Here is a 70,888-nt window from a genome sequence, read left to right on the forward strand (position 1 = left end):
TTTTAGTAAAACCTGCGCATGATTGACTCAAAATGCAACGTTTTCCAAATGCTGCCCATGTGTTGTGCAGTTGGTGTGTGTGTTTTGTCACATTTGTGTTTTGTACTTATATCGTTTTTGAAAGTGGAGCGTGTCCATACGAATGTAAGTGCTTCAGGCCGTTTTAGCGCGTTGGCCCCTGTCAGCCATCATAATTGTCACTTTCCAACACAGATCGCCGGATAGAGGATTAATTGGTTGACATTAATCACAGACCAGACATTTAATTAGCAGATTAATCAACAAAGAAAAAATATAAATGTCAGTCTACGTCAAATAAATGCAATGCAAATAAATACAAGAGAGGAGAAATATCAATATTTAAGTGTATTATGTAAGACAACCGAACAATGTGACAATAGAAAAGAAGAAATCAAGATATTTAGGATCAGCAAGGATTTGATTGATAGTAAAAGCTGCCTTTCATGAAGCATATTCAGGCAGCAGCCTATACACAAACAAAGAAAAACGTGAGCACATACTACAGTTTAAAAAAGCAGAAATTAAATCTGAGCTGACAGAAAATGCTCCGTTTTAGTTTAATACGCACAGTTAAGCTCACACACACTATTTTATGAACATATAGGTTCACCTGCTGAATTAAAAAAGAACAAATGTGTTTAAATGTGGTTTTTTTGTGTCTGTTACTCTCCAAGTGTGCTTGTTGATTCAAGAGTTGTTATTTCTGTGACTTGACTAACAACATCCTGTACAGCTGCAAGCATCATGTCTACACTCGTCCCCACATGATGTCCTTATTTTTCTATTAAGATGATGCTGTCTTCATTTTATATACTGCCTACAAAGCACTGATTGGCTGGCATGTTCCCCACCTTCATCATTTGGGCTTCTGTGAGATGTAGCTCAATAACACTCAGTTGTTTTTTGTTGGAAGGAGTCAGTGTTTGTGCACTGTAGTCTGTTTTCTAGGAAAGATTAAAGCCCCCTATGTACACCTTGTATATGTTCTAGTATAAAAAGGGCCATAGGGTGCTCAAAACATGCACACTTTGTACATTTGTGCCTGTTAGCTTGCACAGTTTCCATCCCCCGGTTAACAGATCCAGATGTTTTTCTTTTAAGCTCTGAGCTTCCTAATGAGGAACATGCAGGAGAATGAGGTGCAGCTGGGATTTAAAGTGTTAAAGTGTCCTGGAGCCTGTGGATTTATAGATGTCTCTCCTGCAGCTCCGCAGGGTTTTCCATGCGCATCACATCTGGGTCAGGAGGCCCTGCGTGCCTGCAGCGGCGGGGCAGGCGTCTGCATGTCTGCTGTCAGGATGGACACATAAATACCTGGACGTCCAGATCCTGCTCTCACTTTCAGACCGTCTGCAGGTGGAAGACAGGACAGAGGCTGAGAGACGCTAACATGGTCCCACTGAGGCTGGTCGCCTTCGGATGTGAGTACCCACTCTGCTTTTGTCAAATATGCAGCATCCCTATTTGTATTCATTCTCTCTAATTGTGTTTTTCATATGCATACTATGCAGTATATGTAAATATGTGTGTATATATTTGGAATCATTTGGGTTTTTAAGCTTAGAAAACATAGTTAGTTCATTATACATGTATAATAAATATTTATTTGACTGAATAATGTTGTCAGCATGATGCATTCGAATTGTGGACACAAAATTATTTTTTGCATGCAATTTGATTTGCCATTTTCTTCAGGATTCTCTACATATGTTGAAATAAATTAAAATACATTCAGAGCTTATTAACAGCTACGAGCTGTTAATATCCACCCCAATTCAAGACTGCTGTCATTTTTCAGATTTCATTTTGACATCAATAGGTCACAAATGAAAAAAGGTTTTAACATAAATGCATATCAAACTGTTTTATGATGCATTTAAATGCATGTTCTGAATCACAGTTAAAACAAAGTGTGTTATCTAAATAAACTCGTGTTGTGTTTTCAGTGCTGGCTGCTGCTTGGTATTTCACTCGTGCTGCTGGTAAGTCTTTCAATGAAACATTAAACTGGATCAAAAAGAAAAATTCATAGTCATGTCTTTTGACAGCATTTGTATAGAAAAGAAGGTGTCAAACTAATAACTAGCATAACTTTTTTACAGTTTCATAACAAATGAATACATACAGATATTTAAAATCTAAAAAACGAAACATCTCTGATCATTTTACTGGAGATATTTGATTGTAAATACAAAAAAAGACAAACACAAGGGGCAGAAAGCACGATGATGATGATTTGTGATCTCGTTGTGTTTTGACAGAGGGAGAAGTCATCTATGCCTGCCTCAATGAAACCGCAGAGATTTCATGTGGTAAGAAACACAGGAACACACCTTCAACACACTTGTCTTATGGGAAGAGTATTCAGTCATGTTGCACTTTATTGTTACTATGACTAAACATTATGACTGTTTCTAACTCATTCAACTCATTACCAAAAGTGTTACTAATCTTTTATCTTATGATCAAGAAAACTCATTAACACAAAATGAAGCCTTATGTTTTTGTTAAAAAAAGGCAACAGTTTGAGTTATTATAACATCAGTTAAGATCACAGGAGCACAGCGGCTTGTATATGTCACAGCTTAGTCAGGATTCTGTTAGACACAATTTTAAAGCTTTAATGGCAGCATCTAATGACACAAGACGCTATAAATTAAAATAAAAACAGAAAGTAATGAAAGTAGTGATCACTACTTTTTCTTGCAGAGGGAACACTAGTTTGAAACCCTTCATGATATTTTTTAAATAACCCTTTAGTCAGACATTAAAACATTTAGAAACGGGTCCAATTTGACAGGTTATACCAACAGTTTAACCGTAAAGCAGAATTTACCAATACAGGTATATCATATTTAATGTTTACTATAAAACTGACAATTTTGTGGGGCAAAAAAGGTAGTTTGGACAGGCATTAGCTCTAGGGTAATTGGTATACTTCATACACTGTTCACTGGGCCGAAAAGGCAGAGGGTAAACCAGCCAAGGACTTCAAACATTTAACCCCCAAACCCTCAACTCTCAAACTCCAATCCGCCATTTAAACGAGCACCAAATGCACTTGTGCACTTTAAGACCATGTGCTATACTAAATAGTTAGACTTTTGGAAACTTCCTGTCCCCGGAGGGTTGATGGTTATAAATGATGTCAGTCAGTTGGTGAGGAAAAAATTTTTTCTGTAGAATCCTAGTTTTTCTAGGGCGGGTACATTTACAGTAGCAAAGGGACAGTCCAAATGAATAAAAATAAAAATAAGTAGGCTAACATATTAAATAAAGAAGCAAGCACATGTGTTATAAAAAAAAAAGGAGAATAATTATCAGCATACAATAGGTAAGTGAATTGGCAACCAGTCATATGTCATTTGTATATTTTGGATGTTGTGCTCCAACAATCATGTTCAAGCCTCAGATTTTGTCAAAATAAAATATTGTTATGTCATGAGACTCCCAGCAGAGGACAGTATTACCCAGAGTCCAGACTAGGACCTGTGTAGATAGAAGTCCATTAAATGCACATCAAGTATTCCACTTTTCCTGAGACACAGTGGTATTTGAGCTAAATGCTAATATCAGTGTGCTAAAATGTTTATTTTGGTCATTAACAAATGTATTCAACAAAAGTATCGTTCTATAATGCGGACCTCATGGTAACCAAATAACAATTCATACAACTTATTTAAATTCACACTCTGAGAAATATGAATGTTTGTAGAAAATGTCATGACAACCAATACCCAATTCAATAGTGTTTGATATGTTGAAGTCTAGAGAGAAGTGTGGGACCAATATCTTCAAAGTATGTGTGTGTTTGTAGAAAGGAAATGAAGAACATGGTGATCACTTATTGTCCTCCTCCTGCTGCAGATGTTGGCGCTAAGATAAAGCTGGATCACATCCTGTATAAGGTGGGGGTGGGGACCAGGTGCGGCGAGGGAAAAGCCCAACCAGACGACGGCCCGGACACCTACTGCTCCTTCCCCTGGTCGGAGATGGTGGTGGAGGATCTGTAAGACTCATTTATCCACATATTCATTTTTCCACTTGAGCTCAGAACAGCTCCGCAGGAGGAGTCACTTATTACAGGACAAACAGAGCTAGCTGCGGTGAAACTTCCAGAGACTTCGTCTGTTCATTCCATGTTCATTCGTCTGTTTTTTTAAATCAAAATGATCTTGTTTTTTATTTAAACTATGATTTTTTTAGCAGCCTTAAATCAAAACCCTTTGCCACAAGCCCTAGTTATACGCCAAACATGGTGAGGCCCAATGGTGGAAAGTCATTAAGTATCTTTAATCAAGCATTAATACTTATTCATTAATGTATTATTTATTAAGCTTAAGTGACTTTTCAGATTAAGATGTTGCATTATACACTGAAAAAACTGAACCGTTGACTTTAATGAAATGTATTATTTCAAATAATGTCACATTATGTTGGTTGAAAGCAATAATAATAAGTTATACCTAATATTCTTTATTTAAAACTGATATTATTGCGTTATGCAACAATATTAATAATCTGATAATGTCGTATATTAAATAACATATCAAATATGGAGGCCATGCAGAATTTGTACTTTTTATACTTGACAAAACTTTTGTACTTTTACTTAAGAATACTTTGACATAAATGTATTGCTACTTTTACTTAAATAAGAAATCGATGGTCTCACCAATAGCAGCAGGAAAAATAAATAAAGTAAAGTTTTTAGACATTATTAGATGAAAAACTGGCTTTTAAGCAGAGCGTTGGTGAGTTTTATGGATATTGACAAAGATAAGATGATGTACCTGGTCTTATAGGTTTTCATGGATGTTGTAGTTCCTCAGCAACTGACAGGCATTGATTTAATTGACATTCTGTGTGTGTGTGTGTGTGTGTGTGTGTGTGTGTGTGTGTGTGTGTGTGTGTGTGTGTGTCTGTCTGTCTGTCTGTCTGTCTGTCTGTCTGTCTGTCTGTCTGTCTGTCTGTCTGTCTGTCTGTCTGTCTGTCTGTCTGTCTGTCTGTCTGTCTGTCTGCCTGCCTGTCTGTCTCTCTGTCTCTCTGCCTGTCTGTCTCCAGCTGTGCTAACAAGAGGTCCTGTAAGGTCCCCGTCACTGAGCTGGTATTTAGTAAATATGAGTGTGTGGAGGACACCAGGTACCTGGAGGTGTCCTACACCTGCGCCACACCGCCACCACCTCCTCCACCTCCACCTCCAACCAAAGCTGACTGTACGTACACACACACACACACACACACACACACACACACACACACACACACACACACACACACACACACACACACACACACACACACACACACACACACACACACACACACACACACACACACACACACACACACACACACACACACACACACACACACACACACACACACACACACACACACACACACACACACACACACACACACACACACACACACACACACTTTTAGTCAATACACTTATTGAAATGATACATTTCCTAGTCCCTAACTTTACAAAGACATGTTTGTGTTCTTATCATCATGCACTGTCATTAAACTTCATTAAATGAACTTAAATTAAATGTATTATGTCAACAGATTTCACATATAATAGGTTCAAATTAATAGTATTGCTTTCAACTAACCTAATACAGTTACTGTATTGACATAATACATTTATTTAAAGTCAACGTTTTAGTGTGAGGCCCTTCCGCTGTCACTAAGCGGAGAAGAAGTCATTATTAACAGCTAATAAAAAGCTCATAAACTGTAATAAACCGACCTGTGTTGAGGTGCATATAACTGTTGCTACTAAATTATCCTTTTCCCCACATGTGTCACTAAGTAATTAAGTCAAGTAACAACACCAAAGTATAAAAAACACTAACTTATGTAAGATTGCACAATAATTAGCATCATAGGGCAATACGTAAAGCACATTATGCAGAATTTGCCATTTCAGAATAATACATTTTATATTGTTGGATTGTAATTGCGTTCATATATCTATAATAGTAATATCATGTAATGTTCCAACTGTTAGAGGTGGAGCTCATTTACATTACTTAATATGCTATCAGGCAGTTTCATCTTTAATGATGATCATATGTGTATCATAAATAGCATAGAATTTATACCATTTGCATTATCAAGAGTTAGACCCCCGGTGTGCCCTCTAGCTCCATTACTATTTTCTCAGGTATTAGAACCCACAAATATAGGTGTTGAAAGTCGCCTTACTAGTCATGGCGATGATATTGTTCTATTTGAAAAAAAATCTCCTGTTTTCTCTGCAGGTGAAGAAAAATCCACAGATGAAGCCTGATGCTTGCCAGATGCCGTGAACAGAACATTATGAAGACACCTAGTCTCCATTTCTAACATCAGACTAATAAGTGGACACAGAAAAATGTTTGTTACATCAGTTTGTTCATCAAGTCATGTATCTAAATGCTTACATACATGTGAGCATATTTACTCAAGGATTTTAATTGAATAAAATCTATGTATTCCTCCTATGTGATGAAATAGAGCTTTTTTCTTGTGTCTTTAACACTGCATCTTCAGTTGGCAAAACCTCACCTTTATGTACAGCAGTGGATAACTAGAGAATGCAATTCCTGAAGAAAATGCGGTTTGAAATTATTCCCAACCCGTAATAAATAAAAATAATAAAGTAAGTACCCAAATCCAATATAAAGAGGTGTCTGCTGTGTACAGACAAGTATTGATTTCTGAGTATGAAGTTATTTGGTCACATGACAGAGAAGCTATTGAAAATATGTACTGAATATTCAATAAAAACATTAATATGAAATAGAGGAAGTACTCAAATCCAATATGAGCAGTATGTCTGCTGTCTACAGACTATTATTAATTTATAAGATTTGAAGTTATAAGGTCAAATGACATATCATGCATGCTATTAAATCAAAAACACTGCATTTTCAATATAAATATTAATAAATAATGAAGGAAGGACCAACATCTATTATAATGAGGTGTGTCTGATGTGTAAAGATAGTATTACAGTCTGAAATGGATTTGAAGATATTAGGTCACATGACTTAAACTATTGAAGAAAACCTCTGACATTTCAATACAAATATTCATAGGCTAAATCAAGTAAGTAAAGTTCCATATAAAGAGGTGTGTCTGCTGTGTAAAGACTAGTTTTCTTTTCAGACAGTGTTTTTAAGTTATTAGGTCACATGATGAAGAGAAAAGAGCTTGAATTAATTATCCTGACGATATAACAGTTGGTCCCTAAATGAGTCCAGTCCATATTATGAACTCATTTAGGGACCATCAACGAATGATTGTACTCTGAATTGTAGTTGAGTAGAAGTACAAAGTAGCAAACAATTGAAATACTTAAGTAAAGTACAAGTATATCAAAATTGTACTTAAGTACAGTACTTGAGTAGGCTACATCTACTTAGTTAGCCTATACTTTACAGCATTGCTGGCGGGGAGGTTGTTCCTAAACTATGTTTTATTTGATATTTTGCTGAGTAGATATGTATTATTATTAGCCCACGTGAAGTCAGACTCATTGGTCAGATGACTTGTCCAACTTATTGTTAGTTGTCTGTAGTTCAGTCATTCTGGGTGTTTTGGTTACGTTTGAGCTTATTTATTCTTTCTGCCTCAAGGTTTCCTGCTTCATTTACTCTTTCAATCAGTTTTATCGGTCACCTCCATGTAGGGATGGGTACCGAGAACCGGTACTAAGTCAATACCGGTACCTGATTGGACGGTATCGGTATACCGTTAAGCCGCTGGACAAATGGTGCTGCTATCGGTATATCTGTTACGTCTACTTCCTTAGTTTAACTTTAAACCATTCTGGTTGGTTGGGAACCCTCATCCCGTTTGATGTATCCAGTTTGAGACCCCTCTGATTGGCCACTGTAAATGCCACTCCTCATCTCTCTCAACAGCGCTCTTATTATTGTTGTGAGACTCCCGCAGGCATGGCGAAGAGAGCGAAGCGATCCAAGGTCTGGGTGCACTTTAAAAAAAATGTAGTGGCGATAGTGCAAGGTGCAATCTATGTACTCAATTAGTTGCTTGTAAAGGGGGTGACACAAGCAACTTAATGAAGTATTTGCAACCGAGACACTCATTGAATCGAAAACGGTGCTAGTGATACTGCTAGTGCTAATAGTGCTAATAGTGCTAGCGGGCTTCAGCCGCGCCGTGTGTAAATGTGACCTGAACGAAGGCTCGCAGGCAGGTTAGCTGCTGCGCACGGGTTATATGTTTTGTTTGCCTGGGTGCAGTCTTGCAGGCACATCGCCTTGTCTTTTTTTAGTTTATTAACACCAAATTATTGAAAAGTATCGATAAGAGTATCGAAAAATAATGATACCGATAAGCAGTACCGGTACCGGTGTCGATAAAATCCTAACGATACCCATCCCTACCTCCATGTCATCAAGGTATGGCTTAATCTGGTATTTGATGTTGTCACTGAGCAGCCCTGTACCAACTCACCGTAGAAACTTCTTCTTGACCAGGTATGCACTGTTGTGCTCCTCCGAGTCTCTGTCCTTGGATGTAAACAGGAGTCTATATTTTAGTTCAATAGCTCTGAACAAAAACTCTTGTGCTGATTCTTTCGGCTCCAGGGACATGCTGATCAATTTTTGGTACAGATCTGAAGTGTCATCTTCGTTGTAATGCCCCTTTAATATGATCTTTAGCTGAGGCAGAGTCAATTCAGTCTTTATTTCTAGCATGTCACGCAGCTTTAAGCCAGGGCTAATGGCCCTTATCACAGCCTCGATTACTTCCGACTCACCATGACCCTTGCGAAGCACGCTCTCTATCTGCTGTATTAGGTTGGTATATGACAGTTTGTCACGCTGCCCTCCTTCACCGATTTGGCCGCAGATGCGGAACTCTCGCCTGATGGTTACCTCTGGCACCTTAGCTGTGAATAGTGGCCCGCTAGTGCTGCTGCTGACGCCATCTGATATGTTTAGTTTTTCACCCAGCATCTTTATTTCGTCTTCCAAACTCTTTCGGGACTGCTGCAGCTCCATATATTTATCTCTCATCTCAGTGTCATGGCGGCGCTCGCGCGCTTTTCTGTCTCTGTCTTCTGTCAGGCCCTCCATGAAAACTAGCAGCTCTTGGATTACTTTACATGCTTCCGCTGCATCTGCTTTTTCTTCAATTTAGTCAATTTTGTTTTCTGCTATTTTAAATAATGTTCGTCTGTTTTTATCAGCAAAAGTATCTTCCTCCTCATCTTCTATACAATGCAGATATTTACAGACCTCCACCATCCGGTCCCGGTTCTGCTGACTCAGAGCAATAGAGAACCGCAGTGACGCGTCATAAAACCCAGAAGTAAACTTCTTCCGGTTCCTTTGTCAAAAACCAATGCAATTTCTCCATAGGATTTTGGAAAATAGCTCGAAATAAGGTCTGTGGTTGACACACATTTAAGAGAGGGATCACGTTTTGTTCAGCCGGATAATCTCCACATGTCAACCCTACTTTTATAATTTTTGAATCATAAATCTAGTCGCCAGAAGCAAAATGCTAACGCTATGCTATAGACGAACTACAAGCCAGTACAGCAGCAGGGTCGCACGACTTCAACGTCACGCCAACTTAAGATCGTTTCAGCTGACTTGCACTGAAACTGCACTTTGAACACTTTAAATATATTAACATTTTAAACTGTATAACCCGGTTATCTAGGCCCTTTTTGTTTTGTTTCATGTATACCACGTTTATCTAGGCCCTTTTTGTTTTGTTTTATGTATACATGTCACACTGTGGGAAACGATATTTCGAGATTTCTGGATGTATAACACATGTAGAATTTTTGACAATAAAGCTGACTTTGACTTTCGCGCGCTTGCATATTTTAACAAAGCTTTTCATTTTAGCCACACTGAATTTAACTAGAAGTCATGGCTGTGTCAATTACCAGTCTGATATCGTTTTACAAAGATGACAAGAGTGTAGACAGAGGAGAGAACCGTTACAAGTCAGGACACGTAAAACAGTGCAGCCTAGATGAAGGTGTGCTTACCGGTGTTGTCAGGGCTAGCATGAGGGACAAGGTTTATAGTGTAGGTGAGTAGTGATAGCAAGAGTACCGTTAACCTAGAGTTAATTTATTCACATACATTCCCATTAACAAATCAATTGTATGTGTCACATGAAATCTTTATTAGGCAAGGCAAGGCAAATTTATTTATATAGCACTTTTCAACACAAGGCAATTCAAAGTGCTTTACAAAAAATGAAAGACATTAAGAAAATGGCATTTAAAATCAGTCATTAAAAGGAAAAGCTAATCAAACATTAAAAGAAAAAATACATGGATAAAAGTTACAGTGCAGTTTAAGATATGAATAGTTCAATTAAAAGCAGCGACAAAAAGAAAAGCCTTCAGCCTGGATTTAAAAGTAGTAAGAGTTGCAGCGGACCTGCAGGTTTCTGGGAGTTTGTTCCAGATATTTGGAGCATAATAACTGAACGCTGCTTCTCCATGTTTAGTTCTGACTCTGGGGACAGAAAGCTGACCAGTCCCTGAAGACCTGAGAGATCTGGATGGTTCATAATTTAGCAGGAGGTCAGAAATGTATTTTGGGCCTAAACCATTCAGTGCTTTATAAACCAGCAACAGTATTTTGAAATGTATTCTTTGACACACAGGAAGCCAGTGTAAAGACTTCAGAGCAGGAGTGATGTGATCCACTTTCTCAGTGTTAGTGAGGACTCACGCAGCAGCGTTCTGAATCAGGTGCAGCTTTCTAATATATGTTTTAGTGAGACCTGTGAAGACACCATTGCAGTAGTCCAGTCTACTGAAGATAAAGCATGGACAAGTTTTTCCAAATCCTGCTGTGACATTAGTCTTTTAATCCTAGATATGTTCTTTAGGTGATAGTAAGCTGATTTAGTAACTGTTGACTACACCTAGATTTCTGGCTTTATCTGTTGTTTTGAACATTGCAGTCCTGCCTTGGCTCCAAAAACCATTACCTAAGTTTTATCTTTGTTTAATTGTAGAAAGTTCTGAGACATCCAGTCATTGATTTGTTCAATGCACTTACTCAGTGTTTGAATTGGAGCATAGTCTCCTGGTGAAATGGTTTCGTAAATTTGTGTGTCATCCGCATAGCTATGGTAACTTATTTTGTTGTTCTTCATTATCTGAGCCAGTGATAGTATGTAGACGTTAAAGAGAAGAGGCCCCAAGATTACAAATATTACACACCAGAAAACACAGAAATATCCATGAAATAAACATACAGTAGGCTATAAACAATTAAAGGGATAATTGGGAAGGCATTACAAATGTAAATATATTTTAAATAATAAAACAATCCCACCACCACAGGTATCTACAGGAGAAGAGGAAATTCTCTCCACAAAATGTGAATGCCCACGTGGAGAATGGAAATGCAGTCATGCAGCTGCATGAGCCATCTTTGCCATCCACAATTTCAGCTGCACTGACACCCCCTGTCAGTGGAAGAAGACAAAGGCAGCTAAACGTATGCATTCAGTGGAGGATGTTGCAATGTTGTGGTTGTTAGAGTGTTAGGTTTCCTGTCAGCTCGTCTGTTGGGAAGATATAAAATATTAGTTTCATGGAAGTCACCCCGTCACATATAAGAGCATTAAGACATACTAGTACATAGGCTAAAACAAAACATCTAAAGATATAACCTTGCACTTTGATAAGTCTCGTGAACATTTTCACTATTTTTACATTTTTATAGATCAAAATTGAACTAAAGAAATAAATGGTAGATTAATCCATATTGAAAATAGGTGTCAGCTGCTACACTAATTATAATAGTTATATTTCTTAATTAATTAAGATAAGATATTACTGTATTGATCCCAATTTGGGAAATGTTTGTGTTGCAGCAGCATAACAAGAAAAACAAAATATAAGTTATTATATATACAAAAGTATGTGAGGGATGGAATATTAAATATTAAATTGAATATAAATGTAAAATGTACATGTGATTTTACGTCCAAGAGAAGCTATGGAGCAGAGAGTTCTCTGCCAGCCAGAGACGATTTGTTATTAGTTCAATATGTCAAACTGATTTCCCTGACTACAATCTTTAGTTACATGGTGAAACGTTATGCTGCTTGTACTAATTAGACTTATCATATAAGCCACACAGGTTTTAATAGGATGTATTCATTATCTTTACTTATGTTGCGGTCTTTTCAGCAGCGCCATCTCTAAAACGGCGATACAGTCACTACCCATCATTTACATTTCACCGTGACATGGACAAAAATGTAACGTCAGCTTACCTCATGACACGAATCCAGACTCTCCTTTGGAAAACATTGGCCGGGAAACGATAGAACAAGCATGTTTCATGCGAAGACCTGTGGCTGCAACCCGGAGCAAAGCAACAAACCATTGCGTAGCTAACTAGTAGCGCTAGCTTTAGCTAACGTTAGCTAACGAAACGAACTGCCGAGTAAAATTGGAAAACACTGGTAATTAATTATTCTATCATTTGTAAAACTACGGTGTTAAAAACGACAATTTCAAAAATACAGATTCTAAGATATAGATATACAGATACTAAAGATAGGCATGTATGTACTTGCTTTCAAGCAGAACACAGGGGAAAACAAACTTAGCGGGAGTGTTTACGTGTTCGGCGTAATGACGTACAACGGCCTCGACAATTTCTGTAGTCCTATTCAGCCACTCGGTAACAACCATCGTTTTTCAGACACAGGTAAACTCTTAAAAAATCACCAGTGGGGTCACTGCTGATGTATTTAATGTCGTAGAACAAAACGTGATTTATCTCTTAAATTTGTGTCAACCACAGACCTTATTTCGAGCTATTTTCCAAAACCCTATGGAAAAAATGCATTGCTTTTTGAGGAAGGAACCGGAAGTGCTAAAAATGCTAACTTACTTCCGGGTTTTTTGACGCGTCACTGCGGTTCTCTATGGTGGCGCGATCTAGGAGAATCTCCAAATCCATATTTTCCTCACGGTACAGTGTTATCTTTCTTTTCCTGGTTAGTCTCAGGATAAAAGCCCTCTTTTAATCCGTTTAGAGCTAATATCCTGGCTAGCTCGCCAATATATGTTGCACTCAAGGACTCAAGCGGACATCACTTGTCTTTTCTCACTCGTGGCAACTTTATTATGAACCAAAAACTCCGTCACAGTTCCCTCAACCACCGAGGAAGAAACGCTCTTCCTCACCTTCACGCCCTCAGGCGGAGCCTTGTGGCAAAAACAGGCAACTACATGCACCAACTAACCCTGCTTCAACAGTAAACATAACATGCAAACATTCATACATAGTTGGCACAAAGACACTAGACAAATAAACATAACACATCGTGAACTATATCGTCACACGTGCATTCTAAAGTGTTCACTGTATTTTTTTCCTTCAACAGATACCAAACCAAAGCAAGATCAAACAGCACTTTTAAGAGCTTTTTTCAATTTCTTCTCTTCTCCCTCCTCAGAGCTATATTCCCTACATTTCTTCCTGTCTTCTCCCCATTTTTACCATCTTCATCTCTGTCTCTTTATCACTTTCTCTTTTGTATTTATACGCACACACACACACACACACACACACACACACACACACACACACACACACACACACACACACACACACACACACACACACACACACACACACACACACACACACACACACACACACACACAGGTAGTTGTGCCCACAGGTAAGAACTTAAACTTTTCACGATTTATATATAGCATTACAATCCACTAACAGTGTCATATATGTATGTCTTTGTTATGCAAAACTTACAGGGAAATTAAAAATGGTCTTATTCGAACTGGTAACACAGTAGACGCAGTGCAGTGTATTATACTGTAGTACTGCTATAATTCTAGATTATATTATAAAAACAATTATATATATAGGATTTCAACAGATTAACATTATCATATATTTTCGTCAAATTCAAGATAGGGCTTTTACATTGCAATGTCATGGTCAAGCTTGTAAGATAGTAGAAGTTGTGTAACCTTACGTTTCAATGACATAATATTTTACCGCTGAATTTTAGCTTTGCTTTGAAATTGTACTAAAACTAAGTAAGGGGCCATTATTGCATTGATACTAAATTAATTTACTCAAATTAAACAAAAATGCAAGTGTTTTTATTCTATTCTAAACAGGATACAGTTTTTGTTGTAGCTTGGGGAGGGACTTACAGTCACGGACTAGACAAAGGAAAATTAGTCAATATTTGTATTTGATTGCATTCTGAATTTGAAATCCAGTTTTAAATGACCTTGTCTTTTATTTGTCTTTATCTCCAAAAGAATGCCAGGACCAGGTTCCACTTCGAGGCAATGCTCAAGCTGCTGCATGTCACTGAATGTGGCATGCAAAACTTGCAAATTCTGCAAGGCGGTGCAGCCCCGCAAACTGCGCCTTAGCAAACGAATGGACAAGTTTGATACGAAAGCAAACACCTGGGTCCAGGCACAAAAAAATAATAAAACTTCATCCCACCTGAGGGATCAAGCTGCATTGGTGGTATGTGATGGACTTTTTTTTTTGTTGGCCTGCATGCATAATTAATAACAGCCCTTTACTTGTTCATTCTGGATTTGGAAAAAATATTTACATTTGATACAGAAATTTAATATCTGACCATATCTGATCATAATTACGTAATACAAATCTGCTGCTCAAAGCGCTAGGTAGAAATGGGCTTTGAGCTGGTGCACATTATGCAAATGTTATGACCTGCATGAACTGTGTGCCACAAAAAAAATGTGACTATATGTACATTCAAGTTTTAAAGCACTGTGTCAGAACACAGCTAAATACATTTGCACTATTTAATCATTTATCCAATTCAACTTACATTCGAAATAGACATTTTCATCAGTGTGTCTGCTCCCTGTCAATACAACTACTGTAGACACAGGGATAAGTTATGTTTATTTAACTTTGGCGAATCACCACTGAATTAGATTCAATGTAATTGAAAGGTACACTGTGTAATAGTGAGGTTTCTAAATTGCAACCAACTGAGTACCTCTCCCTTTATAAGCGTGTACAAAAACCTACAGTGGCCATCCATTGCCATAACAACATGAAAGGCCTTCTCTAGAGCCAGTGTTTTTTTTCTTCCGATTGAAGTACTGTAGTAACACGGCAAAGAGAAGAGAGTGAAATAGACCGGCTCGCTATGAATATATGAAGGGCTTATTCTAAGCTAATCACAACAAAAAATAGTTATAGGTGATTATACACATTAATGGAAACCTAATTATGAATACCATAATCAATTATATCTTATAGAACCCCTATAAATACTCCACAGTGTACTTTAGAGATAGAGATATTATCTCAACACTGTGATTGAGCCTGTGCGCAACAGCAGAACATCTAGTATACTTGTAAGGCATCCAAGTGAATACTCACCTTCTAGTAGTACAATTACCCCAAGCACAAGAAAAAATACTGCAGGTGATCAAAAATTGCGACGTTTATGTTGTAGAATGGCTCTAAACTTAATCCCACTTAGAATCTATGGCACTGTTCATAAACCACAATGCTGCTCAACAAACCTAGATGATATATACAGTGTAAATTCCACCAAGAGAAATGAGAAATGCAATGCAGAATAATGTTCAAAGCTTCTACTTGCTGATCGCAACAGTCTTAAGACTGTTAATGCATGCATAAAAAAAAATGTCTTTGTTATTGCATAGGGTTGAATATCTGTGCAAGCAGTGTATGTGATTTATGTTTAACAACTGGTTTTGCCTTTGTAAATAACCAGGGCATAATTGTTCTGAAATAATGTATATTTCGGTTTGTTGGAAGCTGGAAAAATGTCAGGCCCTTGGAGCCAGAGGTGTCTTGTTCCTAGCCCGGTCTGGAATAAAGAAGGACTGGACCTGCGAAGTAATGAGGCCAAGGTGCAATGTCAGCAGCAATGCCTCCACCTGCCTCCGAAGGATGGAGGTGTTCTTTGAATTTGTTGCGAAAGGTATTGTTGTCTGTTAAAGTGAATAAAGAAATTATTAAGTAGGTAGTACTGTAACTTACATTTTTGTATAATTAACCAATAATGTCATTGGAAATGAAATTAGACACTTAGATGTCGTTTTCTTAATAAAGTTTAGGAGGAGCCCATAGGGGTAATTGACAGCAATGAACTTACACCTCTTCCTTAAATCAAGCATACAAATGGGAGAACTAGTGAATTACATGATGTTGTTGATGCTATCCAAAGCTTATTTTCTTTAATCTAGGTTGGAGTCATACAGAGCCTGCAGCAGCCTCCGAAACCCCACAGCCTCCTGCGGAAAACTCGCCAGCCACATCAAGTAATTGCAGAAGTCTATTGTACCACTCTTTTAATTTTTTTCTGACTATATTCGTTATATTAGGATTTTATAAACAGCCAGGAGCTGACCATTCAAAATGACATTTGTTGAACTGCCTAATGAGACAAATAACGCCTAAGAACTTAATGTCATTACTTTTATTAGCACTTATAAGGACATTCCTATTGGTGGGGTTAGAGACCAATGTGTCCTTTTTCTGTGGTAAAATTATGTTTGCATGGTGCATTGAGTGGTTGTACTTGATGCAATATAAACTTGTGTTATTTTTGTAAGCTTCAAAGTCATTGTCACTTCTAACAGCAACTTGTATGTTTTACAAATTGTAACCTTTTCTTTTTCAGAAGTCGCCATTGCCACCGCAGACACCCCCACCAAGTCCTCTGGTAAGTAGCACACGTCTTCTACTGTATGTGAACATTCCTATTGGTGGGGTTAGAGACCAATGTGTCCTTTTTCTGTCGTAAAATTATGTTTGCATGGTGCATTGAGTGGTTGTACTTGATGCAATATAAACTTGTGTTATTTTTGTAAGCTTCAAAGTCATTGTCACTTTTAACAGGATCTTGTATGTTTTACAAATTGTAACCTTTTCTTTTTCAGAAGTCGTCATTGCCACCGCAGACACCCCCACCAGTAGCACAGCATAGTTCATCGCGAATTCCAGTAAAATAGGAGGTTCTGTACATTGAAGAAGGTGGCGTACATCCATTCTACTCTTTCTACTTCTATGTAGGAAACCTATCCGAGGAGATGTACACCCTGACACTCATCCCTGTCCCAGCTGCAAGCACCTATTCACTCCCTTCACCATCGGCTGCGTCCCAGCCAGGGAAGAGGAAGAAGGGTTAGTGTTTTGTTTGTGTGATTCATTACATTTTAAATAATGAGTGTTGAGTGTTATTTGCCCTCTGGCATCATGGTTTATAATAATAGCACTTGTCATTTAAATGCACCTTTCAAGGAACCCAAGGTCATTTTACGTATACAACAGAAAAACAAATACAACACAATTCACAGATATCTTAGGGAAACCGTCTTTCCATAAATAGGGTGTGATTTGTCATAAAGTCACAGCTGGACGCTAACAAAAAATATTATGAAAGTTATTTAAGTTACATAATACATTTTGACATACTCCATATTTGAAGTCAGTAGATCAGGAACATAAAGGGCAAAAATCATCTATAGCCCACAGAGGTTGTGATGCTATCTATGCCCCAGTCTCTACCGTCACTCATTTAACTTTCTTACATCTGTCACAGGTTTGCCCACAGAGCGCTCCTCCTCTCCAAGACTTGCTACCTCTGTAGCAAATGGGTGTAGCAGTACCACAGGTGAAGGGATGAAGAAGAAGAATAAGGGTATGTTTTGTTTTTGTGGTACATCCTACTGAACAAATAAATAGCTGTATACTATTCTCCCATTCACGCGCAAGTCCTTTTGCACACAAGATATCAGATCCAGGTTTCCATAATCCCTCTCTTTTTAATAACCATACAAAACCATAAAGGTTTGCTCAATGACTTGTCTTTATTTATAAGGTGGTTAGAAATTATGTTTCATGAAATAAAACAAAAAGGAAGTTGGACACAAATAGGCCACATTGCAGATTAGCTAATGTTCTCTTCCTATATGAAAGTCATTAATCTAATATTCGTCTGGAGGATGTCCAAACCTTTTCTTCATTTGTTTATAACTTCTTATTTGCACCATTTCAGGCTGCAGAAAATGCTCAAGGCAGCAGATATTCAACTACAACGGAATAAAAGACAGAAGGGTAGAGAAGGTAAGATGTTGAAACTGACAGAGCATGAAGCAGCAATGCATTTCCCCGTAGTCGCTGATATGGCTAACACTTGTTTTTGTCTGTTTGTGTGCCCGTGTGTAGGGAAGAGAGGAGGTAATGGTCTGCTGGCTGCCTTGCGCATCATGGTGAGAACACAGCTCTTTGGTTAGCTTTTTTTTAGACTAGCGTTATAAATAAATGTATTACTTCATAACTAGTTTACTATCAGGCTTCTACAAAACTTTGTAAGTCATTTGTTGTTTTATCATAACCCATGCATATGAAATTATCTTGTGGCACATGCAATGATCTTATGGTTGTTTTTATTCATTGTGTTTTTCAGTGGGAGAAAATGGGAAGACACCTGGGAGCCTGCCAGCCAATTCAGTATCATTTGTGTGTGTGTGTGTGTGTGTGTGTGTGTGTGTGTGTGTGTGTGTGTGTGTGTGTGTGTGTGTGTGTGTGTGTGTGTGTGTGTGTGTGTGTGTGTGTGTGTGTGTGTGTGTGTGTGTGTGTGTGTGTGTGTGTGTGTGTGTGTGTGTGAAAATACCGATTTGTTTTATTAAAACATTTCCCTTTTTGCAACATGGAGTCAAATGCTTCAATATTGTGTCATGAGACACTACCACACCACATTTCGAATAGATATAACCCATGAAATAATATTATAAATATTTAGGAATTGAGATTGTGAAATCTAACAAGTACATTTGTGTTAATCTGAACAATAAACTGGACTGGTCGGATCACTGCTGCTATCTTCAAGAAGAGACAGAGCAGACTGTATCTGCTGAGGAGACAGGTATTTTGGAGTGCAGGGGGCACTACTTCAGAACTTCCATGACTCTGTGATGGCATAAGCAATCTTTTATGCTCTGGTCTGCTGGGGCTGCAACATCTCGGCTGCTGTCAGGAAAGTTACATGTAGTTTGGTAACAGCAACAGAATGGACAGGGTGTGCAGACACAGGAGAGCCGAGTCAAGGGTAAAGGAGCTTTGCATTAATTGTATTTATATTGACCCGAATGGTCTACATTGAATGGGACTTTAGTGGCACTAGATCTAGGAGTAGGCAATGTAATTTTTTCACCTAGTTGTATCCCATAAAGGTGCATCTTACTGAGATTAAGGAGGTAAAATGATATTCCCTAGTCCTTGATAAACCAATCTTACAACATGAGCATTTCTGTTCCAGTTTGTTCTTAATGGCAACATGACCACAACACATGCTCTTTGTACCAAAAGGACAAAAATGTAGATCTGAAATACATACCTACATATAACAACAAAACAGTTTGACTTCCTAGCTGACAAAACTCCAACAAAGTCAACACAAAATAAGGTCATGGATCCTCCTGTTGTGTTCGGGTCTACTACTTTCATCAATCAAAACTTTTTTGTTTTACATTCGATTGCATTAAGGTTTATGATCTCCTTCACAGTAGACATTTGAACATATACAATTGCTGATCAGCACTTTCATTGAATTTTTTATGATTTAGTCAACTTTTTAACACCAATGACCGCCATAAAGAAATGGAATTAGTAACCATCCGGATCAGATACAACACACACACACACACACACACACACACACACACACACACAAACACACACACACACACACACACACACACACGCACACACTAGATGTGTTTCCCCCCCTTATGTGCCCATCCCCCCATGTGAATCACACCTGGCACACACAAACACATGCGCACAGAAGTATTCTCTCCGCTATGTTTGACAAACCCCGACGAGTCCTCTAGCTCTGTGATTTGGATGTTTGAGTGGCAGTGCGCCGTGGGTTACGCCGAGCGTCGAACAGGCAGCACTTTGAAATGGGATGGAACCACGGCAGACTATTCAAAACTGGATTCGGATGGGTCCACCACCCCGTCCCAGAACTACACATGCTGGCTATTGTGTGTTTCGCAACCATGTTCGCAACATGGCACGTCTCTACTGGGAATTGTAGTTTTAAAAGACGTTTTAAGAACATAATAAGAAGTTGCCAGTATTAAAACTGTGTACATCCCTGGAGTTTTAGGGGATAGGAACACTCAAATGTAAAACATATAATTAATAAATGGGTGAAAATTGCTTGTGTCCATAATGGGCAGCATTAATATATACCCACATGACAGCTAAGGTCAGAAGAGCTTTATTTAACAGCTGGTCTTATGTCTGTGACCCCTCCTGTTGTTAATTGATGAGCCTGAAACATGCACTTGTCAAGGTTCAGAGGCAAATGTTGTAAATATGGCAGTAGCATCGATCATCTTAAGATAAGATATACTTTATTGATCCCAAGTTAGACATTTTTTCGTTACAGCAGCATGTGTAACAGTTGTAAATATGCAGTGGTGTTTATTTGTAAACCATTTAGTATAATCACACAAATTCTGTGTTTTATATTTAATAATTCTGTGTTCTTTATTTATTGAATGTTCAATACCTGACAAGGCCGGAGATGAACAACTTTGGTCGCAGGTTCCTCAACAGTGCATTACAAGACATCTATCAATATGTGTGTATACCTCCACCATTAAACTGTCATATTCTGCACATTTCATATACTATCTACATACATCTTATAAGAGTATAATACATATGTATAATATCAGTTAAAATAAGTGCTTACACATACAGTAGTTAACATTGCAGGAAAGCAATATATTAGTACTTTGTCAGGCTTAATATTTATCTGTATAGCCTACCCCCAAAGCTTCTTTCTTATTCAAAAGAAGACCTTAACCTAAAGTATTCTTTAATGTTTAAATAAAGCTTTATTAGTGTGTCTGACTGTGTCTCCTATTAATATCTAATAATAAAAATAATAAAATGCAATAACGTGATTTAACCACTAGGTGTCCCTTTCTATCAGCTGTGCACCTTTATGGTGTAAATACAGCCTATCTAACAATTGGATCAAATATAAAAGTCAGCCGAATTAGTGTTGATACTGCAAAGAGACGTATTGTGTGAAAAGAAATGTAAGATGTTGTTTAATTGCTGATATATTTATGATCCACGTCACATATTCAGTTTTGGCGGCAGTTCTTCCTGTTTGTCTAGAAGCCTTCTCATCAGGGCTCTATAAATAAAGAACTACGGCAGATATGTAATATTTAATGCAGCCGAACCGTGTATTACAATGCCGTTATGGGATGACCTCCAAAGAGAAAAGCAAGCAAACTCGGAATAAAGTATTATTTTATTTTAATAAATGTTTTCGGATTTCACATCAACAGGAAGTCCGGTTAACTAAAATGTCTGTGTTTTCTTATATGTAGCTGAATGCTGTTGTAATGGTACATTCAGAGGGTGTGACGAATATTGAGACTCCTGTGACAAGCTGGTTGATGGAAAATGAGTTTATTTTAATACAATTAGTTATGAGAAACATTAATAAGACAAGATATGAGCCAGTTGAGATGTTGCACATGGGTGTCAGAACTTGGACACAGCTTACATTGCCTCTTATATGTAGACGAATGCTGTTGTAATGGTACATTCATAGTGTGAGAAACATGACAATAAATGTAGTATTTTGTTAACTTGTGTACCTGTTTTACTTTAAGAAAGCCAGGTGAATACCTGTCGGACTATGGGTATTGGATAACATCTGTCCAGTTGGAAGGAAGTGGGCTAAAATAGCATTTATTTAATCAGATAACAGATATGTGAACATCAACAAAGAAATTAGTGAGTTGACACGTAAACCATGGTTTGTGAACTTCAATTCATATAGAATTTTTATTTTGTGTGGTTTTTTGCGCATATGTATCCCAGTTCACAAAGGGTAAACAACACACAAGTTCCAGAACAATCGTTACAGAGTTTTCAACATACAGGACTGTCTCAGAAAATTAGAATATTGTGATAAAGTTCTTTATTTTCTGTAATGCAATTAAAAAAACAAAAATGTCATACATTCTGGATTCATTACAAATCAACTGAAATATTGCAAGCCTTTTATTATTTTAATATTGCTGATTATGGCATACAGCTTAAGAAAACTCAAAAATCCTATCTCTAAATATTAGAATATCATGAAAAAGTATACTAGTAGGGTGTTCAACGAATCACTTGAATCGTCTAATTAACTCGAAACACCTGCAAGGGTTTCCTGAGCCTTGAAAAACACTCAGCTTGGTTCAGTAAACTAAATCACAAGTATGGGGAAGACTGCTGATCTGACTGCTGTCCAGAGGACCGTCATTGACACCCTCCATCAGGAGGGTAAGACACAAAAATAAATTTCTCAAAGAGCAAGCTGTTCACAGAGTGCAGTTTCAAAGCACATCCACAAAAAGTCTGTTGGAAGGGGGAAATGTGGCAGGAAACGCTGCACAACCAAGAGAGATGACCGCAGCCTTAACAGCATTGTGAAGAAGAGTCGCTTCCAGAATTTGGGGGAGCTTCAAAGACAGTGGACTGAAGCTGGAGTCCAGGTATCAAAAGTCACTGTTCACAGACGTGTCCGGGAAATGGGCTACAATAGCCGTATTCCCATGGTCAAGCCACTTCTGAACTCAAGACAACGGAAGAGGCGTCTGACTTGGGCTAAGGAAAAGAAGCACTGGACAGTTGCACAGTGGTCCAAAGTCCTCTTTTCAGACGAAAGCAAGTTTTGTATTTCATTTGGAAGTCAAGGCGCCAGAGTCTGGAGAAAGGCTGGAGAGGAGCAAAATCCAAGTTGCTTGAAATCCAGTGTGAAGTTCCCACAGTCAGCGATGGTTTGGGGAGCCATGTCAGCTGCTGGTGTTGGTCCACTGTGTTTCATCAAGCCCAGAGTAAATGCAGCTGTGTACCAAGAGATTTTAGAGCACTACATGCTTCCGTCTGCTGAAAAGCTCTATGGAGATGAGGAATTCATTTTCCAGCATGATCTGGCACCTGCCCACAGTGCCAAAACCACCAGTAACTGGTGTACTGACCATGGCATTACTGTCCTCGATTGGCCTGCAAATTCCCCTGACCTGAACCCCATAGAGAATATGTGGGGTATTGTGAAGAAGAAGCTGAAAGACACCAGACCCAACAATGCTAATGAGCTAAAGGCCGCTATTGAAGCATCCTGGGCATCCATAACACCTCAGCAATGCCACAGGCTGATTGCCTCCATGCCACGCCGCATTGATGCAGTAATCCGTGCAAAAGGATTCCCAACCAAGTACTGAGTGCATTAATGGACATTTTCAAATGTTTGATTGTGTTTTGCTGTTATAAATCTTTTTTTTTTACTTGGTCTGAGGAACTATTCTAATTTTTTGAGATAGGATTTTTGAGTTTTCTTAAGCTGTATGCCATAATCAGCAATATTAAAATAATAAAAGGCTTGCAATATTTCAGTTGATTTGTAATGAATCCAGAATGTATGACATTTTTGTTTTTTTAATTGCATTACAGAAAATAAAGAACTTTATCACAATATTCTAATTTTCTGAGACAGTCCTGTATAAGTGATTTAGCCAATCAGAATGCAGATCCTGCAGCACCGGAGGCAGGCTTTACTGCACTCGCAATGTGACAGTGAAGGGAGAGTTCTGCTTCTGAAGATAATAACTCAGATAAAACCGTAATAACTCAATATAATGTTTTCAACCCTAAACGGCAACACTTTGTAGTTGTAGGTAGGTGTGTGAGTGTGAGAGAGGGCCTGCTCACGGAAAGCTGGTTGCTGACACAGAAGGACTCCCGAATAGGTGAATTGTGGTAAAGAAAGAAAAAATAGAGAAAGTGCATCTCTGTCAGCAAAGCTTCTGTCAGTCAGAGGGTTAGGTAAAGGTTGAGATAGTTATCATGTGAGGAGAATTAACTAAAAATACAATACATAGCAACGTTTGAACCAACCTTAGTCATGGGTTTGTTTTAAATACAAACGTTTACATATTCCTCACAAGCCACATTTGTAAGGATTGTTCAAGGCAATTCATTCCAGAATGTTCACTTAGTTCAAAGAAGCAAAATGCATAGTAAGATAACAACTTTTTTTCACATTATTTGAAGTGAGAAGTTGTGTGTGAGAGTGCAAACAATGTTATTGTTTGACGATAACTGGCCTCTGGTCTTAATACTGGTAGGAGAAGTTAAGTACATTTCAGTCAATATCATGGTGTGTGACATTAACAAGAATTCTGACTGAGCAGAGGTATGTGTGTCTGTGTGAGGGAGGGTGTGTCTGAGTGTGTGGGTCAATTATTGTAAATGTTTAGATGTTCATGTTCTATGTGTGAGAGAGAGTGGCACATAGAGAAAGAGACTGAGGGAGCACACAGAAAGGAGAGAGAGAGGTGGGGGGACATACACCCAGCATGTGTGCCTATGTGTATGATGTGGCTCTTTGCAGTAACGCAGGGAAATGATTGGTTCTCAACCTCTAACTGGTTGGCCACCCCTGCTGTACACCCTAGTGTCCTTCAGGGTAGGGTGGGGGAGAGAGGCGCTGTACCCCAGCATCCTTTCCTCAAGGAGGGGGTAGGGTGGGGGAGAGAGGCGCTGTGCCCCAGCGTCCTTTCCTCAAGGAGGGGGTAGGGTGGGGGAGAGAGGCGCTGTGCCCCAGCGTCCTTTCCTCAAGGTGGGGGTAGGGTGTGTGTGATGTCCTCATCAGGGTCTTCCTCACTTTCATCACTGATGTCACTGTCTTGGTCATGGTTCTACACAGAATCATCAGGCCATTGAGGGGCATTTGGTCCGATTGCCAGGCTGTAGGCCGAAGAAAGATGCTGGATGTGTGTGTCCACGTCAGCAAGTATTTTCTTTAGAAGACTAGCTAATCCATCTCTCCCTTCTTGAGTCATGTCTAGGGCAGAACATAGAGAATAGAATAGTGAAAAGGCATCTAATTTTTGTTACTAGTACACACTGTGGATGTTAAGTAGTATTTGGGTATGGTATCATGGAATTTACCACTATGTCCTCCACATGACACACGTTGCATCTGCATCCTGATCTTGTCAGCCTGACTTCTCAGATAAAGGCAGTGCTGCCTCATCTCCCTCACAATTATGGCCCTCTCCTCCACAAGTCTCCTTTTGCCCATGTAGGCATCAAAGACTTTTTTTTGGGCCAAAATGGACACCGATTCTGAAGAGAGAGGAACAGCAAGCATCATGGTAAATAACAAGAAACACAGTTTGAGGACAAAGAAAACATAGGTGTTAATACTATACGTTAAATAACAATGTTATATTATCAAGTTAGGAAACAGCATACCGTTTGTTGCCCAGTCTCTAATATCATTAACCCGTTGTTGGACTTTGTCCTCAGGGCATCCAAGCTCTTCGCAGGTGTCCTTCATTTTTTGACGCTCACCCTCCAACATTGTGATTGTCTGTTGTCAAAAAGATGTTGCCGATACAGATGTATTTTCAAGATTTTCACCCAAATTTCCATAACTTTTCATGTCTTGAAAACAGTAATTAATCATTCAAACTTTTCCAGACCTGCGCAAGCACTCAGTATCCAACACTTTACCAGCTTGGACAATTATTTGTTTGTGACAGGTTTGCACATTAGTCTTACAAATCTAATCTTGTCATGCCTATGCTTACTGTACATGGCCAATTACCTTGACATATCTCTTGGCCAACAAGACATGAAGGTTTTCCTGCTTCCGTCTTTTCCATCCCATTGCATGGACAGTCAACATGTCATTGCGAGCTGTTCTTAAAAGTAAAATTGACAAGCAGATAATATAACTTGGGTATTTGGAAATCAACTCATAAAAATTCTAGTACTGTTGAAACAGACTACATCAAAGACAAAGATAAAGTAAAGTAAGAGATGGATAATAACTTCAAAACAGAATTATGTTGTTCTAATGACAAGAGGACATACCTGATTTTGTCATGTACTTAGTTGTGATGGCACAACGTGACAGAAAGCTGTTCACCATCTCCACTTCTTCCCCGGCCGTCGAACCAGCACCCTCCAAATTTCTCCCACTCCACACAATCTAACAAATACACATATATTATATGTCATAGATTAATAAAAAAAAAATCTTACAATCACAATAATATAAGAGTGGGCCTACCTCACACTTTGTGGAATGGGCCTTGGCATGCATGACCGAGAGAAACGGTTGCATGCTCAGCAAAGGTCGCAGTTCTGGCATTGTCTTTGCCACTTTCTCGAGGTAGGGCCAGTATTTACAAGCAATATCTGTGCAATAAAAATGCACGTTTGTAGCTTGAAACTGCGTTGGAAGGAACAAGGGGTAAGCAAATATTTCTCCTCTGAACATGTTGAGAGCTTTCATTAGCACTCCATGTCTACATACAGCCACCTCTAACCCCTCTTCATCAAGCCTGCTGGCTCTTCTTGCTGTCTCTCGAGCAGCTGACCACTGGCTGGTACCACATGTACCTTTTCCTGGGGTCTACAATTAAAGACATTTTAATGTTACACTCTCAAAACAAGTAAAGGCTAGAAAAATGATAGGAAAAAAAATGTTGTGCTTACACATTTTACATTTGTTCTGACTTTGTCAACAAAGTCTGTGACAGCCGAGTCTTCCATGATGAACGGCCCTTTAAAAAGTGGTTCATCGATCCTAAATTCAAAAATAAATATTCAATTCATTATTATCATCATTGATAGGCTACTTCTTAAATTCAATTGACATACAAAAAAGATGTACCTCTGTGACTGTCGGAAACGGTACTGTTTCCTATTCCCATCCACTGACACAGCCAACATTTTGGGAGTACGAGCTGGGCATGAGAAGGGTTCCTCACACAAAAGAGAAAGTGGTAAAGAGACAGAGATGAAGATGGTAAAAATGGGGAGAAGACAGGAAGAAATGTAGGGAATATAGCTCTGAGGAGGGAGAAGAGAACAAATTGAAAAAGGCTCCTAAAAGTGCTGTTTGGTCTTGCTTTGCTTTGGTATCTGTTGAAGGAAAAAAATACAGTGAACACTTTAGAATGCATGACAATTTACAATCTCACATATCATCAACAAGCTTTAACATTGGGTGTAATTTACGAGTTAAAGCACTAATCAATCAGGGGCGGACTGGAACAAGGACAGCTCTGAACGTTTTGTCCTAAATAGGACCACAACAATCAGCGTGCAGTAACAGTCTGTAGATGGTTGTCATGACATTTCTTCACAATACTATTAGTTGCCACTGTATGCAAGTATGACAGCCACAATATGCATTTTTCCAAGCTTTGTATATACAGTGCCAAAAGTATTTAACTCAACATTTTCTTACATTAACTTTGTTTCCAACACAACATTTACATTGTTAGCAGTTATGTTTTGGTGTACTTCTAAAGGTAATTATTCTAAAGGTTCTTATTATACATCCATGGTCTGTAGTTCGTTTATATCATAACGTTAGCATTTTGCTTCAGGCCATTAGATATATGATTAGAAAATTATAAAAGTAGGGTAGATATGTGGAGATTATCCGGCTGAACAAAACATGCATTTATCAAGCAGGTTCGTTTTCCACAGATCTTATTTCGAAAAAATTAAAATATTGGAGGCATGCGGTGCAGCACATTACCTGCTTGGCGAAGTCAGACAGAGAAGAGGTTGTAGCCGATGTCCGGTGCGTTCATGGTCATCGGAGAGTAATCGGTAGATTATTATTATTATTATATATATATTATAGATTATCGGAGATGAGAGTAACACCTACGTCACTTCCGGGCAAAAATAACGGTCCCGCCCACTTTTGGGGGAAAACAACACTGTCATTTGAATGGCGGTCAATACAAATTCTGAAGTTTTTGCCCATCCGATAAATTTTTTCTGAAAACCGTGGATTTTTGGATCTTCAAAGAGCTCGATTACGATGGCCAGTCAGGCAAACAATTACATTCGATCATTGGAAATCGATAATCGGTCTTGATATATGGTTAAATTAAAATCAGTAGGCGAGGCTGTAATTTCTCCTGCTGTTACTCTCATGAGTGAGGCGGAACATAATAGTTTTTTTTCATGCCAAAAAGCTGCTGTGTCGTTTATTGCACCTCAAACATTAAAACAAATCCAGAGTTACGTGTTTCTGTACTTCCTCTAAGAAGAAAGGACAGTAACAGAAGATCTCTGTGGCTTCAGGCTCGATCGCCATTCAAATGACAGCCGTTGTTTCCCCCAAAAGTGGGCGGGGGCGTAAAGTGACGTAGATGTTACTCTCTTCTATGAAAATAAATAGCCTACTGCTATATTTAACCATATATCGAGCCCGATCGTCGATTTCTAATGGCTTAATGCAATTGTTTGCCTGTCTGGCCATTGGAATCGGGCTCTTTGAAGATCCAAAAATCTCCGGTTTTCTTACATTTCTGATCGGATTGGCAAAAACTTCAGAATTTGTTTTGACCGCCGTTCAACTGACAGCATTGTTTTCCCCTAAAAGTGGGCGGAGCCGTTATTTTTGCCCGGAAGTGACGCATTTGTTACTCTCATCTATAGGCGCGGTAGACCATTTGCTTGGCACATTCGGGTATTTCTCCATTTTAACAATACCGTGTAACTGTCACGCTTGAAGGGGATTGACATCGATGTAATACATGAATGTAGCCTTTGTTTCTGCTGAAAGAGGTGTCGACCAGCTAGAGCCACAAGAACATCGGCGAAATCGAGTGTGAGGATTAAAAAATAAATTAAAAACATCTAACTTTGACAATAAAAACTGACCAATAGGCGCGGTAGAGCCTTTGCTTGGCACTTCCGGGTATTTCTCCACTGGTTAACATGGGTTAACAATACCGTGTAACTGTCACGTTTTGAAGGGACAAAACCGTGACATATTCACGTCTCCCAGCATAATAAATCGTCACATGTTCACGTCTTGCCGTGATACCGGGTTGGGCGCCGGAGGAGGCCGGACCAAAACCGCGGCGCAGCCGTAACGCGCCGCAGACGGACCCGGTGGAATCGAGGGGTAACCCATAGACCAGGGGTGCCCACGGGGAGATTCCCAGTCGATCGCGAGATGTGTCTAAAAATAGAACAACAATATTCTGTTTTATCGTTAATGTCCTATAACATAATCTTCCTGTGCCAGAATAATGCACTTGAACGCATCAAAGCTTTGTGATTGGCTGGCGTGACCCCATGTGTCGGGGCGTGGCTGGTGGGTAGTGGGCAGTGCACTAGTTCGCTGACGTTGTCCGTGTAAACAGGAGTGACAGTCCGACTCCGCACACACACAAGACCGCAATTATGGCAGAAGGAAAAAAAACCAAAATATATAATTTTCACTCCGAGTGGGAGGATGATTATTTTTTTATCTATTCCAATTCAAAGTCCATCTGTCTCATCTGCAATGCGAGCGTGGCTTTATCGAAGAAGGGTAATTTAGGAGCGGCATTTCAAAACAGTGCACAAACGCTACGAGACGGAATTCCCTCCTAATTCTGCCCTACGCTCCCAAAAGGTGAGGGACCTGAAAGGACAGCTAAATTCACAGCAGTCCATTTTCATCAGGCCCAACAACAAGAGCAAGGCTGCTACCATAGCATCTTGTCGTGTCAGTCACGTTCAGCGAAACACATGAAGTCTTTCAAAGTTGTGAAAGAAGTATTCCTGGAGGCTGCCGACGCGTTTTTGGGGGACAGTAAAAATAACAGTAGCATTTCGACAGGTTTTTGATATAATAAAAACTCAAGTTAGATACCATTATTTATCAGCTGTAAGTTTTAGTTTGTTTGAACTTATTCATTATAATTATTGTACAAAATAGTATAAGAATGCAAACTTAAATTGATTATAGTTTATTATCAATTCAGGTTAAGAAACTAGTGTTGCTTGCATCCTATTTTAAAGGCATTTCTTTTTATACTCTACTAAAATGCAACAAAAAAAGGGTTTGATTCTACTAATGTTGTCTTTTTTATTGCACTTTGGCAGCAGATTCCTGTGTAGCTTCAAATCTGAGTTGTCGTATTAGTAAACCTAATTTATACTTTTGTAGCAACACTATTTGTATATAATGGCAAAGAAAGGGTTCAGAGTCTTTTCTTTTTTCCCTGTGTCATATGTGGCAGCACTGTTCAGTGTTTCTTGAAAACATTACCCACTGTAGTATGTAACGTGTGAATAAACTCCAACTCTGTATCAACTACACACTGTTGTGTAACTTCAGTTAAATACTTGTATGTGTGTAGATTAGAAAGGTGGTAAGATAAAGGATCTGCAGTATTTTATGAAGTATTCATCGTACAAAGGTCAGTTGTATACAAGTAGAAGTGTGTATTTACCTGGTAGTAGGCTGTCAGTAATGGCTACGCCTCTCTATTTGGACTGGTAGATCTCGACAGACTGGCAACTTTAAAAGTAGCTCTCGGTTCAAAAAAGGTTGGGCACCCCTGCCATAGACTGTATATAAAGTTCGTACCCCTTGATTCCACAGCGTCAAACCCCACCGGGCGCGTTTCAGAAGCGGAGCGTCTTGCCTGCCGGTGTCGGTACCAGATGTGTTCGGGGTACCAGATGTGTTCGGGGGCCGTGACCAGTGGCATAGCGGAGGCCCCCGCACCCCCCGCAGTGCGGGGGAGCCCCGGACCTTAGGGGGCCCCGCCCCCACTGTAGGCTATCCTCTTAGATTTCGTAACGAGGGAACAGGGCGCAGAGGGCGGGGCCCCCCCCTCCCTGCTATGTTGCTAGGCACCCCGTCCCCGTCATGTGTACGCTGCCTGTAGTAGTACAACAGTGTATCATTATAATTATTTGCTGACCTGCGATAGGGCTAGCCGGCTGATAACTAATGTTCATTGGCAGGCTGGGCAGCGTTCAAAACAAAGCGGGAAGCATTGCTCATATAAATAACGTTCATTAGTTGCGTTGCCGGTAAACATGAAAAATGAAGCGCCACCCAAGCGGTGCTCAGAAAAGCAAAATGAGAGCGAAAGCCGAACAGGAGAGGGCAAAACTACCTAAAATAACGTCATTGTTCCGGCAGGCAGCAAAGGTAGACGTAGACTCTAACGTTACTGCAGATAGACCGCTAGCAACCCCCCCGGCCCCCGGCCGTCAGCTCCGAGTCCAGGCAGACAGCCCAGCAGCCCCGTTACAGCCGAGCCAGCTAGTCGTGGCTCGCGCTTCGAGACAGGTTAGACATAGAAAGTTTTATTCGCCATAACCAGTAAGACTATGCTACAGGTTACATTGGAATTGGAATCTAATCCGTTCATTTTTGCAGGTCAGCAAGAAGTCAGCTGTGCCCCCTCCGAGGCCGGTTCAGACATAGCCAAGGTTGCCCAGCCAGCTAGCCGTGCCCCGACAGTGACAGCAGCTCCCACCCACCCTAGGGACACGTTGGCCAGCGACAACTCTGTGACTGAATACCCTACTGATAGGGGGAAATTCCCTGTAGATTTAGAAGACGATGATGTTAAACGGTACATTCTGAATAACGGGCCATGCAAGCCTGAAGGGCCATTCAAAAGGGATGGGAAGGGAAGGTGCATTTCAAAAGAGTTCTATAACAAAACATCTAAAATTGGATGTAGAATTCCGCGCAAGTGGCTATGTTACTCGCCATCTATGGACCGGGTGTACTGTGAGCAGTGCTGGCTGTTCGGTGACAGACCGTCTACCCATCACCTCCACCAAGCGTGGAGAATAGGAATAAATGATTGGCAGGGTCTCTCTAAAAAGATTAAGGAACAAGAATTATCTCGCTCTCATTGGGCAGCATGTGTCGTGTATGATACGTGGAAAAATAATCTGACCATTGACGCGCAAATATCATCTGAGTTTAAGAGAGAGGTGGGGTTTTGGACCGAGGTCCTAACCAGAATAACTGATGTTGCACTAACACTGGCCTCTCGCAACTCTGCTTTCCGGGGTCACAGAGAGAAAATAGGTGATATAGATCATGGTAATTTCTTATCTACCATAGAATTTATGGCGCGTTATGATCCAGTTCTGCAAAGGCTTATTGAAAGCAAAAAGAAGGTGCACTACCTAAGTCCTCAAACTCAAAACGAAATCATTTCATTGCTATCGAAAAAAGTGCAGGACACAATCATTACAGACATACAGAATGCAGAATTATATTCGATTTTAATGGATACTACCCAGGACATTTCAAAAGTAGACCAACTGAGTCAAGTGTTCAGATATGTTACTATAGCAAATGATGAAAATGGAAACCCTACAGAGGTGAAAATAAACGAAAGTTTTTTGGGCTTCCATGCAGTCACAGACCAAACTGCTGCAGGTCTAGAGAGAGAAATTCTCAAATCGATGGAGAGAAAGGGGATACTACTTGGGAAGTGCCGCGGACAGGGATATTACGGGGCTAGCAATATGAGTTGTGTCTACTCCGGTGTACAAAAACGCATAAGGGATAAAGAGCCCAACGCAGTGTACATCCATTGTGCTGCGCACAATTTAAACCTTGTACTCAATGACGCATGCCAAAATATACCTGAGATAAAAGACTTCAACGAAACTGTTGAAAGGCTATATGTATTCTTTAGTGGAAGCGTCAAACGATGGGAGCTTTTGGAAACACACCTCTCAGTGCCCAAGGCTGGCCAGCCTACACTGAAGAGACTATGCCCGACACAATGGGCATCAAGATAAGACGCCGTCCAATCATTGCGGTTCCGTTATGCTGACATTATACAAGCGCTAACTAAGATAGACTAGCTCTCCAAAAAAAGCGAGGAACGTGCCGAGGCGACTGGCTTGAAAAAGGCCATGGAGAGCTTTGAGTTTGTTTTAATGACTGTAATACAGGGCAAGGTCCTTGAAACAGTCAACATTGTGTCCCAAGCTCTCCAGCGCAAAGACGTGGACCTCTTACAGGCGACAGCAATGCTCGGTAACGCAACCGATACACTTGCCCAACTCCGAGGAGAGTTTGATGGCTTAAAAGCGCAAGCGCAAGACCTGGCATCCTCATGGGGTGTCCACAGTCTCTTCAAAGACAGACGCGCAAGGCGCACAAAGAGGCGCTTTTCAGAGCTTTGCGAGGACCAGCGGCTCCAAGACCCAGGGGAGCATTTTAGAGTGGCGGTATTTTACGCAAATATCAATATTGTCGTTGCCCAACTCAAAAATTGATTTGTTGGAATGAGCGAAGTTGCACAGCGATTTTCTTTTCTGCTTCCCCGCAAACTTTTGCGCGCAACAGACAAGGATTTGTCTGAGTCCGCAAGTGCTTTATCAGGCCAGTATATAGACGACCTGTCAGCCGAGTTTACTTTCCATATCCTGTCCCTCCGTAATGCTCTTAGGCCTACCATAAAGAAAATTGAGCGTGGAACAATCAAAGACCTTGCACAAACCCTGCTCATTGAAAATCAGTCCATTTTGCCAAGTATCCCCGATGTTGCCACAGCACTGAAATTGTTTTTAACTATACCCGTGACTGTTGCCAGTGCTGAGAGATCTTTCTCAAAACTTAAATTAATAAAGACATATTTGAGGAGCACAATGTCGCAAGAGAGACTGTCTGGGTTAGCAGTCCTTAGTATTGAGAGCCGACGCGCGTGCAGTATAGATTTAAAGACAGGACTTTGCGCAGAAGAATGCCAGGAGACGCGCTCGTATAAAATAATAGGCCTACAAAGCAGCTCCTGATTGCATCCTCTATGTAGCCTATAGGATGTGTTTTATTTGTTTGTTTTTTGTAGGCTACTTTTCTTTTATACAGAATGTTATATATATGTGAATCGTTCCGTTGTGTGAACTCCAATGATGATAGGCTATAACGTTCTACAATATACCTTCATGTTACAAAAAATACACAGCCACTTGTTTGTATTTGTCAAGGATGTTTAAATCAGATGTATATTATTATACAGTTCCTACTGACCTTACTGTTTAAATCAGATGTATCTTTATACAGAAAGTTCATGACCCTATACTGTTTAAATCAGATGTATCTTTATACAGAAAGTTCCTACTGACCTATACTGTTTACAAAAGATGCCTGAAAAAATAAACATTTAAAAAAGTTGCCGCGATGTCTATCCCATGTCACTCTATTATTGATTGGGGAGGGGGCGGGGCCCCATTGTCCGACCTGCGGGGGAGCCCCGAAATATTGCGCAACGCCACTGGGGCCGTCTCTTACCAATGACGTCACGCATTGTACGCATTGTGATTGGCTGTACGGTAATTTACCCAGGGGTGCTCGGGGGAAAATCACATCTACAGATCATGACGAACCGAATTGAAGTATTCCTATACTCCTAGCGTGTGAAAATGTTTCTGAAAAACATGTTAAAAAAACATGAAAACGGAGCAATGGCTGTACGCCATTGGCTGTACGGCAACTCAAGAGGACCATCATACACGGTCAAATTCCGAATATTTAAACAAAGCCTACACTTCATTCTTTACTTTGTCCGTTATTATATGTAGAAGATATTACTTTTTTCTCCGTGATGTTGTTTCCATAGAATCCTTTTCCGTTTCACAGAACACAAATTGGGTTATTTACATAATTATGTTTACACTACTACTCCCATACTCCTAGCGTGTGAAAATGTTTTTGAATAAAGTGTGCAAAGTCTCCGAAAACGGAGCAGTGGCTGCGATGCTAGCTTTGCGGCTAGCGGTTAGCATTTTCAATGGAAATATACATTGAAACATCATGTTTCAGTAAAAAGAAGGCCCCACTGATCATCTACTCTCTGAGACGATTCGAGGGATGCCTGACTTGAGTTTCTAGCACCAGGGAAAGTGGACAAAAGTGCCCCAGATCAGCCTCTTAATTTACCCAGGGCCTAGTGCTTGGCTTTGGGCATGAAAATTCAGGAAACTCCCCTGAGTATTTTATTAACCCTTTCATGCCTGAATTATGAAAGCCTCAGTCAGGATTTTTTTTGCCGAGTGTTATTATTTCTCTTGGGGCATGAAAAACAAGATTTGAACTTTTTTTTTTTTTAATCTAGTTTTTTCAAATACATTTTTATATGTCCACTCAGGTGGACACTATGCGTTCAGGGTTTGAACTGAAGAGATGTACATTTTGAAAAAATGATAAAGATGTGCAAACTTAAAATTAAATTATAATAACATAAATATATTGATTTATGGCCCAAAAAGATATTGCAGATGAAGTATTTTCAAGATTAACCAGGGCCAGGGGCCAATTTGAGGTCCCACGCACAGTTATTTGATGAGTGCTAGTGGAGCCTCGCAGCAGCGAAACCGTGCCGCGCCACCCTAATTGCGCCACATAAGCGCATAGTTGCGCCTCAGATGAGGCCCCCCTCCGCAAGGGGTCCCTTACTTCCAAACTTCTCTTTCTGTCCCTTGATGTATGCAAGATCTTTTAAAGGAATCCTTTTCCCTCTGCTGCAGGAAAAGTTAATGTGGGCTTGGATCACACAGCCATCACAGCCTCCCCCCTCACAACTGGTAATCCGACACTTGCAAGTGAAAATTTCAAATAATTTGTCTAACTTGACACTGAACCTCTCCTTGGCATCAAGTTTGCCCTTCCCAAGGGAAAACTTCACTGCCTGATTCCAGACCTCCTTCAGCTTGGACATGATGGTCACCTTTTCATTAATAACAGGTGGCTTGAAAAGAGCATTCGCTTTGCTACACTGACCAATCAGACCAGGGAAAATGTCACCCACCAGCTGGTCCTCTGGGTAGTTCCTCCTGCCATCTTTAGTTTGATCCCTCAAGTAGCTGCCATACCTCAGGATATCCCTCACAGTTGGCAGTTCAGACACCAACAGCTCTCGCCCAGGGTTAGGGTTAGGATTACCATGAGTTCAACATAATTATGTACAGTACAAGTCCACAGCCAAGAAAATGTTATTTGCATGTCATTTTATTTATGAGTATGGAATTATGGAATTATAACACTGAAGCTTGTTATTATTGAACTTGATCATTCTGCTTCAGTTTGTGGGCTACAGCCAGTTTATGGTAGCAGCACGTTAACAGCTTCATCCTCTGGACGTGCGTCTGTTCAAAAAACTGCAGGAACCCAGAACACAGACAAAAAACATAACCCCCTTCACATCTCAACTATTGTAACGGGTCACCGATATGACCACAGTAGCAGTGATGATACCTGTATTAAGCACCTTGCAGATCGCTTCTCTGATTGTTTTATTGCACAACAAAATCATGTATATTAACTTTCTTTTCTATGCATTTCAGTTCATTAACATTCTTTAATTAACACTTCACTTTCCTGACACAGTTCCACTAACATACATTCACTGTCAGTTACCCTTTTCTGTGATAAACACATATTTCACTTGAATTTCACATTCAGTAGACATTTATTGTACCTTAAATACATTTTAAGAATGAATTATCTAGTCTCCTACATGAGAGAAACAAGGCCTGGGCAAAGGCTAGGAAATCAGGCTTAGAGGTAGAATGGCTGCGTTTTAGGCAGCTAAGGAATAGCTTCACTTCACATGTCAAAAGTGCTAAATCTAAGTATTATCAGTCAGTTACCACAAACAACCTGAACAACCCTAGAAAATTCTGGAAAGCCATCAAATCGATATCCACCGGTGATAGCCGTAATGAGCTACCTCCGTGCATTACCACAGCATCTGGCTCTATATCGGACAGGGCCACCATACTAAATTGTTTTAATGAGAATTTTGTGTCCTGTGGCTCTCTGTTTGATTCTGTTTCTAATTCTGCTTCTGTGAACACCCCTATCCGTGACTCTGAACAATGTGGTCTGGAAAACCCTTTCAGTTTTATTCCTTTTATTGTTGATGTTGTTCGTGAAGTCTTAACCAAGTTAGATCCTAAAAAGCCGGCTGGTCCGGACAATGTAGAACCTTTCTTTTTAAAGATAGCTGCAGATGTTATTGCTCCACCTCTCACTATTCTTTTTAACCTCTCTCTCAGCACGAACAAAATCCCAAAAGTATGGAAGTCAGCTTATGTCCTGCCACTACTAAAAGGAGGGGAGGCCAGCTTATTAAACAATAATAGACCAATCTCTAAATTGTCAGTTCTGGCCAAGGTTCTTGAATGCCAGTGAGTGAGCAGGTAAAGGTGTTTTTATGTACAAATGACATCCTGTCTAAACATCAGTCAGGCTTCAGAAAGCAACATAGCACCATCACTGCCACAATGAAAGTGGTGAATGATGTGACGAGTATTTTAGACAATAAGTAGAGTTGTGCAGCTCTATTTATTGACCTATCCAAAGCGTTTGATCCCGTCGATCATCGCATCTGGAAGCAGAGGCTAGTCAGTATTGGCTTATCCTACCTTGCAGTAGGGTGGTTTGTGAACTACCTCTCTGAAAGGTCTCAATGTGTTCATTTTGATGGGCTGTCTTCTGAGTGGTTAAACATCACTAATGATTTTCTGACTTCTGACTGCTTTGGATATATAATTACACCACAATAAGGTTTTACTATCACAGTGCACTGAGATTTGTGACAAACTGTAAAGCACTTACGCATCACTGTACACTGTAAACCAAGGCGGTTTTGCCATCACTTACTGTACGGAGGCTCAGTCACTGGTACATTTTCATTTACAAAGCCATGTTGAATCAAGTACCATCTTATATCTGCTCCCTGATCTCTCGGCAAATTGAAAGCACTTATTGCCTGAGATCTCATGCTGTGGTTTTATTAAATGTGCCAAGTGCTAGGACTGTCTTAGGGAAGAAAGCTTTTAGATGTGCAGCTCCACTAACTTCGAACAGTCTGCAAAAAGAATGTAAACTTACCAAGCTGGTACCACTACATGTTTTTAAAGCTCGGTTGGATGCTCCACAATCAGATGCTGTTGGTACCTGTACTTGTGGATAGATATGTAAATTGTAATCCCTGTAATTGTTGCTGTATGATGTCCTTTTGTTGTTCTGTTGTTTATGTTTTTATGTCTTCATGTGGAACCTACTGCTACAGGTCTCCCTTGAAAAATAGATCATTGATCTCAATGGGATTTTACCTGGATAAATCAAGGTTTTTAATTGAATGTTGAGCATTAACTGCAAGTCAATCAAATGCATAAACTGGAGAATAATTATGTTACAAGTATTACAGAAAACATATCCAAGTGTAACAAACATCCAGTATTAACCTTACTGTTTTTTACTAACAGTAACCAACTAATAATTTTCATAAAGTGCATATTTATTCCAAACTCACAATATATATATATAAAACATAATGTACAATGGTACACAGTATCCAAACTCTTTAGGCACTGGTCAGAGGCATTCATGTAAAGCAGATCACCAGAATCCAATACTGGTAAAAACGTTGCAGAGATCAAATGTTTCCTTGTCTGAAAGGAGAAACCTAATTTTAAAACAACATTTTCAGTGTGTGACTTGAAAGATAAGTTTTGATCAATAATAAAACCTAGATATGTGTATGTAGTGACCCTTTCAATGTCAATGTCAGTCCCTTGAACAGTACAAATGTTGGGGAGAAAAGAAGTTCACTTTTTGCCATTTGAGAATATCATGAGTTTGAAGTTGTCAGCATTTAATACTAACTTGAGTTGAGATAAATGGGATGGAATAACATCAAAGGCAGACTGGAGGAAATCAAGACTTTGCTCTATAGAAGAGGATGAACAATAAATAACAGTATCATCTGCATAAAAATGGAAAGCAGCATTTGAAAAATTATTAGAGATTATTTACATATATGGTGAAATTATTGGTCCTAATATGGAACCTTGGCGCACACCCTTTCAAATCAAATCAATCAAATCAAGTTTTATTTATATAGCACATTTATAAACGATTTTTGGTCTAGCCAAAGTGCTGTACAAATAATAAAAATACCCTACAGTAAAGACATTTTACAGCTAATACAACAGCAGTTTGTTCAGAATATCAGTATGAGAAGAAAACGACACCCTCTGTCCTTAGACCCTCACATCGTACAAGGAAAAACTTCCAGAGAAAACCCACAGTTTAAAGGGAAAAATGGGAGAAACCTCGGGGAGAGCAACAGAGGAGGGATCCCTCTCCCAGGACGGACAGACGTGCAATAGATGCCGTGTGTAAATCGAAGAGATAATACATTTTACAGCATAGGTAGACCGAATGTTAGGAAATGCATGCGTCTATAATAATAGGATGAATCCACGAAGATGTCAACAATCCTGTGGGAGCCTTCAGGGAGGCAGCAAGACGAGACCCAGGCAGGACCGCAGAGACAGGTTTAGCCACGACCCGAAGTCCACGACTTAATCCAGAACTCAGGATAGAGGATCCAGGATGCGGGACCACAGCAAGAGGATCAGCCTCGACTCAAGATCCCGGCGTCGATATAGACACAAAAGAAGAAAAATTTGGCTGGGTTAATCGGAACATGAGAATACACAGATACAGACAGACAGAAGGAAGAACAAGCACTCCCTTTCGAGTGATTTTTTTTAAATATTGAAGTTAAATGCATCAATCTGGTGAACTTTGAGAGCAAAATGAAGAGATATATGGATACCTCTCAACATCCATATGAAACAACTTTAAACAGATTTACTTTGTCTTTATGGATATAAAATAAACTAAAGCCTGACTCCTACTGGCGGCTGGTTAAATGACTCCTCGTCCCTGAGTACACTCACCATCTTTCAGCAGGAAAGGAGAGAGGGAATCAATGGAGCTGCCAGGGGGACACAGGGGAATCCAGACGGTGGTCTATGGGATGATGTAGACGTAGCACTTTTTATGGACACCTGAGAGAAAGAGAGAGAAACATTATATACTGTATGTGTTCATTATATCTACTTTTTCAATATTATTATGTATTGTTTTATACTCACATTGTTAAAAAAGCCTCCAAGCAGGACCGCTGTGACAGGTTCAGCCACGACCGGAATCCAGACGGTGGTCTATGGGTTGATGTAGACGTAACACTTTTTATGGAGACCTGAGAGAAAAAGAGAGAGAAACATTATATACTGTATGTGTTCATTATATCTACTTTTTCAATATTATTATGTATTGTTTTATTCTCACATTGTCAAAAAAGACTCCAGAAGGCCTTGGGGACAGCAGTATCAGGGACTGGAGCTGGACAGGCTTTCATCAGCACTTCTCCTTCTTGAAATGCTTAACTAAAACATGACATTTACAATGGGTTCTGCTTTCATGAAAAATTTTCATATTCCCTCTGGAACATCACCATGCCATGATGAGACAGTATCATTCCATTTGGCTTGATACCTACAAGGAGAACCTACACATGTTCTTTAGTGAGCTGCGTGGGATTCTGCCAGAGGAAACGCTGGTGATCTGGAACATCACCATGCCATTAGGAGAGAGGATCAACGGTGGTTTCCTGTTACAGGAGGTAGGTTATCACCAGTGATGGAATGTAACCTAGTACAGACAATTACTGTGTATTATCCCCTTTTTAAGTAATTTAATACTTGACTGTATCCCAGAGTTAGGGTTTGTACTTTTTACTGCAGTACCACAGGGACTCTACCGAAATATGATGATTTAATAGAATATAATGTATTGCTGTAAATTCAAAATACCAAACGGTAAATATAAAAAGTGAAATAAACAGGTTTTAAAAGTGACATTTTTCCTTTTGAGGGGGGCCAGGCTGTTGAGGGAGGCGAGTAGGGTGGAATTAAGGTGGTTGAGTTGTTCATCGGGTGAGAAGGTTCGAGTCCAGGGGGAGAGTAGAGGATAGCAGGTCGGAGAGGTGCTGGGGATCGACAGAGCATAAATTACGGAAGGTGATCACACTAGGACCACAACACACTAAATATGTAATGGCACATAAACAATATTATCCAGAATAAGAAGTCTACCTGGTTTGCAGTTTTTGTAAGGCTCCAAGCATCCACGGCAGACGTCAAAGGTGTACATGACGTGGAAATCCTGCTTGTATGAAGCAGAGAACCAACTCCATGTAGCAACACCTGTGTAAAACAAGCATTTCAATAGAGCCAGTAAAAATATGCATAGACACCACCGCTGTTGTATACTGCTTAGTGATGTGTCGGCCGCGAACGAGCCGGCTCAAAGAGCCGGCTCTTTTAAGTGAACGACGGGAGCCGGTTCGCGCCCGCCAACGAGCCGGTTCTTCTTCTTTGTTTTGCGGAGGGATCTAGATCGGCATGGCCACATTCTCAACAAAGTAACGACATGACTCCCAATATTAATTGAAATGCTTTTATGGATTTAGAAAATTATTTTATTGATTTAAAAAATAGTTGTATGTATTTATTTAAATTGGCATGCATCCGCTAAAGAAAAATAGTCCGTTGTTACTGTTTGAACTAACGTAGCAACGGCAGGAACTGCTTCGATAGTGTTTTTGAGGAGCTTTTTGATTACAGATTTGAAAACATCGTTGCTTGCTTTAAAAATAGCACAATTCATTATGTCAAAACTTGGAAAGTATCTAGATATCCCTGCCCTAATGCCAAAGTAAATGTCAACTGAATATGTGTCGCCGTTTGATGTCTATGTCTATGCTGCTTAAAAAGGAGGGTTTCTGCCCCGTTGCTTCTCTTCTTACTTCTATAAGAATAAAACACGGAGGAGGGAGATCTCTTTTTCTCCCCCTCTTCTGAGAGCCCAGCAGCTGATCTCAGAGCACGCTCCCCTCTCCTGCAGGGGGGCGTGGTCAGCTGCAGCTCACAGAATCGGCCTTTTCTTTAAAAATAATTTAAAAATGTCAATACAGTAGCCCCTTTTTTAAAATAGTTTTTATAGGTGTTGCTATCTGTTTTGTGTAGCGTGGTTCTACAAGCAAGTCAGTGCATTCATTGGGTGGTATCAGAGAGTTACAAGGGTCTGTAAATGCAATGAAAACATTTGGCCACAGCAAATCATTTATATTAAACATGTAATATTTACTTTTGAATACTTCAGTACAAAGGATGTATTGATTAATTTAAGTGATATATGTGCACACATAGGCCTATACACATCAAAACAGGGCTACATTTGATTTAATTAAAAGGTATAATATGTGGTAAACTGAAGAGCCGTTTGGGAGCCGAAAGAGCCAGCTCTTCTTGGTGAGCCGAGCCAAATGATCCGGCTCACCAAGAAGAGCCGGAATTCCCATCACTAATACTGCTGCACCTTCACTGAATCACTTATTCTCAAGCCAGCGAAAGTGGGCCCCTCTTCTGAAAGACACAGTGGACATTGCGTCTCTGAAGGTGGTACACACTAGAGCACGTGTTGAGTACGCTTTGTCACCTTCCTGGAGAACCGTTTCCATGAAAATGTCCGAAAGAAGACATTTTGGCAGCTGTGAAGTATTGTAGAGTAGATTAAACATATTTAACAACACATTACTGTTGCCAGCACAATCGAAATACCAAGATGCTTTGGGCTTCGGGTAGCAAAAATACTCACAGGCAACAAAACAGAGGTATCATCCCCGTCATTGTGTGTAGCATCCCGCAGAGACAGGTTCAGCCACGACCCGAAGTCCACCACTTAATCCAGAACTCAGAATAGAGGATCCAGGATGCGGGACCACAGCAAGAGGATCAGCCTCGACTCCGGATCCCGGCGTTGATATAGACACAAAAGAAGAAAAATGTCATTCAATCATTCAAGCCAAATGGAATGATACTCTATCATCCCACGCAGGGGAAAACCTCCATATCCTCCGTGCCCCTGAAAACAAACATGAAAGGCTCCTTATTATCAAGGTCTTCTCTCTTGAGTGCCACCATCAAGGCCTCCTTCTTCATTAATTGCACTGATAATTTAGTCTATTCTGACATTTGATTGTGTGAGTTAATCTTTACCTATGATATCTTGTTGGTTTGGGTTATGCGTGGATGTTATAGCTATCAAGCCAAATGGAATGATACTGTGTCATCACACGCAGGGGAAAACCTCCATATCCTTAGTGCCCCTGAAAACAAACATGAAAGGATCCACCATCAAGGCCTCCTTCTTCATTAATTGCAGTGATAATTTAGTCTATTCTGACATTTGATTGTGTGAGTTGATCTTTAACTATGATATCTTGTTGGTTTGGGTTATGCGTGGATGTTATAGCTATCAAGCCAAATGGAATGATACTGTGTCATCACATCACCGCAATAGCCCGGATGTTGGTCATCAGAGTAGATGCCCTGCAATTCTCCTCTTTTACCTTTCCCAACATATCCTATGAATAGAGAAAGAAAATATTGTAATTGAATCACACTAGGACCACAGCACACTAAATATGTAATGACACATAAACAATATTATCCAGAATAAGAAGTCTACCTGGTTTGCAGTTTTTGTAAGGCTCCAAGCATCCACGGCAGACGTCAATGGTGTACATGACGTGGAAATCCTGCTTGTATGAAGCAGAGAACCAACTCCATGTAGCAACACCTGTGTAAAACAAGCATTTCAATAGAGCCAGTAAAAATATGCATAGACACCAATGCTGTCGTATACTGCTGCACCTTCACTGAATCACTTACTCTCAAGCCAGCGAAAGTGGGCCCCTCTTCTGAAAGACACAGTGGACATTGTGTCTCTGAAGGTGGTACACACTAGAGCGAGTGTTGAGTACGCTTTGTCACCTTCCTCGAGAACCATTTCCATCAGAATGTCCGAAAGAAGACAGTTTGGCAGCTGTGAAGTAGTGGTCAGACAAGATCAAACATATTTAACAACACATTGACTAGACTGTTGCCAGCACAATCGAAATACCAAGATTTTTTGGGCTTCAGGTAGCAAATATACACATTTTTCTTATGTTTTGTTATTCTTCTCCTTGAGGTAAAAAACAGCTATCAATAAAGTTTAAAAAAGCAGTGAGACATAATAGTTGGAAATTCTGCCGTGATCACAGGTCGTTTTTTAAACAAAAAACAGTTACTGCTTAACTGAAAAGATATTACCTCCAATATGAAGCACATGTCGGACTTTTGAGACTGGACCTTTGAAGAAAAATATAAGGTGTGGGTCATGTCATTGTTTAATTACATGTGTATACAATTATCAATATTGATATGTATGCATGTGTTAAATAATCTGGATTGTTACATTTGTTTATCACAAACAGGAGTGTGCCTATCGGCCTCATGCTCACCTCATGTTCTGTCTTTTGTTTCTTTGGGACCCTGTACACTGGCTCCAGTGCCCCTTTGAGCAGCTCTCCGGCCTCATTGGTCCAGTAAGAAAACCTCTGTCCGTGTCTATAAAAATCACATAATATCAGGATGAAAATGTAAATCAGTGTCAAAGAAACTGTGGTCTATAAAGTAACATTTAAAAGGTATGATTTACCCTTCAATCTGGTACCGTTCCAGCAGCATAATGCACCACCATTTACGGATCTGTGCATTGTCCCGCTACAAGACAATGTAACAATAATAAAGCTGAAAATGAATGGAACCTCATCATTTGTCTACTCAATGTTAGCCCCCTCTTCCCCCTGAAATACTAACTCAGAGGATAAATACTCACCTCGGTAAACCAAAGTGGAGCATCTGTGCTGAGGTTGAGTGCTTACTGTGAAAGGATAAAGATCTGTTAAGTTATGTGTTTCAAAAATTAACAAAACCCCTTAAAAGAAAAGTGTCAAGAGAGGAATTTACCATCAGTATGTAGACACCACAGTCATTGCCCGTGGTTTGGTGAGGCAAACCCTGTAAGAATTGGGAATATAACAGTGATGTGCATGGTCAAAGGGAAAATAAAGACATGTGAAAGCAGGTGTATGAGATGGTGGAGAAATGTACCTCGACGTCGATGCCAAACTTTACTGTCCACTGACCTGGAGCAATGCGGTGCGCTAGGTCACTGTCAAAATAAATTATAAGACATGGGAATTGATTTGGTGAAGGAACGCTATACTCAATATAATTCCTGTTTTTGGAAAAGCCACTGAACGGGGCTAAAATAAAACAAACAAAAAGACGTTTACCAGCCTCTGAACAAAGCTGAACTTGAAAACAACCTTTGAACAAGGCTTATAACAAAATGAACATTATAATTCATAGCATCCTGTTGCAGACTTTTTTTTTTGGTTCCACTAAGGACAGACCAGACTTTGTGGAAATATATTATAAATGAATTTGATCAGATTCAGACCCCTGGTCTACAAGATGGTTACTGCAGTATTAGAATACTATAAACTATTTAGAATTCCCATACAAGCCACAGAATGGGGCTGGGTAATCATGTTACAAAAACCTAAAGATGTCCTTGTAGGAACTGTCACCAAAGCCATCTGGCTTAAGAGGGTCGAGCAAATACAACTCTCTCTTTGCTGGCTTGATCACCTGTCAACCATTCACAAAACAGCTGAAATTAGACATAATCCAACACCACAAGAAAACCACACAGCACAACTTGTGTTCATTTTGTACCAGCTGGTGAGATCATTTGGAACAGACTCACGCAAAGCAAATAGTGATCTGCCTCTCCTTGCTGTCGACTCCAGGCAGGGATTAAAACCATGTCCTTGGTGGCCATTTTGTCAGCCTAGTATTATAAACAAGGGATTTTAAGTTGCTGTATATCAATGTCAAGCAACATAGAAGTTCTCAAGCAACAGGAACTTACTGGAAAACTGGCCAACGCGTCAGCTGTTTTGGACTTCCAGGTAGGAACCACATACATGTCCACGATGTGTATATGTTTGCCCTATATTGATAGTTTTCCAAAAAAAATGAAATCTTCATAGAAGTATGTTCAACAACAAGAGAAAACCACACTTCACGGTGGCTTCTTGTACCATCTTCAGGCGCGTGTTTCCAATCTGAAACAGTAACAACAGTAAGTTACCTGTGCCATTTATTTGAGACAAGATAAAGTTGGCAGGAAAGCTCTAGTATACCTACATTTGACTCCATGCACTGAGGAAGACCCAGGCTCCAAAAGTCCTCTCTGGTCAGGCACACATCCCCTTCCTTCACAATGACCTCTGCTCCAGGCCTATCGTGGTCTAGCACATAGCTGAGCTGCAAATAACAGATTGCAAAACATACTTCAAGCCAATAGAAAACATAGAAAAATTTAAATCAAAACAATGCACCTCCATCACTGTGCATGAAGTAAACATATATCTACCAGCTTGGATTGAATCGGATGTAGATCCTTTGCGTATTTCGCACCAGAGAGGGCATACTGGTGGTCAGCAACTGATCCCTCCGAATCCAACTTCGGTTCAGCTGTTATTAGATAGATGGACAAAAAATAAACAGTATTATTCAAGTACCACACATGAAGTATACCTAAAATGTGTCTTTGTATTGATAATCGAAATACCTCTCAACGTAGGCTGGATAAAGGGCTTCAGCTGAGACACATTCACACCCTTGTTGGTGATTGAGGAAACCACATAATGCCCAAACCAGTTGCACTCCAGTTTTCTACCTTTTCGGCCCTCCTTCCTCTTATTCGCTCTTTGGACCTCATCTCCAACATTAATCAGGAAAGATTTTACATTCTTTCCCTTGATTGTTTCATAACGGATTTTTTGTCTCTGTTGTGCAGTTTGAATGTTCTGGTAAATCTGAGAAAGATATGTAACAGTTATCATTTACAGTCCTTAACATACGCTTGCATTTTTTAGGAGTTATTATGTTTTAAATATTGCCATTTTATTCTCACTTTCGAGTGCAAATCTGCAACGGTTGCAGCCTTTGCCTCAAGCTGCTGTTCTGCCTCATCAGCAGGCACCAAAACAGAGGTATCATCCCCGTCATTGTGTGTTGCATTTATTGAACCCGGGACGTGAGGGTCCCCCCCCAAACTGGGCAAAATAGGGCGTGGACTTGGTTGACCTCTGAAAACATAAAAATTCCTTTTAGTATCTCTGTTGAGCATTGTTTCCATCTGCATTTGTTACAACATTGTACCTGCTTTGAGGTGTTAATGCTGGCCACAATGCCCCTCAAGTGTTCATCCCAGTCATTCTGGTCCTCTCCGCAGTACTTGGCAAGTGCTTTTTTGCTGGTTTGGTTGGTACGCTCATCTTGGCCATTGCACTGGGGATGGTAGGCTGAAGTGATGCAGTGTTTTACACCCAGTGCATCGAAAACATCACGGTTGACCTGCACCCTGATCGTATTACATTGTTACCCATAACACATACACTGTATTAGATAGATTATTGTACCTCATTCACAAATTCCCGTCCTTGGTCGGTAATGATCTTCTCGACAAGCCCGAAATCGAGAAGAATGTTGATGATCTTTTTCGAGACCTCAGCAGTTGTTTTCTGGTAGAGAGTTTTTGCTACCACCCACTTTGTGAATAAATCGGTCGCTGTTAGAATGTATCTGCAATATGAAATGCAGAATTTTGTAAATACATACAGAATCACTGTCAATTATTTCCTTTCTTTTTAAACCAGAATCTTCACGCTTAGAACCTTTAAAGGAGGTTACACATGCTTCAGCCCATCATGATAGTACCTTTTGCCCTTAGCAGTGGTGGGAAGTGGGCCAATGAGATCCACACCAAGGACAGTCCATGCCTCGGGAACATGAATCGGATGCAGTACGGGTGCAACCGTTTTAATGGCCTCGTGTTGCTGGCAGCAGGGACACTCATCAACCTTCGCAAATATCATACATTTTCAATAAGCAAAACAAAAAACTTTAGGTATAAAAATGATAGAACAGAGAAAACTTTCAGAGGAGACAGAATTAAACTGTTCAAGTTCTGAAATATGTTTTTAGACAGCTCTGATGGAGCTCAAACTGTCTCACTCTGTTTCAATGTACACATACAACACATTTCTGTAGATCAATAATCAGTCAGTAAAAAACTAAAAAACATTTCAGCGCTGGTTGTCTTGGTGGTGCCCAGCAAACAATGTGGGCTTCGTGAATAATTGGACAGCCTTCTGGGGAAAACCTGGTCTGATTAAGAGAGACGGCATTCATCCTACTTTGGAAGGTGCAAATCTCATTTCGGCAAACATTTCAGGGCTCTGTGGACTTAATCCATGACAAACTGGAGTTGAGACCAGGAGGCAGAGTCGCAGTCTTACACGCTTCTCTGCGCTCTCTCCTAGGCAGTCATCCATAGGAATCCCGACCCCAATAAAATACCCAATATTAACGGTGTGTGTGTCTGCCCAAGGACAATTTAAGGTAAAACCTAATAGAGGTGTCATACATAATAACCTAATAAAAGTAAATGTAACAACTACTACAGTGCAACAAAACAGGAAGATTAAATGTGGTCTCTTAAACATAAGATCTCTAGCATCTAAAGCAATACTGGTAAATGATTTAATATCAGATTATAATATTGATATATGCTGTCTCACTGAAACTTGGTTGAGACATGAAGAATATGTCAGCATAAATGAGGCCACTCCACCCAGCCATATCAATACTCATATTGCCCGAGGCACGGGCCGAGGAGGTGGAGTTGCAGCAATCTTTGACTCAAGTTTACTTATCAATACTAAACAAAAATTAAATTATACCTCCTTTGAAAGCCTCATTTTCAGTCTTACGCATCCGACCTGGAAAACTTTGCAGCCAATCTTATTTGTTACAGTGTACCGTGCACCAGGTCCTTATTCAGAATTCTTATCAGAATTCTCTGAGTTTTTATCAGCTTTGGTACTTAAAACAGATAAAGTAATTATCGTAGGTGACTTTAATATTCATGTTGACGATGATAAAAATAGCCTTACTGTTGCATTTAACTCTATATTAGATTCTGTTGGTTTCTGTCAGAGTGTAAATAAACCAACCCACTGCTATAATCACACTCTTGACCTTGTTCTGACTTATGGTATTGAAATTGAGCAACTATTAGTCGAACCGCATAATCCTGCTTTATCCGACCATTTCTTAGTAACTTTTGAAGTACTGTTACTAGACTACAAAGCATTAGCCAAAAGCTCCTGCAGCAGAAACCTATCTGTTAGTGCTATAGCCAAATTTAAGGAAGAGATTCCACCAATACTTAACTCGATAGCATGTCTGCATGTAGGGGAGGAAACTTATACAAAATGTACACCACCCCAAATTGATCATGTTGTTGATAGTGCTACAGATGCGCTGCGAATAAAATTAGACTCTGTTGCTCCTTTGAAAAAGAAGAAAATAAAACAACATAGATTAGCTCCATGGCATAATGCCGAAACCCGCAAAATAAAGCAAAAGTCGAGACAACTTGAAAGGATATGGCGTTCCACTAAACTTGAAGAATCTCGTTTAATTTGGCATATTACTCTCAATGAATATAAGAAAGCACTGCGTAAAGCGAGAGCAGCATACTACTCTTCATTAATAGATGAGAATAAGAATAATGCAAGATTTCTTTTCAGCACTGTAGCCAGGCTGACAGAGAGCCACAGCTCGACTGAGCCTTCTATTCCCATAGCACTCAGTAGTAATGATTTTATGTGCTTTTTTAACGATAAAATTGTTACTCTTAGAAACAAAATCAATGACCTCTTGCCTTTGACCAGTATAGTGTTATCAACAGCTCCCGGAAACGTAAGTTCTAATAATATTACACTAGATAGTAAACTAGAATGCTTTTCAGCCATAAACCTTGAACAATTAAATTCAATGATTCTCTCTTCTAAACCATCAACGTGTATCTTAGACCCGATTCCAACTAAGCTGTTAAAATAAGTTTTTCCATTAATTAGCACTTCTTTATTAAATATTATGAATATGTCTTTATTATCAGGCTATGTTCCAAAATCATTCAAAGTAGCAGTGATAAAACCGCTTCTTAAAAAGCACAACCTCGATCCAGAGGTTTTAGCCAACTATAGACCTATTTCTAATCTTCCGTTCCTCTCAAAAATTCTTGAGAAAGCAGTCGCAAAACAGCTGTGTGATTACTTAAGAAACTATGATTTATTTGAAGATTTTCAGTCTGGCTTTAGAACACAACATAGCACAGAGACAGCTCTGGTTAAAGTCACAAATGACATTCTAATAGCCTCTGACAAGGGACTTGTCTCTATTCTTGTCTTACTCGATCTTAGTGCTGCATTTGATACTATCGACCATGATATCCTATTGCAAAGACTAGAGCACTTAGTTGGCATACAGGGAACTGCTTTAGGCTGGTTTAGGTCTTATCTATCTGAACGCTCTCAGTTTGTACGTGTCAACGATGAATCTTCCATGCAAACCAAAGTTAGCCATGGAGTGCCACAGGGCTCAGTGCTTGGACCTATTTTGTTCACCCTATATATGCTTCCGTTAGGCAATATTATAAGGAATCATTCTGTAAACTTTCATTGTTATGCGGATGATACTCAACTATATTTATCAATCAAGCCTGATGAAATTAATCATCTAAATAAAATTCAAGACTGCCTCAAGGACTTAAAAACGTGGATGACCTTACATTTTTTGATGTTAAACACGACCAAAACTGAAGTTATTGTACTTGGCCCGAAGAATCTACGAAACAAATTATCTAAAGATATATTAACTATGGATGGCATTAATTTGGCCTCCAGTGAGACTGTAAGGAATCTTGGTGTTATATTTGATCAGGATTTATCCTTTAACGCCCACATAAAATCAATTTCAAGGACCGCCTACTTCCATCTACGTAACATTGCAAAAATCAGGCATATCTTGCCTCAAAACGATGCAGAGAAACTAGTCCATGCATTTGTTACTTCAAGGCTGGATTATTGTAACTCCTTATTATCAGGGTGTACCAAGAAGTCAGTCAAGTCGCTTCAGCTGATTCAAAATGCTGCAGCTCGTGTACTAACCAGAGTTAGGAAAAGGGACCACATTACTCCTGTTCTGGCTGCCTTACACTGGCTCCCTATAGAACACAGGATAGAATTTAAAATTCTTCTTCTCGCCTACAAAGCCCTTAATGGGCAGGCGCCATCTTACCTTAAAGAACTCATTATACCCTATTGTCCTACTAGGGCATTGCGTTCCAAGAATGCAGGGTTGTTGGTTGTTCCTAGAGTCTCTAAAAGTACAATGGGAGCCAGAGCCTTTTCTTATCAAGCTCCACTTTTGTGGAATCAGCTTCCAGTTTGTGTTCGGACGGCAGACACCCTATCCGTTTTTAAGAGTGCGCTTAAGACCTTCCTTTTTGATAAAGCTTATAGTTAGGGCTGATTAGATTCAGCCCCTAGTTTTGCTGATATAGGCTTAGTTTGTCGGGGGACATCTTACTTCTTCCTTCTCTCTGTCTATACCTGTGTACTCTCATGTTCCGATTAACCCAGCTTCCCCAAATTTCTTTCTTTTTGGTGTCTATATACGCCGGGATCCGGAGTCATGGATGATCCTGCGGTCCTGTGTCATGGATTGCGAGTCCTGGATCTTGAGTCGTGGCTGCGGTCCTGGATCATAAGTCCTGGATGGATATCCTCGTGGATTCATCTTCTTATTATACACACATGCATTTTAAAACATTTGGACTACCTATGTTGCAAATGTATTATCTTTTCAATTTACACACGGCATCTATTGCACGTCTGTCCGTCCTGGGAGAGGGATCCCTCCTCTGTTGCTCTCCCTGAGGTTTCTCCCATTTTTCCCTTTAAACTGTGGGGTTTTCTCTGGAAGTTTTTCCTTGTACGATGTGAGGGTCTAAGGACAGAGGGTGTCGTATTGTCATACTGATATTCTGTACAAACTGTGAAGTCCACTGAGACAAATGTAACATTTGTGATATTGGGCTATATAAATAAACATTGATTGATTGATTGATTGAAAACTCCCACCCATTTATTCACGGCTTCCCGCATAGTGGACCAGTGGTACGTTGCCAAAACCTTCTCGGTGGTGCGCCTTCTCCCTGCATGACCTCCGGAACCCAGATTATCATGGCACTCCTTCAGGACATCAATAATTTGGTCCTTGGTGCACACAACCATCCTCTCATTGTCCTTGTACGTGTAGTACAAATCTCCAGCTGGCACACCAGGAACAAAAAAACAATCATTTAGACATGGGTAGAGATGACATTATGACTAAAAGCTGTTCAAGAAATCCAGTGGCAAATGGGGTTTAGACGTAACAACTACAGTAATAGTGTGTATACTAATAAAAAGAAAAAGGAGAAACAAGCTGTGGAGTCCTTGCGATTTACTAAAAATGTTGGAATTGCAATATGATAAACCATTAGAGGTATGATCACTTTTGCACCAAAAAACACCATTAGATAAATAGATAGATAGATATATATATACTTTATTGATCCCTAAAAGTAAAGGGATGTGATGATGTCACATGTACAGGGGGTTTATACCTCATAATAAAAACTTATGTTCATGACTTAACCATGGTCTTATTCTGTTACTTACCTTTGATCAGGTATTGTTTGGATGCCCTCCAAATTAACGCCTTCCTTGTATCAGGCTTTTCAGCGGCGATGGTGAGATCGTGGTAACCACCATTGAGCACGTAGTGCTTTATCTCAGTATAAAAGCTCTCCATTTCTGTCATGAAAGTTAAGAACAAAAGAAAATATTACATACTACCAATGGCGCGAAAATATCGCGGTCATTATGGGGAAGCGGAGGGATCGAGATCGGCATGAAGGTGTTCTTTTCACCATAATGACCAAGTCGCTGCACATTATCCCGCTTATTACATGGACACATTCTCAACAAAGTAACGATATGACTCCCAATATTAATTGAAATGCTTTTGTGGATTTAGAAAATTATTTTATTGATTTAAAAAATAGTTGTATGTATTGATTGAAGTTTACATGCATCCGCTAAGAAAAATAGTCCGTTGTCACTGTTTGAACTAACGTACCAACGGCACTGAACATAACAAAAGAACATATTACATATTACCTATGGCGCGAAAATGTCGTATATATACATATATTACATGGCTTAGTTGAATACTCGATTGTGACTGCTGCACATTATCCCTTACTTAATAAATTCTTTTTTTGATAATCTATTATATAGAAAAGTATATCATATGGATATATAATATATAATTTCTTGATAATATATAATATAATCAAATATAACAATCAAAATGAAATAAGAAAAATAGTCCGTTGTTACTGTTTGAACTAACGTACCAACGGCACTGAACATAACAAAAGAACATATTACATATTACCTATGGCGCGAAAATGTCGTATATATACATATATTACATGGCTTAGTTGAATACTCGATTGTGACTGCTGCACATTATCCCTTACTTAATAAATTCTTTTTTTGATAATCTATTATATAGAAAAGTATATCATATGGATATATAATATATAATTTCTTGATAATATATAATATAATCAAATATAACAATCAAAATGAAATAAGAAAAATAGTCCGTTGTTACTGTTTGAACTAACGTACCAACGGCACTGAACATATTACATATTACCTACCATATTACGTTATATACTTCTTACCTTCGATTTCTCTTATTCTTCTCCTCATTCGTCTTTGTTTTCTTCAAGTTTTTATTGTATTTCTTCAAGTTTTTATGTTGTTGGTCGAATGCACTTAAGCGTCAGCTAAATGCAATGTAATGTAATGATAAAAAAAAAACTCTATACGCTAGACAGCGTGGGTAAATTACCATACAGCCAATCACAATGCGTGACATCATTGACGTCATTACGTCGTACGTCGTGACGTCACTGGTAAGAGACGGACCCCGAACACATCTGGTACCCCGAACACATCTGGTACCGACACCGGCTCAGAGTTTTTGTTGATTTGGGCATATTTCCTGGACAGGCTACTTTGTACAGACAAAGTTAATAATAATTGTAATATTCCAGTTATAAACTACATGAATCAAAGATTTGTTGCTGTATTTTAGTGTTTAAAAAATGCATTCATCATCATAATTATTGTATATATATAATGTACACAGTGCCTGTAAACCGGAGGAGAACGCTGGCATTTCTCCTCCTACTTGAAAGACTACGGGGGGATAGGGTCTGCAAAATTAGTTTATTTTGGGGATTGACTGGATGCTCTGACCGGTCCACTTCCTGCCCGGTGCTATGCAAAGCCTCGCGTCGAAAATAGACTTGCATCCTATTTTTAGCGGAGCCCAGCGCTGAGACGCTTCTGGGACATTTCTGGGACGCTTCTAGCCGCAATACGGCGCGTCTGGTGGAATAGCACCCATTGACTAGAGTGCCCGCGCAGCCATAACGCACGTACGGCGTGCATTGAAGCTTCAACGCTTCTTTCCATTCATTTTAAATGGGGTGACGTCACGCTTTGCCAAACTGCATTGTGGTTCCGTCGCTTCGCACGCGGTTTGATTGGCTAGAATTTGTACTGGCATATGATTTGATTTGCTGACGCTTCCGCCGAAGCTTCAAAAGTTGAACTTTTCTCAACTTTTGAAGGGAGCAACGCTTGTAAATCTGTTTCTGATTCTGATCATAAAAGTAAATCCATAAATTCTGAAAGGCTAATGGGTTTTGTCATTGGTTGTATTATAACATAGTGAAATGGACTTTTGTCTATATTTTTTTCTTTACATTTTATCAACAATAATATGAATGAGGAAAGCTGTTAGATGAATTTATAGTACAATTACGAAGGTTTTCACCCTATACTGTACATGTACAACATTTACCACAGAATTGAAGTTAATATTAAGATGCATGAGAAAAAGTAGAACATAAATGATAATTAAAAAACGTTCTTATTGAAATGATCCAGCATCTTCTCTACTTACAAAGTGAAACAGAGCTAATCAACCTTTTAAATCCAATATTTAATCAACAATCAGTGTCAAACCATTGCTTCCAATTCTGTATGTGTTCAGAGTAGTGGCTAAACTTTTACTGCTGGGACGTTAATAAAGTGTTTGTTGTCACTTCAGTGAGAGAGCTTGTCATCGCCAGAAAGAACCATGAAATCATCGTGGGGAATCAAACGTTCAAGTTACGTCTGATTTCTGCACCGGTGAGTAGAGAACGTGTCTGAGGATTCCTACAGTCCCTAAATACAAAAACATAGTGTGTCTGTTTGATTGCTTTCAGTCACCTGCTCCTTTTATAACATTATTGTTATATGCAAGTTTTGAATTTACCGGTTATTGATACATTTTACCAGGTAAAAAACGGTAATTACCGGCTAACGGAAACCCTGAAAGAGACATGTATGGAGTATTATTCATATCATCTACCATCATCCTGTTTGTCAGTGTTTCACCAGGGAGTTCAGTGGTCAGAGTGGTCAGAGAACCAAGTCACCCGTTATGCCATTCAGTCATCATTCAATCAGCCAATCACAGCAGTCCTCAGGTAAGAAGCCTCCAACAACCTTTCATCATACTGTATGTGGAATTTCACAGCAACAAAAACACACAGCAGTAATCTGTAAATAGAAAGTTGAGAATGGGGTAAAATGGAGTAAGTCTGTAACTATACAATGTTATTGGAAAACGTCTGCCTGCTCTCAACTATGATCAATAACAGATGGTCAAAGTAAGGTAAAAATAAACAGAATCACACTAAGCCTGGTTAGTGTTGCCTGACTTTATAAAGTGTGTTTTTTTTACAAGTGTGTGGTTGCGTTCTAGTCACTTTGCTCAGCCCTACTGCTTGTTACAACCAAGGCCGGATTAACCATATGGGCAACCTGGGCAAGTGCCCAGGGGCCCTTGAGCAAAGAGGGCCCTCAGTGACAAGATAAAAAAAAAAGAAAAAACGTTTTTATTTTTTTATCTTGTCTTTTTCGGGATCAACCTCACTCATCATACATTCTTTTAAATGACACTCACTCTTCACCATAAATAACACAGCTTTTCTATCAGGTGAAATTAATATATTTTCGAAACCGTCTCTGTACTGTAGGTCTCACTATGTATGCGCTCAACTTTATTACTACGCAGCGGCGGTGTATAGCCGAATCACAGCCCCACCCTCACTCATGTCACATTTTGTCACGTGAGCTGAAAAAATGAGCTGGATGGTGCCGGTAGCCAAACGCCCAGCAGGGCTGCGAAAAGAAAGAAAAAGAAGAGAGAGTGGCGGTTTCACTAAAAATGTCCCAACAATAAATAGCTTTTTCAAAAAAGCAAAAAGTGACAAAATAGGCCAGCAACCACAAGGAACGGTGGTGGTGGTCACGGAGGATGTTGTTGAGCTAGCGAGCAATGTTAGCCCTGAGCCTTGAATTTTGATGACCTAATCACAGACTTTTCAAAGAGAAAGGCAAGGAAGAAACACTTCTAAAAGGTAAGATCCACTGCCACTGTCTCTTCCTCTCACATATACACACATATACACACACACATACACACACACACACACACACACACACACACACACACACACACACACACACACACACACACACACACACACACACACACACACACACACACACACACACACACACACACTATCTTCCATCACATATACTGATCACTTAGTTGAGCAACCACACAATTTCACTACATATTTTACTTTTGTAACTCTCAATGTTTGTGACTAATAGAACTCCTTGTGTACTTGTACAGCCAGCCAGTCATATTTTGGTATTAAGTGGGGTGCTGCTCTGAGGTTTTGAGTGATATTACCTAGGTCTTCTTGAACCATACACTGTTTTGAGATCTTATCCATTGTATCTTTGTCTTGTGATTTCTGACTGAAAGGGCAAAAAGCTAGACCTACTTTGGTTGAACTATGTGGCTGCATCCCTGCTTTTGACAAATAGGTGTGCGATTTTACATGCCAGATTGACATGTTGGTAGGTATGGGTAGGCGTGGTGTTAATTGTTGGTACGTGGGTTTGGGGCAGGGGCAGACTGGCCATCGGGAATACCGGGAGTTTTCCCGTTGGGCCGGTGCTGTACGTGGGCCGGAAGGCCACTCGGATTTGAAAAAAAATACAATACGATGCTGCGCATTAAGTGGGCCTGTCTGTCAATTAATGGCCTTGGTTACAACTTGTATTTGCCGTACTCGCCATAAATTGTTATGGCTCAGGTTAATCTTGCCCCACTCCGACGTAGGCATGACGTATTGGTTATTGTTTCTTGCCGGGCAGCCGAGTGGGGCCAGCCAAGAACCGTTTTTTGGTGCTTAGAGCCGGCTCCGCCACGGTGGAAACAGGAAGAACAAGAGCTAAATCAGGCTCTAGCCCGGAACCGGCCCTCGAACCGGTTTGGAGGAAATAATAGGATAAAATGATGGAATGCAAACTGAAATCTAAATGGTTGGCTGAAGAATGAAGGAGAGGTAGTAATTCTAGTTTGATGTTTTTCAGACAATGCGACTTCGTTTTTGATGGGACTTTTGTATCAGCAACCCAGCACTGATCATCTGGTTCTGGAGAGTGAGGAGTTTGAACCGACCGTGTTTCAGCTGTGTGCCGACAACTACATGGTGAATATGAAATGATTCACTTATTCAGCTCTTTGCTTTGAAAGGACCTCTTGATAGTGGAGGGAAGGCCTTTACTCATACATAAAAACCTCTCAGAGACAGATAGGATAACGGGATGAAAACGTTCTTGCATGTAGCCATATCTTTTTTTATTTCCACATCTCTTACACGCCACGGCAGGCCGTGAAACAGGCTAAGAAAAGGATCGAAGAGCTGATTATGGCAGAGCAGGCGCAGAACACCATCACAGACCAGTACATCAGTCAGCTGTCACAGGAAGACATGGACCAGCTGAAGGCCCTGCAGAGGAAACTGACCGTTAGCATCCGCCTGGAACGAGGGCAGGAGGACCAGGAGCCCCACATCCATCTGGAGGGGCTGACCAGAGACGTGTACAGCGCCGAGTCCGCCATCAGGTCAGCAGATCCATTTATGGAGGAGAAAAACACACAATAAAGCTACAGTTCAATCTACCAAATATAAGCATTATGATTTAAAACGAGTACTTTCACATATAATACACCCAACTTCGATCGACTTTTTCTCAAAATGGGTTTATTTATGATCCAGTGACTTATGGAGGTAGTATATCTAGAACCGGCGGCTGGTGGAAATCATTTTAGGTTGGGCTATTGTAATGGTGAATAAACCACACAGGGAACATTTTGAGAAATAACCCCTTAAATTATGACTTCTGGTGATGTTACAGATTATGAGAAGACTGATCAATACCTCCATAATCTTCAGTGTGGTTAGCTATGAATCTTCCAAAACTTCCAAATACCTTGTCCTGGACATAGTTTCTACAGTAAACTGTGCAACAGTACAGTAGGCCCAAACAAACTGCAGAACACCGGTTCTTTGGGAACACTCAAATTATTTAATTCCCATTTAAAATCAGGAGACTAAATACGAACATTATATGCAGACACAGACGTGGTTCAGAAACACAGAAATATTACAAAACAGACCATTAAGGCAAAAAATCTAGTTTGATGGATGCTATCAAAACTCAACTATATACAATAATATGTGTGTATGTGTGTGTCTGTGTGTGTGTATGTGTATGTGTATGTATATGTGTATGTGTATGTGTGTGTGTGTGTGTGTGTGTGTGTGTGTGTGTGTGTGTGTGTGTGTGTGTGTGTGTGTGTGTGTGTGTGTGTGTGTGTGTGTGTGTGTGTGTGTGTGTGTGTGTGTGTGTGTGTGTGTGTGTGTGTGTGTGTGTGTGTGTGTGTGTGTGTGTGTGCTTATTTATCACGGGCACATAGTATCTGTCCCCGGCTGTTTGAAGAGCAAGCATGGGAAACAAAAGACAGTGTTTACCTGTTTGCATCCAGTTAGTCACACACACAGTTACAATCACACTGCCTGTAATTGACATAATTAATAGATAGTTTAGCTTCTCACCAGCATTTGCTGTGGCCCACTGATGTTAACGATCGTAACTGAAAGGCTGCCTGCCAAACGTAAACATTCAGCCACGTGACTCACAAACTCTCGCAAGAGTTTTACACAAGTCGGATCTTTTCTAGCCATAACCAGCGCGCTGGCCATAGCCAACTCACAGACTGCATCGGGCGCTGAAATTGCCGCCCTTTGAGCATCAGATCTGACGACGCTGATTGGCTGAAATTATGTTTCGGCGGCGTAGTTTACAGATAGCAACAGTCAGCAATGTGTTGGATGCTGCTGGGGCTGAGTGAGGGCTCCTTTCTTAACGCCCAGACGAGAGTGGGTAATGATACACGCTGCGGCCAGGCAGGAAACATGTGACTTATCAGTAACTTTAGACATCGTAACACAATTTTAAACGAGATTTTATTTTAGATTATACATTTTACTGATACCAACTATTTAATATTTACCTTTTTAATTTTTGATTTAATTTTTAATGACAATCAAACATGTGGGAAGAGGGGGGGCGGAACCCCTAGCGCCCCTATGGGCCGGCCGGCACTGGCCATGGGGTCATTTTTACCCTAATAGAAACAGCTGTATAATTAAAGGGTTATCATTAATGGGAAAGGAGCACAGAAAGGGTGATCAGGATCCTAACACTTTTCTTGTTAACTTGTTCTTCTCTTTTTGTTTTTCTTAACTGGGGACAGTTTAGCTATCATCTGAATCCAAAAATATAAAGATAAATGTATTCAATGGTGTTCTAAATGGTAAATGGACTGTACTTATATAGCGCTTTATCCAGTCTTTAAGACCCCTCAAAGCTCTTTTACATACTACATGTCATTCACCCATTCACACCCATTCATACAGAGCAGTGTACCTTACTCTATAGGACCTAACATTCATACACATTCACACACCGATGGCCATGCCATCGGGAGCAACTCAGGGTTAAGTATCTTGCCCAAGGATACATCGACATGTTGACTGCATGGGCTGGGATTGAACCCACAACCTTCTGGTTGAAAGACGACCGCACTCCCTCGCAGCCACAGTCTCTGATGGAAGAAAGCTAATGTGTTTGTTGTCCACAGCTTTTCACTGCATATAGTTATAGTCCCTTGATCAGAACAGCTTCCTGGTCAGTAAAGGTCTGCTATCCTTAGCAGCGGTCTGCCAGCGAAAAAAAGACTCCAACTTGACCAATCAGAACACTGCATTTAACCAAGCTAGCAATGCCTATTGTTCAGGTGTCTTTTGATAAACAGGCTTTCATATCATGAGCTAGGCCATGTTCATGCATGACGGGACCAGTGAGCCAAGCAAAACACATGCTTCCAGTTAGACCTATCACAATTAGCCATCTTATCCACCTCTTGCAGTAGCTCAACAAGTTATAAATAATCATATTCTCTAGTGTCGGGTCAATCATTACTGGATCTGGCTAGCTGCATGAGACTGGCACCGGCAGAACTGTCTGAGAGGAAGAGCACTATATCTCTTTCTTCCCAAAACTAGTTTAAACTTTTACTTAATGTTCTTAACCTACAATAAGTAGAATATGTAAATGTATTTGTAGAACGCCACAGTTTAGTCATTATAAAAAGTAGGCCGTATTAACTTAATAAAGATAATAAAATAAACTAAAGCAATTGTGAAATAATGAAACCCAACTAAAATGAGATTTAAATTGTTGTTTTGTTAAGTCTTACTTATTACTTAAACAAATAGAGTATATTAACTATTAACTGTTCTTGGAATTACACTTGTAGCTGCTGACGATGTTGATCCGGCTTTAGTGGTAATGGGATAATAATGTGATCTTTGCAGTTGTAGTTTTGTTAAATAGGTTTTTTTCTGACCGTCAGGGACATCATCCGCAAGGTGGAGAGGTCGGAGAACTGGAAGAGCAAGGCGTTGATGATCAGAGGACACGTGGAGTGGCAGTTTGACTTCAGGGGGACTGTGGTGCCCTTCGACGATGACACCAACCTAACCCTGGAGGAGGCTCGGGAGAAAAGGCAGCCGGGGGTGACGATCAAGTTCAACCACGAGAAATACCATGCTGATTGCATGAAGCTAAATGCAGTGTCAGTGAAAGGGCATAAACAGCTGGAGCTACTTAGGAAAGAGTTGAAAGGTAAGTGATCTGTTTTAGTGCTCATTAATGCTGCGCAGTGGTGCACAATCACATGTAATCTGAACAATTTTCAGCAAGCTTCCTGCTGCAAAAGTCGTTATCACTGTGTTGTAATGTGTTATAATGTAATGAGTCATTAACGGATAGCTGTATCTACTCCTGGACAAGTAGATAAATAATATTTACATCTTGTGATGTTACAAGCTTCCATAATTAGAAGCAGTGATACAATAGAAAGAAAATAGGTCATTTAAAGGGGGGTTCCCTTTCCTGTAGTGTGTTCTATAGGTTTTAGAGCATGTAAATGGTCTGCAAAGGCTAAAATCCTGTATTCCCTCCAGAGGGAGTTTTTCTCCCACATACTCCCCCCCCCCCCCCCCCCTGCCTGAAACACCTGCATTGGACTCCTTTGTATACTTCTGTTACATAGTGACATCACAATGTAACAGAAGCCGAGTTTCTACCCACTAGAAAAATAAAGAGCTTTTTGAACATTAAAGCATGGAGACATGTCCCAGTAGAGACACTACATACTGATATACACCTGAGAATTAGCTCCACATGTCCTCTTTAAAAACTCCTAACAAAAAAAACTAACCTATCACGACAAGTAAGAGGAGGAATATGTACCTTTTTTGTGGTTCAACTATCCTTTAAGGACCAACAGCATGCATCACACAGAAACAAAATACAGATTTTGTTCGTAAATATTATGATATTTTAGATTTCTTTTGAATCATATATTGATATCCGTTTAATGGTTAACCATCTGTGTGATTGATAAGGGGCTATATTGACCCAGGATCAACTCTTAGCCCAGGACTAAAAATTGTCACTGTCAGCTGTTCAGTCAGTCTATCTGCCGATCTGCCAACACGCTCACGTCATTCAGAAAATAGCTCAAAACTCACCTTTCCACTCTTGCCTCCAACTCCTAATCCACTAACCCCTCGCCCCTCTTCCACCTAGTTTAGGACTTTTTACTTTTGTTGTTATTTTTCTTTACTTGCTTGTAAAGCGCTTTGAGCATCAGGAAAAATGCTATATAAATAACATGTTTTATTATTATTATTATTATTATCTATCGCTGTTTCCCGTAGTTGGTGGGCCCGCGGGACGGAGAAGTGGAGTCGCTGCCCATCTTGCCTTTCCGCGCTGTGCCCGGCTTCGTCTATAGTTATTCCAACCCAGTTTAGATTGAACCACGCCCACTTCCGCATTACGCAAGAACGTAGCTTTAGCGTCATAGACTTCATCTTCGGCAGTTATAGCCATAGCGGTCGCGGTAAAGCAGGAATAGTTGTTTTTTGTCTTACTAGTGTTTTATCATCTCAGCTGGTGTAAGTATTAGCATTATTTAATGATACTATTTTATATATATATAGGCCTACACACATTTATTCATTTATAAACATATATATATATATATATAAACACACACTTATATGTACTCACACATGTATTTATTCATTTATACACACAGATGTTTACTGGTGTTTTATCATCTCAGCTGGTTTAAGTATTAGCATTATTTAATGATACTATTTTATATATATATAGGCCTACACACATTTATTCATTTATAAACATATATATAAACATTAATGTTAAAATAGACATTTATAACGTATTATAAAAGTCTATAAAATATTAAATAAACGTTAACTTGTTACATGACAAACAAAAAAACGAAACATGATATATAGGCTATATATACAGATGTTTGCTAATGTATCCCTCTTATATCCATCAGGAATTAATATTAAATGATGAATTAACATTACCTCAGCACTGCATAAGTGTGGTCGTCAGTCATATTGACAAAGATATTGTATATTATGCATACAGTCTATGATATTATGCAGCGTTTATAAGGACGGTATTTTGCTTGTCAGATTCATTGTCAGATTCAGATTTCGCGGGTGTGCCGTGTCTACGTAGAGCTAAGTCGATCCTTGCGTAATGCGGAAGTGGGCGTGGTTAAATCTAAACTGGGTTGACGATAGACGCAGCCCGGCCGGGCAGCGTCTATCGTTATTCCAACCCCAGCTGAGATGATAAAACACCAGTAAACATCTGTGTGTATAAATGAATAAATACATGTGTGAGTACATATAAGTGTGTGTTTATATATATATATATTTTTATAAATGAATAAATGTGTGTAGGCCTATATATATATAAAATAGAATAAATAAATGTAGAAATAAGTAGGTAAATGCATAAATAAATAAATATGGCAATAAATAAACGTATCAATTAATACAGAAATGAATGCTGAAATAAATAAATTCTCGAATAAATAAATATTGAAATACATATAGAAATAAGTAGGTGAATGGATTGATAAATACAGAAATACATGTTTAAATTATTACAGGAGTAAATAAATAAAATAATAAATAGATCCTGAAATAAATACATGAATAAAATAATAAATATAGAAATAAATAGGTAAATGTATGAATAAATAAGTAAAAGTCTATAAGCAAACAGGACATACATGGATAACTATCTTTATTAGATTTAATTTATTTCTACATTTTTGTACAACTATTTATTTCTGTATTTCAGGCTCTGTATGTTGATAAGGTTGGAGGTCCTTATCTCAGTTTAAAGCAGTATTGGTCAATTAGGCGAGCCAAACAGAAGCAAATCTGCTTCTCTAAACTGCAGTTGATGGTGTAAGAATGCTTATTTATATTTCATACAGTTTTCTGTTTGTGGGGTTCAGCTTTTTACTTAACATACGTGTTTGTGTTGTTTTCAGGCCTCCGCCGCTGACGATGCAGAGAGGGACATTTCCAACACAGTCATGGGGATTTACACGATCCGAAGAAACGGGGATGGGGGGCCAGAGGACGTGGGAATTGTTATCGAAGGCATTAAAGTAATGGAAAACGTAGGCAGCGTCATTGTGGGACTCATCATGCTCTTGGGGCTCATTTATGCCCTTGATCTCAGCTTCCCGGACAACTACAGAAGATCGTAATGAACTTGGATGGGCACAAGCTGAATGCAAAAATACAGCAGCTGAAAATCAAGCTGTTTGCATAAGAGGTGAACAAGTGTATTGTCAAGTTTCCTTAACAAATATTTAGCTTTTTTGTAATTGTAGGTTCAAAGCAAATGGCTACACTACACTTATTCAATTACCAAATATACTGTAGGGTTTGTGCAGTGCGCTCTTTTATATATCAAAACCACCCAATGATATTCCCTGTTTGGAGAGCAGTGCAAAGCATCCACCTTTTTATAGTGTCTTTGTTGTTTGTGGCACTTGGAGATCTAGAATAGCTGGGTGTTCATTTTTCACCAGTTTCGGCACTGTTACGGGAGTGCTATTTGCACCACTTTAAAAATGATCTTTAAAAAAAATATGTTTACATCTTGCTCTGTGTTTTCAAGTAGAGCTAATATTGAGATGTGTATATAAATATTGATGTTGAATTGAGGATTACTGTCACCTTCCTCATCCATGATTGGCATTATTATTATTTTTCTGAGTTGCTTTTATCTCCTGCTCAGTCTGTTTATTGATATGTTTTATAAAAAAAGAAATGCAGACAGACAAATAACTCTGATAGAGAACTTTGACACTGTTTACACAAGTAAAGTGAGGATTGGCTATCCACCTCAAGGTGTAATTGTTATCTGAGAATTTTCAATAAAAATATCTCAACTAGGTTTTGTCTCATGAGTGTCTTAATGGGGGAGAAAGTGAAAAATAATTATATTTTTACATTATTTATTTACCAATTAATTATATTAGTTTGAGTTGGACAAATGTAAATTCATTTAATTTACTTAACGTAATAATTTTATTTCAGCTTTATTTGATCAAAATGAGTTGGACTAACTCAATTCAATTTTATTAAATGGATGTTTTTAGTTTCAGTCGGGGCTACGAATATTTATTGGATGGAAATCCTGCCCACAATTGAATTGAGTTCATCCAATGGGTTATTTTTTTGAGTGTAGATGTTACTGCTGGGTTGTAAACAATGAGCATTTTTACCAGATCCGCGACAGATTTTAGTTTTTGTATTTTGTCCCTGAAACAGGTTCTGAAAGAAAGCAGCTGGCCAGGGAAGGTGGCGGCGATGTCCCGACTGTAGTGCTCTCTAAGCCGCTGGGCAGCTTGGTGTAAATCCTCATCCTTTGCTTGTAGTAGTGTGTTGGGGTGAATTGCCTCAAACATGTTCACAGTTACATTTAAGATGGTGAATCTTTGGGACAGTTGCTGGATGATTATATCGAGACATGCATTGAAAACGGTCACCCGAAAGTTGCTCTCTGCGTCAGTGAGGCGGCTGTCTTCAGAAAGTTCATCAAAGTGTCTCTTAACTTTCCTGGCCCTGGTTGTTTCAAACTGTGTTTGACTTCCCCATTTAGTAGCCAGGGCAACAGTGGAGGATTTCGCCTCGTCAAATTGTCCCCTATACTCCACCAAAACACTGATGGCATTTTGCAGTAGAGTATATGCTTTGAGAATATCCGCGTCTTTTGCTTGCATTAACTGTGAAGCACAATTTATGCTTTCCAAAATCTTGGTCTGCATGTTGACCAAAAATAGAAAGCTAAATTTGCTTATGGCATTCTTGAGTACACTTGCTTCATTGCGCTCATCCTTTTTGTCACTGGTAAGGGATATTTTGACGAGGGCTTTTATAATGTCTCCATATCTGTGCCTTAACGCAACAAGCGCATCATGGCGAGATGACCAGCGAGTGGGACATAAGCGTTTTAATGTGATAGTTCTGCTCTCTGGCGTGATTAACTCACTGAGCAATGCCCATTGTTTGATACTGTGACCAAAAAGGTTCTAGAGCGTCTCTACAGTGTCATAGAACTGCTTCACTCCAAGGACATTTTTAACAGAGTCGCTGAGTGCTAGGTTGAGATTATGAGCAGCGCAATGAACATAGTGGGCAAAGGGCTCCTTCTCGGCTATTCTTGCTTGCACGCCTGAATACACACCACTCATATTAGCCGCCCCTTCATAGCCCTGTCCGCGACATTTAGACAGATCTAATCCGTTTTTCTCTATAGAACCAAGGATTTTGTTTTCAAGCTCTGAAGCTGATGAACCTTTAGTCACTTCAAAACCCAAAAAGACTTCATTGATCTGTATATCTGTTGCAATATCCATGTCGTTCTTAACAACAGTTATGTAGCCGTAAACCTGACTCAACTGGTCTATCTTTGACACATCTCGCGTTGTGTCCATGATGACGGAATAAAATGGGGCTTCGTTTATTTCATCAATGATGTCAGCTTTCACACGTTGAGATAATATGTAAATAATCTCATCTTGAATCTGGTGATTGAGGTATTTCACTGACCCTTCTGTTCGGTTGATTAGCTCTTTCAAAACAGGGTCGTAGCGAGCCAATAATTCTATTATTGACAAAAAGTTGCCAGCTTTTCCCTGACCTAGAACCTCTCGATGGCCCCTGAATGCCAAGTTGCTTGAAGCTAGAGTGAGAGTTACATTAACAATGCGCTCCACGACCTGTCTCCAAAATTGGGCGGCATTACGCACATTCCTCTCCATGTCAGCGTCTATTGTGCCGTTGGTTTTCCACTGCTCATATACTACGCATGCACCAAGGTGTATTTGAGTGGATTCATGCCTCTCAATTTTAGTAGAAAGATGTTTCCAGTCTTTTATTCCGTTTACCGATGCATTGTTGTAGAACGGTGCCTTTCGGTTGGCAAAAAGCCAGCAAGGCTCACAGTAGCAGCAGTCCAATTTTGGGGAATAGCACATCCAGCTGCATCCGAGCTACATGAAGTAACAACAACCATGATATCAACATTTACCACAAACTCACATTTACTTGTTGACAGTGTGTGTCCGTGATTGTAGCCTACCTGTAAATCTGGCTAACCCCCACTAACGTTGTTGGCGGGCTGGGGCTCGGGGATGAAACACGGCTGGCAGTGGCAACAACTTCAGGTTCATCTCCCGCAGGAGGAGGAGTAGGGCGAAAAAAATATCCATCTAGCTTGGACAATTTGGCTTTTCCTTGGTCCTTTTTATCTTTTTCTTTGCGTTTTGTAGCTCCACTTTTGTGTTTATAACTGCTCATGCTTAGACAGTGCTCTGTTGAATGACAAGTGATTGATGATGACGTTGACGTTCATTTACGTATGATGTTGATGGACGGCTGTTGATGACGATTTTACCCAAAATACATTTGGAGACAATAGAAGGGATTCACTTGCAATTTTTCATGTTTTAATGTTAAATGTGAGTGTGAAAATAGCAGCACAAGTTCAACTCATATTATAGGCTACAATGCTTTATACCTAATATGACCAGGAACGTCAGTGCACTCAGTGGCGCGAGGCAGCAGGGCCCGCCGGCGAATATCTCGGGGGCGGAGCCTGCTGCCTCAGCGACGGGCCCCCATTGGGTCCCGACCGTCCCGGGCCCGGGGAGCCCTGCCCCTACAGCCCCCCCTGAAGCTCCGCCCCTGGTTGATACTGATCCATAACAGAAACTAATGCGCAAGTATCAGCCGTATCTCGCGTTACCTAATGCAACTCCACACTACGGTGCTGTGTACCGGAGGAGAGACGCGAGATACGGCTGATACTTGACGACCTGGCGGAGAAAGGTTGTGGAGCCTCCGTTGATATGTCGTTGTAAATGGCTTGATGGAAAGCAGGTGTGTAGTCGGGGAGGGTGCACAGCTGATTGCAGCAGGTGAGTGGAGGTTGAGCTGGGAGCCAGGAGTGACAGCCACCACGCACACACAAACAACACAGACAGGGGGAAACAAACAAACACAAAGGAGACGGCTGGAGCAGTACAGCCACCACAGCGTTACCGGTGCCGTGTACCGGAGGGGAGAGAGAGAGAGCAGCGAAGGGGGGGGGGGGGAGAGAGAGAAGTAATACGGTTTCCTGATAAAGCTGTGGAGAGTATTTGCTGCAGGGAGGTGGATGCACAACGCACCCAGGAACGAACGTTAGCTCCGGTCCTTTTTACTTTGTACTTGATGTCCAGACACTGACAGGCTGGTATTTGTGCAACCTGCACAAACACAATACTGCACCATGATTACAAATGGTGAAATACAATGTAAAACTACCGAAAAATACCAGCTCTTTAAAACACAACCGCTCTACTCAACGCAACTCTACTATACCCGCGGTCAGAGAGCGGAGATGTGTCCCCTGCGTGATGTAATATGACGCGTTTGACGTATGACCTTAAAAAAAAGCCGTTTTTAAGAGCAGAGCTCAAAATTGCTCCTTTCCCTCTGAATTCCTGCCCTTATGTCTCGTAAAACATATCAAATCCTGCATTAACTTTTTTAATTGTAATTTTCAAGCAAGTTTAAGCATAAATGTAGAATAAATAAAAACCTGCAAGATGCTCTTTAACAACGGTCAATAAATCCTTGACAGCGGTCTGTACTACTGGATTAACAACGTGTCACGTTTTCTGAACTGACCAATCAGAATCGAGTATTCAACTAAACCATGTAATAATAGTTAGATAATAATTTCATTTTAAATAACTCAATTTAAAATCGTTTTTCACAGTGCTGTCAGTGGCAAATGGGTTACAACGGACCAAATCACTTCCATTAGTAAAAACGCGATGCAGCTTCAAAAACGCGGCAAATATAAAAAAACAAATGTGCCAAAACACGTGCAAAAGAAGAAACATTTCTGTCACTCAGAAACTGAGTAGCCAATGGGGACGCACCCCTGAAAGTCCCGCCTACCTGGGACGTTTGTGTCAAAAACGAAAACAGAAAATGAGGGAGTGCAAACGAGAAGAGCTGCAGCGAGAGCAAAAGTCTGATCATTGAGAAAGAAGGAACAAGAACTGCAAACAAAAACTTATATTTTACACGATTACACAAATGATTTGTTGGCAATTTATAGTTTCATTTTTTTAATTAAATTTATCTTGCTTGACTCAGTTTTTTTTTCTCTCAAACTCTTAGTTTTGCTTGATTCTGAGAAAATGTTGCTTTATCTTAATGAAACAAAACTAATCCCATACTTTTATGGGCTTTTTACTGTATGTAGAAAATTATGCACTACAGAAAAATGTGCAGAAACACCGATATTCTGTTGAAACACAAAACATTTGTATTTCTCTCCACAACTAAATGTATGCACAGCAAAAACAGTTGCAGTTGTGTGACCAAAAGCATGCTCTCTATTGGATACAGTAAATGGAAAAGACAGCTTTCACCGTTATGCTGCAAATAAACTCTTCAATTGACTTCAGTTCATCCTCCCTCTCTCTTATCCTCCCTCTACCGCTTCCTCTTGCTGCTATCCATATATCCATTGTTGTTATGAAAAGGTATTATATGGAGCCTTGTTCTAGTGCTTCCATCCTGATTGCTGAGTCAACAATAATGCATTTCCGTGTTTATGTTCATTTGGCACCTGTATTTGTTGATTGGTTCATGTAGGCCTATGTAGCATTTTTAATGGCAGTGTTTTGAAAATGGCAAACAAGTGAACATTTCAGATTTCTCTGTCTTACTTAGAGAACCGTGTGCAGTGTTTCGCAAAAAGTGTCAAGTTGAATTGCAAATTGGGTGCAGAGCTGTGTTTGTGTTTAGAGTTTTGGAGATTTGAGCTGAGGTCTTGCTCGTTGAGTGTGAGTTTAAATAATTATGCTTTATGTGAGATTTTTGTCTGTTAGCAACTGAACAAAACTGTAAAGACAAGTGGTGCTTGCAGCATCACTTTGCTGCACTGACATCTGCTGGACAAACACTGACACTGCAATATGAGCCAGGCTGCTTGAAAAACAAAATTGGATTTTCAATAACATTTATAATATGAAATGAAAGAAGTACTCAAATCCAATATAAAGAGATGTGTCTGCTGTGTACAGACTCGTATTCATTTCTGAGTTATTTGAAGTTATAAGGTCACTGACATATACACTATTAAATTAAAAACACTGAATTTTCAATGTAAATATTAATAAATAATGAAGGAAGGGGGGGGGGGGGGGTGTTGTTCCTATACTATGTTTTATTTGATATTTTGTATTTTGCTGAGTAGATATGTGTTATTATCAGCCCACGGAAAGTCATTTGTAATATGTCGAAGCCTTCTTGTGTTTCTGTGAGTCAGCAGCAGCAGGTTTAAGTTTCCTTGAGTGAGGAAACGAAAGTGAAAGCAGCCGCGGCCTCAGAGAGCTCCGTGTGTTGTTGTCAGTCTGTCGGAGAGTTACCGGAGAACACGATGGAGCAGAACGAGAGTCCGCCACCGGTGACCCTGGAGGGGGACTGGGGTCCGGCCCAGACCAAGACAGTGAAGAACAAACTGGAGCTTTACTTCGGGAGCAAGAAGAAATCCAGCGGGGGGGACTGCCGGGTGGAGGCCGAGGAAGAAGCTCCGAGAGCGGCCGTGTATTTCCAATGCCCGGAGGGTGAGTTACCGCTTAAATTCTACAAAAACAACAAGTTACTGTTCTGTTGGTAATAACATTTTAAATATTTAAAGTTTCGTAGATAGTTTGAAAACTTTTCTACAACAAATCATTATTGATGTCATAAAAACACTACAGGCCTGGCAGTTTTACTGCGACACACGAGGTTATGTGGACTGTTGTACACAGTTCAGTTAATAATGATTTAAAACTCATTATTTATTTTATATTCACCACAACACTTTTTATTTTTTAGGCCTACTTTGAATCTTTCAAACAGATGACATTTTAACACTGATCTCAGCTCAGATTGTCACATGACTTCCCAGCATGCACGTCACCTCCTCCTTACTGTTCGGGTGATGATGAGTCACAGGCAGCCATCGGTCACAGCCGAGGAATGGTGATGTGGATCAGAGACTCTATTATTAAACAATAATAAATGAGTCTTTGAGCACTACTCAATACTGCTCGCCATACATTTTTTACATAAATAATTTGACCGCCTATGTTACTTGTAGTTATTTAATTGCTCTTTTTAATACACTGTT

The 70,888-nt window shown here is 39.8% G+C and overlaps 6 protein-coding genes and 1 long non-coding RNA gene across 18 annotated transcripts in view; 4 read left to right on the top strand and 3 right to left on the bottom strand.

The window, feature by feature from the left end:
- Positions 1–1,236: 1,236 nt before the first annotated feature.
- Positions 1,237–9,317, bottom strand: LOC307043962 (uncharacterized protein). Of its 2 annotated transcripts, XM_079688939.1 has the most exons (3): positions 8,807–9,317; positions 8,500–8,555; positions 1,237–1,371 (listed from the first exon to the last, which is right to left on the bottom strand). In XM_079688939.1, exons 1-3 carry the CDS (start codon positions 9,123–9,125, stop codon positions 1,363–1,365), a joined length of 384 nt encoding a protein of 127 aa, XP_079545065.1. In that variant the 5' UTR covers positions 9,126–9,317; the 3' UTR covers positions 1,237–1,362. The 2 variants fall into 2 exon arrangements, 1 of the variants encoding a protein (XP_079545065.1); XR_013809479.1 differs by lacking the exon at positions 1,237–1,371 and adding an exon at positions 5,125–5,235 and having other exon boundaries at positions 8,500–9,317.
- LOC307043961 (uncharacterized protein) lies at positions 1,244–8,480 on the top strand (the record flags this gene model as incomplete). Its single annotated transcript, XM_079688938.1, has 6 exons — positions 1,244–1,442; positions 1,968–2,003; positions 2,283–2,333; positions 3,889–4,030; positions 5,086–5,237; positions 6,297–8,480. 6 exons carry the CDS (start codon positions 1,244–1,246, stop codon positions 6,323–6,325), a joined length of 609 nt encoding a protein of 202 aa, XP_079545064.1. The 3' UTR covers positions 6,326–8,480.
- A 3,380-nt stretch (positions 9,318–12,697) lies between the features above and the next one.
- On the top strand, positions 12,698–18,761 carry LOC307044371 (uncharacterized protein). 6 transcript variants are annotated; one of them, XR_013809613.1, is made up of 10 exons: positions 12,804–13,305; positions 13,435–13,734; positions 14,345–14,561; positions 16,295–16,369; positions 16,732–16,773; positions 17,124–17,234; positions 17,653–17,751; positions 18,109–18,176; positions 18,279–18,322; positions 18,520–18,761. XR_013809613.1 is itself a non-coding variant. In XM_079689536.1 (10 exons), exons 2-10 carry the CDS (start codon positions 14,346–14,348, stop codon positions 18,740–18,742), a joined length of 1,044 nt encoding a protein of 347 aa, XP_079545662.1. In that variant the 5' UTR covers positions 13,435–13,734; position 14,345; the 3' UTR covers positions 18,743–18,761. The 6 variants fall into 6 exon arrangements, 4 of the variants coding, with proteins under 4 accessions (XP_079545665.1, XP_079545664.1, XP_079545662.1 ...); XM_079689536.1 differs by lacking the exon at positions 12,804–13,305 and adding an exon at positions 15,864–16,029; XR_013809614.1 differs by lacking the exon at positions 14,345–14,561 and having other exon boundaries at positions 12,815–13,305.
- Positions 18,762–25,741: 6,980 nt separating this feature from the next.
- On the bottom strand, positions 25,742–26,889 carry LOC307044521. Its single transcript, XR_013809658.1, has 4 exons — positions 26,827–26,889; positions 26,649–26,739; positions 26,022–26,139; positions 25,742–25,844 (listed from the first exon to the last, which is right to left on the bottom strand). It is a non-coding gene; the product is annotated as an uncharacterized lncRNA (long non-coding RNA).
- Positions 26,890–38,821: 11,932 nt separating this feature from the next.
- Positions 38,822–46,581, bottom strand: LOC307043016 (uncharacterized protein). 6 transcript variants are annotated; one of them, XM_079687198.1, is made up of 21 exons: positions 46,336–46,581; positions 46,138–46,238; positions 45,909–46,028; positions 45,631–45,826; positions 45,466–45,549; positions 45,259–45,347; positions 44,805–44,865; positions 44,661–44,711; positions 44,530–44,574; positions 44,350–44,414; positions 44,153–44,258; positions 43,962–44,000; positions 43,539–43,692; positions 43,336–43,446; positions 43,217–43,231; positions 42,864–42,973; positions 42,463–42,729; positions 40,899–41,009; positions 40,093–40,792; positions 39,897–40,003; positions 38,822–39,809 (listed from the first exon to the last, which is right to left on the bottom strand). In XM_079687198.1, exons 10-16 carry the CDS (start codon positions 44,376–44,378, stop codon positions 42,909–42,911), a joined length of 519 nt encoding a protein of 172 aa, XP_079543324.1. In that variant the 5' UTR covers positions 44,379–44,414; positions 44,530–44,574; positions 44,661–44,711; positions 44,805–44,865; positions 45,259–45,347; positions 45,466–45,549; positions 45,631–45,826; positions 45,909–46,028; positions 46,138–46,238; positions 46,336–46,581; the 3' UTR covers positions 38,822–39,809; positions 39,897–40,003; positions 40,093–40,792; positions 40,899–41,009; positions 42,463–42,729; positions 42,864–42,908. The 6 variants fall into 6 exon arrangements, with proteins under 6 accessions (XP_079543324.1, XP_079543321.1, XP_079543320.1 ...); XM_079687195.1 differs by having other exon boundaries at positions 43,160–43,231; XM_079687194.1 differs by adding an exon at positions 42,304–42,355 and having other exon boundaries at positions 42,463–42,973; positions 43,160–43,231.
- Positions 46,582–55,061: 8,480 nt separating this feature from the next.
- LOC307043015 (protein mono-ADP-ribosyltransferase PARP14-like) lies at positions 55,062–64,600 on the top strand. Its single transcript, XM_079687192.1, has 5 exons — positions 55,062–55,281; positions 57,251–57,369; positions 57,550–57,785; positions 60,642–60,913; positions 63,684–64,600. The coding sequence occupies exons 1-5, from the start codon at positions 55,236–55,238 to the stop codon at positions 63,695–63,697; spliced, it is 687 nt and encodes a 228-aa protein (XP_079543318.1). The 5' UTR covers positions 55,062–55,235; the 3' UTR covers positions 63,698–64,600.
- A 5,453-nt stretch (positions 64,601–70,053) lies between these two features.
- LOC307045085 (protein mono-ADP-ribosyltransferase PARP14-like) overlaps positions 70,054–70,888 on the top strand; it is a 28,545-nt gene continuing 27,710 nt past the window's right edge. The window contains 1 exon segment of the mRNA XM_079690589.1: positions 70,054–70,337. Within this exon segment, the coding sequence (XP_079546715.1) occupies positions 70,151–70,337 (187 nt within the window). The 5' untranslated portion in view covers positions 70,054–70,150.

This window comes from Notothenia rossii, assembly GCF_949606895.1.
Source record: "Notothenia rossii genome assembly, chromosome: 6".
Lineage (NCBI taxonomy): Eukaryota > Metazoa > Chordata > Actinopteri > Perciformes > Nototheniidae > Notothenia > Notothenia rossii.

What these genes read in the sequence shown, in the direction of transcription:
- LOC307043962 (XM_079688939.1), bottom strand. Translation starts at nt 9,125, where the DNA reads ATGGAGGGCCTGACAGAAGACAGAGACAGAAAAGCGCGCGAGCGCCGC. An exon ending in CGTGCTTCGCAAGGGTCATG is followed by an intron (nt 8,556 to 8,806) that starts GTGAGTCGGAAG and finishes TTTACATCCAAG; the next exon opens with GACAGAGACTCGGAGGAGCA.
- LOC307044371 (XM_079689536.1), top strand. Translation starts at nt 14,346, where the DNA reads ATGCCAGGACCAGGTTCCACTTCGAGGCAATGCTCAAGCTGCTGCATG. An exon ending in CTTTGAATTTGTTGCGAAAG is followed by an intron (nt 16,030 to 16,294) that starts GTATTGTTGTCT and finishes TCTTTAATCTAG; the next exon opens with GTTGGAGTCATACAGAGCCT. An exon ending in TGGCTGCCTTGCGCATCATG is followed by an intron (nt 18,323 to 18,519) that starts GTGAGAACACAG and finishes TGTGTTTTTCAG; the next exon opens with TGGGAGAAAATGGGAAGACA.
- LOC307043016 (XM_079687195.1), bottom strand. Translation starts at nt 44,378, where the DNA reads ATGCTGCTGGAACGGTACCAGATTGAAGG. An exon ending in CCACTTTCGCTGGCTTGAGA is followed by an intron (nt 43,447 to 43,538) that starts GTAAGTGATTCA and finishes TGTTTTACACAG; the next exon opens with GTGTTGCTACATGGAGTTGG. An exon ending in TTACAAAAACTGCAAACCAG is followed by an intron (nt 43,232 to 43,335) that starts GTAGACTTCTTA and finishes CTCTATTCATAG; the next exon opens with GATATGTTGGGAAAGGTAAA.
- LOC307043015 (XM_079687192.1), top strand. Translation starts at nt 55,236, where the DNA reads ATGCCATTCAGTCATCATTCAATCAGCCAATCACAGCAGTCCTCAG. An exon ending in CCAATCACAGCAGTCCTCAG is followed by an intron (nt 55,282 to 57,250) that starts GTAAGAAGCCTC and finishes GATGTTTTTCAG; the next exon opens with ACAATGCGACTTCGTTTTTG. An exon ending in AGCGCCGAGTCCGCCATCAG is followed by an intron (nt 57,786 to 60,641) that starts GTCAGCAGATCC and finishes TCTGACCGTCAG; the next exon opens with GGACATCATCCGCAAGGTGG.